Source organism: Antechinus flavipes, chromosome 3 (genome assembly GCF_016432865.1).
Source record: "Antechinus flavipes isolate AdamAnt ecotype Samford, QLD, Australia chromosome 3, AdamAnt_v2, whole genome shotgun sequence".
NCBI classification, from domain to species: domain Eukaryota; kingdom Metazoa; phylum Chordata; class Mammalia; order Dasyuromorphia; family Dasyuridae; genus Antechinus; species Antechinus flavipes.
In genome coordinates, this window is record NC_067400.1 from 499,000,058 (window position 1) to 499,072,146 (window position 72,089).

Below are 72,089 nucleotides of genomic sequence, written 5' to 3' on the forward strand. Positions count from 1 at the left end.
TGAATTAACACCTTGTTGTAAATATCCTTGTTTCAAGTATACTTCTCCAGAGTTTGGCCCTCTCTAGATCTTTTGAGTCTGTGTTGGATGTTTTATAACTTCTCTGCTGATTTACTGACTTGCAACCAGGGCAAAGTGGCCAACACGGGTGTAGATTCCTGTGGATTCTTCCCCATAGATACTCTGCCCAGAGGAGTGTGCACAGCCCCAACACTCTGCACTGTCTGTATTGGCATTTGTGGTCAGCTGTTTGTGTTAGGCTGCCTCCCTCATGTTTCCAATTGAAACAAATCTTTTTTGGGCTCTTTCCTCTCATAGATTCTCTGCACCACCACACTGAGATTGCACTGCCCCAGGACTTTGCATTGTCTGTGCTGGTGTTTGTGCTCAGCTGGTTGCTCTGGTTGCCTCCCTCCAGTTTCCTATTGAAACAGACCTTTTCTAATCTTCGAAATTATCTTCTGCTGATAATTTGTTGTATTCCCAATATTTGTGGGTTCTGCTAGTAAAGAGCTAATTCAGAGCCTGGATTTAGTAATTAGTGTGAGGGTTGTAGAGAAGATCAGAGAGAAATGTGTGTTGTCTCTGCCATTTTGGTTCTGAGGGAAAAAAAAAATCTAATGAAATTAACATCTAAAGATGATCCTGTGGATTTCTAAAACAGCATGAAATGAAATGACAGCAAGATGTTCCAGAATGATTTGAAAGAGAATTGAGAATTGTGAAATCAGTAGGTACTGACAAGAGGATGGAATAGAAGGAAATTTCCAGCCAAAGACTCCCAACATTTCCTACAAACCACTTTAAAATAACTTTCAAATTGAATGCTAGATCAGTATATTTAACAAAATGTCAGAAGGAGACATTTTTTCCAACCCAATACAAATTAAAATATCATAAAAAGAGGTCCATGGGTTGAAAAATAATATGGAGTGTAAAACAGCAGCAACACCAGACGTGGAGCTTAGTGGCTGCCATGTTACCACCAGCAAAAGCAACAACAGTTTGAGGAGTTCTCCCCACCCAGAGATAATACTGGGCTTTTGCTCATTAGTTACTTCTAAGTCTGTAATTTGGTAGTTATAAACCCTTTGCCTTTTTCTTTGATCTTTGGAATACAGACCTAGAAGTAGTGTTGCTATGTCAAAAGATATAACACTGTTCTTATAGCCCTTTGGACATAGTCCTTAGCTGTTTTGCCAAGTGGTTTGATCAGTTTACAACTCCATAAACAATATGATAATATACCTATTTTTCCAGCATTCCAGCATTTTCTGTCATATTATTCCATCTGATAAATGAGAGATTTTAACTAAGTTGTTTTAATTTTCATTTTTTTTCCAATTGTTAGTGATTTAAAGTATTTTCTATATGGGTACTGATAGCTTTGATTTCTTTTTCTGAAGGCTGCCTTTTTATAACCTTTGACCATCTAGCAGTTGGTGAATAGGCATTATTTTTATAAATTTGACTTAGTTCCTACTTTATCCATTGAAATGAAAGCTATAAGAAAGTGAACTGCAGATAAACATAAAGAATAGAGATGAAAATTTTCATAGAGAATATAAACAATGTTAACTTGTCTACTTGCAGTCAACTGTATTCCATAATATTTTTTTCTATCAGCTGACTTTAATATAAAAAATCTAACTTTGTTTTTATTTTTGACTTATATATATGTGTGTGTGTGTATACATGCCTATCTGTATGCACATACATACATACATACATATGTATATATTATATGTAATTAATAATAATTTTCAGACTTTTTTTCACAGCTTAGATTTTGTACTCTTTTTCCAAGTTCTTAATTTTCCTTTCTCATTCTTTTTTTCCTCTACTTTTGTTAATTCAGTCACTTTTCAGTTGCTTGATTCTTCATCATAAACCCACTTGGAGTTTTCTTGGCAAAGATAACAGACTGGTTTGTTATTTTCTTCTTCATCTCATTTTACAGATGAGGAACTGACACAAAAGTGACTTGCTCAGGGTCAGAGAGTCAGGAAATGTCTGAGGTCATATTTGAACTCAGGAAAATGAATCTTTTTTACTTCACTTCAGTTCTCTGTTCACTGTGTAAGAGATAACTATCTTACTAAAAATTCTGCAGACCTGCTGATAAAGTCAAGAAAGGATTTTATTTTACATTCTTGCAAGGGCTAGTAGGCACAATTAGGATCAATAAAACATGTCTTTTTATATCCTTTCCCCAAAATGCAATTCTCTCCTCTGACTTCTCTTTGGCTAGGTATTACCAAGATTACAGCCTATCCTGAGTACTTAATTGTCCCAGGTCTCCATCCCTAATTACAATCTCCCATTGGCATTCACCTTATTTGGGCATATTTCAGTCCCACTTTTGATTTCTGGTGGACTGGATACTATAGAGATTACAATTTATGTAGAGTGTCTAATGCCCCCACGTGAGTATGAGTCCCCAGCATCGATTACACTCATAGAGTGCTTTTTATTATAAGTTATCTTCCTTCTATAAGTTTTATAAATTATAGGTTTCATTTCTAAAGTTCATTTCTCTGTATTTCTCTAATTTAAGTTTTGTAACTGTGGAAACTAAACCCTTGTCTACTTAACTATGGCATCTAACTCTCCCTTTCTTCAGTTATCTTATTTAAACTTTCTTTTTAATTGTGCCTCTATCTATATGCTTGGAAGGAAAGGATCCTAAATGAAATTAATTTGATGAATGGATTTTTGGGGGCAGAGATGGGGTAGGATTGGGGGAAAGAATGGTTGGATCAACACAAGGCCTACCATACCCTATTTTGAGTCAAAATCAGTTGCAATTGGATATCATTTTATAACTGGAGACCCATAAGAATTTCTTCAGAATTTAGCAGTGTTTTCCCTACTGGCAATTACATAGGTGTGGGATATTGGCCTAATTATGGCTCTGACAAATCATGCTGTCACTGCAGATAAACAAACTGAGAATGTGGGAAGAAGTTGCAGTATCAGTATCAATACTGCAAGAAGGACTAATTGGGATGACAACATCCCTTAAGGAAGTTTTGGGTGTGGTTTCTAAAAAGGGTTGACAAAAAAATGATTGATGATCAGGCCATGGGTCTTATAAAACTATCTTGGAAAATAAACACTTGACACTTCAGTCTCATTCAATCCTAAGACAGCCTTCAAAGTTATGGCTTCATTTTAAACAAGCAAGGGAGGATACAGAAGTCTACATGGAGGCAACAGATTCTTTGGCCTCAGTATTTTCAGGAGTTTGTTTTTGTTTTTGTTTTTGTTTTTCCCCTCCAGGACCTTTAGATATGTATGTTATTTTATGAGTTATTTTATGAGTAGGGTCAAATAGAAATCCTTTGAATTGCCTGTACCGTACTATATAGTGAACAGTATATAATATGTGGTCCCCCAGGGCTGAAAGATATATTTTTTTTCTTTAATGATGAAGAAGATGAGGGAAACCAAAAGGCTTCATTGTACCAGATTCTCTCACATAAAACCCTGTAATATCTTTGATAAAGGTATATTTTATCTGGAGACTTGTGCTGGACTATAGGAAGACAGAGAAAAAAAAATCTATCTGGTATAGCACTATGATTATTCCTGATATCATCAACATTGTACCCTAGATAATATAGTCTTATGGTGAGTGGAATAGCATTACCAAACTGCACTAATACTCTTTTCTCTATTTCTGTTTCTAAGATCTGACAATGCACTTTCTTCTCAGAAAGAGTCCAATACACTTTCATGGTCTTTTTCCAGAACTAACTTAATTTTTCTACACGCTGACACATTTTGGTGGGCAGAGACTTAATTGAGATCTCTCTTCTTACAAGTAGATGGAATGAAAACAAATTCCAGCTTATGATAATTTAGGACTTCAAGAAAGATCCCAGATGGTGTCTAGGCAAACCTATGGGAAGCTCTTAGCTACCTCATAGATAAGCATCTGAAACCTCTTAGTCCCGGCTAAGGAGGCTAGTGGCACAGTGACCAGTTTTGAGTCCTCTATTCCCAGCACAGAAGGAAAACTTCCAGGCCCAGAAAACAGGCAACAATAGTTGCAACTAGGCCCAGAGAATCCAATGTAGAGAGCATGGTGCCAGCCCATGAGGTTCTAGCATGCAAAGCACAAAGCCCACGAAGTTAGGGACAATGCTGCCTGTTCCCCAGAAGTAGAGCTCAACCATAAAAAGCATGAAATACACACATAAAGAGCATAAGAAGAAAATTATCTTGACCAAAGAAAGGTGGTATAGTGACAGGGAAGATCAAAACATCACTCAGAAGATGACTACATTATAAAAATACCTACATGTGAAACCTCAAAGGGGAATATGAAGTAGTCTCAAGCCCAAAGCCACCTTCAAACAGCCCTTGAACCTTCTACAAGGTAGAAGAAAAGAAAAATTAGGATCAACAGGAGGAAAATAGAGTTAGCAGTAGAATTTTAAAGCAAATTTCTCTGATGAAGATCCCATTTCACAAGCATATATGTTATTCTTCAGTTGATATATGGTCAATTAACTATGCCGAAATAAATATATCATGCGTTTCCTTTGACTTCACAATATTATTACCAGATACGAATCCTAAGAGAGATTTAAAAAAAAAGAAAAAAAAAAAGAAAAGAGAAAGAACCTATATGTATACATGAATGAAATGCATTCTTTTCAAATTATGATACAAAAAATGAAAAAATGAAAAAAAATGATACAAAAAATAATGATACAGGACCATAGAAAGATAAGTTAAAAACTCATTGGGAATTTAATGATCTAAGCCTAGAAAATTAGTGAATCAAACAACAAATCATAGAAAATGTTACTGATTTCATCAAAGACAATTTCAATTATGAGACAGCATACCAAAACTTTTAACATGCAGCCTAAGCATTATTTGTGAAAATTTTATATCTCTAAATGTTTGCTTAAATAAAATAGAAATAGAGGGAATTAATGAATTGGGCATAGAACTAAAAAATCTAGAAAAAGAAAAATTAAAAATTTCTAACTTATAACAAATTAGGAACTCTGAAACTACAGGAAATATTAGTAAAATGAAAAGTAAGAAAACTATTAAACATAATAAAAATATCAAGAGGTGGTTTTATAGAAAAAAAAATAAAATAGGTACACATTTGGTAAATTTGATTAGATAAAAGAAAGAAGAAAAGGTTGAATTCTACCACTAATAAAGGGGAAATTTAAAAAAAAATTAGGAACTATTTTGCCCAAATATATGCCAATTGATCTGATAGTCACAGTGAAATGGGTGGATATAAAATATGAATTGTCTAGATTAATAGATTTAAATAATTTCATTTTGGAGCAAAATAAATTGAACATGAAATCAATAAATTCCTCAAGAAAAAAATCTCCAGGAGAAAATGGAATTACAAATAAATTCTTCACTGCATTTTAAAAAAAAACAAAATCAGTTCCAATACTATGTAAACTATTTAAAAATAGGCAAAGGGGAAGTCCTGCCAAATCCTTTTTATGTCTCATGATAGAGTTGATAGCTAAACCAGGAAGAGCCAATACAGAGAAAGAGAATTACAGAATAATTTTCTTAAAGACTATTGATGAAAACAATTTAAATAAAGTGTATTTGTAGTATTGCTGCAAAGAAATTGCAGCAATTTAGGACCTGATAATACTCTATGATCAGGTGGGATTTATAGCAGAAATTCAGGGCTGTAAAGTCTGGGCTAGCTCCCTGGAGGTCTCAGTAACAACCGGAGTCAGGATAAGCAAAAGTCCTTGTTTTTCAGGGGGAGAAGTGAAGGAGACAGACAAAACTGCCACAAGGCTCCTGGATTCTCAGTTGAAAGTCACCATCTCTCTTCTCCTCCTCCTTCTGTCCAAGTGAAGTCTGATTTGTTTTACCCCACCCTCTAATCCTTGCCTATTATCTGTATACACAAAACATTGAGTAAGCACTGAACAGAAAGAAGGGCCATTTTTCCAAACATATGCTAATAGACTCATTGTCTCATATCAAATAGATAATTAGCCTTAAGTGCTAGGTTATCTGATTCAAGCACAACTTTTAAGCCCTTTACACAGGGCTGTTTCAATTTTAGGAAAAGTATCAGAATTAATTGACAATATCAATTAGAAAACTAGCATTAATTGTATTCTCTTTTGATGCAGGAAAACCTTTTGACAAAATATAGCACCCTTTCCTATTAGAAACAGTAGAAACCATTAACAAGTTTTTTTTTTTTTTTTATATAATGGGGATAAGTTAGAAGCATTCTCAATAAAATAAGGTGTAAAATAAGGATGCTCATAATCATTACTATTATTCAAAATTGTACTAGACTTGTTTGCTTTAGAAATAAGAGAAAAAAAGAAATGGAAGGAAATAGAATATTGGCACTGAGGAAACAAAACTATAACTTTTTGCAAAGTCTATGATGATATACTTAGAGAATCCTAGAGAACTAACTAAAAAACTACATGAAATAATTAACAGTTTTAACAAAGTTACAAGATATAAAATAAAACCTTATAAATCATTGGCATTTCTATATATTACGAATACAGCTCAGCAACAAGGTGGGGAGGGGGAGAAATTCCATTTAAGATGTCTGTAGTTAATATAAAATATCTGTGAATCTACCTGCCATGACAAAGTCAGGAGCTATATTAATAAAGTTATAAAACATTTCCTAGTTCCGGGTCAGAGCCAAGATGACAGAATGAACCTAGGAAGCTGTTCAAGCTTTCCCAGTTTCCCTCAAAAACCACATGAAAACAAGTCTCCGAACAGAGTTTAATGGAATGAAAACACTCTGAAGTTTAAAAAAGATTAGAAGGACTTCAAGAAAGGTCAATCTCATTAGGGTAAAAGGGGAGCTTAATCCAGCTCAGATGAAATCTGGGAAAGCCAGTGAGAGGATCTTAATCACAGTACATCAGCAACTGAGATCTTCTGTCCTGGATCAGTAGCAAAGCAGATCAGTGGGGCAGGATCCAGTCCCAGTGCAGAAGGCAATTTGCCAGCCCAAGAAACCAGGCTGTTTCCTGGAAAGAGAAGATAGTGTTATTTATTCCTTGCAGTGAGCAAGACACCAAATATAAAGGGCTTCTGTGTTCAAAATCAAGGCTCAGAGCTTCTTTCTGGGAAAACTAGAAAATAATATGTCAGAAACATAGCATAGACTCACATCTCACACCCCATAGCAAAATAATGTTAAAATGGGTACATGATTTAGGCATAAATAGTGACAACATAAGCATATTAAGAGAGCAAGATCTGTGGAAAAGGGGTGGTGCTTTATGAATAAAAAAGTAGAGAACATTACAAATTGTAAAATAGACAATTTTGAATGCATTAAATTATTATTTTATTTTTTTGCAAATAAAACAAACACAACCAAGATTAGAAGGGAAGCAGAAACTGGGGGAAATTTTTCTTTACATACAGTATTGCTGACAAAGGCCTCATTTCTAAAATATATAAAGAGCTAAGTCAAATTTATAAGAATACAAATCATTTCCTGATTGATAAATGGTCAAAACACAATTTTCAGATGAAGAAATTAAAGTCTACTATACTCATATGAAACAATATTCTAAATTACTACTGATTAGAGAAATTAAAATTAAAACAACTCTGAGGTACCACCTCATACCTCTCAGATTAACTAAAATGAAAAGAAAAGATAATACTAAGTACTGGAAGGCATGTGGGAAAACTGAGACACTAATGCATTGTTGATAGATTTGTGAAATGATCCAACCATTCTAAAGAGCAATTTGGAACTATGCCCAAAGGCCTACAAAAGTGTGCATACACTTTGATTCAGCAGTGCCACTTCTGTGTCTGTATCCCAAAGAAATTATGAAAAGGGGAAAAGGACCAACGTGTGCAAAAATGCTTGTAGCAGCACTTTTTGTGGTAGCAAAAAACTGGAAAATGAATAGATGCCCATCAATTGGGGAATGACTGAATAACTTATGGTATATGAAAGTAATGGAATATTGTTGTTGTGTAAAAATGGTGAACAAGTTGATTTTAGAAAAGCTTAGGAATATTTACACAAGTTAATGTTGAACAAAACAAGAAGAACCAGAAATACATTATATACAATAACAGCAAAATTATGAGATGATCAACTATGACAGACTTGGTTCTTCACAATGGTTTTGTGATCCAAGGAAATCCCAATAAACTTTGGGTGGGAAACTCTAGAGAGAATATGATGGAGACTGAATGTAAATCAGTCTCTCATGGTTTTTCCCTTTTCTTCTGATTTTTTGTTCTCCCAATATGATTCATAAGGTAATATATAAAAATGGATTTAAAAGTACAATCAAAACAAACAAATTAATTAAAAAATTTTTAAAAATTCTACACAAAGTCATATCTAAACCATTGGAATCATTAATTGGCCATGGGTAGGCAAGTTAATATAATCAACATGAAAATTCTAGCAAAAGTAATCTGCTTATTGAAAACCATAAAAATCAAACTCCCCAAAAACAGTTTATTGAGTTAAAACAAAATTATAGCAGAAATCATCTTGTTAAAAAAAATGTCAAGCATATCAAGGGAATTTCTAAGAAATGTAAGAAAGGTGACCTGGCAATACCAGAAATAACACTATATTTGTAGGAGATTAAATGATTTTGTGAAACAACAAGAAACAATAAAACAAAATCAAAAGAAGGAAAAAAAAAAGAAAAAGATGAAATATCTTATTGTAAAAACACCTGGCAAATAGATCTAGTAGAGATTATTTAAGAACTATTATTCTACCTGATACCATAATTTAGAAAAAAAAAAAAAGGTCCCTAAAATTATATTTCATGAATTTATCAATGAAAAATGTTCTAATATTCTAGACTTTGAAAGTAAAATAGAAAATGAAAGAATCCACAAATCACCTCCTGAAAGAGATTTCAAAATGAAAACTCTAAGGAATATCAGAGTCAAATTATAGAGCTCCCAAATAAAGAAAAAAATACTGCAAGCAGCTAGAAAGAAACAATTATAAAATCTTGTATCCATAGTCAGGATAACACACTATTAATAAACTTCTACATCAAAAGATCAGAGAGTTTGGAATATGCTATTCCAGAAATTAAAGGAGCTTGGATTGCAGCCAAAAGTTACCTCACCAACAAAATTTATTACAATCCTTCAGGGGGGAAATGGATTTCATGTATTCATAATGAAAAGACCAGAGCTAAAGAAAAAATTTGGCCTTCAAATACAAGATTCAATAGAAGCATAAACATGTAAGAAAGAGAAATGACAAGGGACTTAATAAGATTAAATTGTTTACATTCCTACGTGAGAAGATGATTCTTATAATTCTTAAGAAATATATCATTATTAGGACAATTATAAAGAGTCTGCTAAGACAGAGAGCTCAGATATGAGTTGGATATAATGGTATATCATCTATAAAAATTAAAAAAAAATTTAAGGAGTGAAAATAAAGAATTCATCAGGACCAGATGGAAGAGATAAATGGAATGGAACAAATTATCTTATATTAAAGAGGCAAAGCAGACTTTTCAGACAAAATAATCAAATCTTTCTTTAATCATATGAAAAATTGCACTGAATTACCTGCTTATTAGAGAAATAAAAATTAAAAATATTCTGAGGTACCACCCATCACCTATCAGATTGTCTAATATGACAAAAAAGGAAAATGACAAATATTTGAGGGAATGTGAGGAAATTGAGACACTAATGCATTGTTGGAATTGTGAATTATTTCAACCATTGCAAAGACTAATTTGGAATCATGTCCACAGGTTTATAAAACTATACATATCTTTTGACCCAGAAATATCACTGTTAGATGTATATCCCAAAGAAATTCTTAATAATGGAGGACATACACATGCAAAAATAGGTATAGCAGCTCTTTCTGTCATGGAAAAGTATTGAAGATTGTGGACACTTCTATCAATTAAGGAAACACTGACCAACTAGAGTATATGATTTTTATGATGTTATGAGATAATAAGAAATCATAATCAGGATATTCTAAGAAAAACATGGAAGAAAACTTACATGAACTGATGCAAAGTAAAGTTAGCAGAATCAGGATAACAGTATATACAGTGAAATTTTGTGTATATTATACGATGATCCCCCCTGAATGATGTACGTATTGTCCGTAATAAAATCACCCAAGACAATTTTGTGATGAAAAATGTCATATATTTTCAGAGAAAAAACTGATGGAGTCTGAATACAAATGAAACTATACTTTTTAAACTTTTTTTTTTGTTGTTGTGATTTTCCCCCCCACAAAAAAACTAAGATAGCAACATGTTTTGCACATGTATAAACTACATTAAATGGTCAAAGGATATGAACAGACAATTCTCAGATGAAGAAATTGAAACTATTTCTAGCCATATCAAAAGATGTTCCAAGTCATTGTTAATCAGAGAAATGCAAATTAAGACAACTCTGAGATACCACTACACACCTGTCAGACTGGCTAGAATGACAGGGAAAGATAATGCAGAATGTTGGAGGGGATGTGGGAAAACTGGGACACTGATACATTGTTGGTGGAATTGTGAACACATCCAGCCATTCTGGAGAGTAATTTGGAACTATGCTCAGAAAGTTATCAAACTGTGCATACCCTTTAATCCAGCAGTGTCACTACGGGCTTATATCCCAAAGAGGTCATAAAGAAGGGAAAGAGACCTGTATGTGCCAAAATGTTTGTGTCAGCCCTGTTTGTAGTGGCTAGAAGCTGGAAAATGAATGGATGGCCATCAATTGGAGAATGGTTGAATAAACTGTGGTATATGCATATTATGGAATATTATTGTTCTGTAAGAAATGACCAACAGGATGATTTCAGAAAGGCCTGGAGAGACTTACACGAACTGATGCTGAGTGAAACGAGCAGGATCAGGAGATCCTTATATACTTCAAAAACAATATTATATGATGATCAATTCTGATGGACCTGGCAATAAGATGAACCCAATCAGTTCTAATGGAGCAGTAATGAACTGAACCAGCTATGTCCAGCCAAAGAACTCTGGGAGATGACTAAGAACCATTACATTGAATTCCCAATCCCTATATTTTTGCCTGCTGCATTTTGGATTTCCTTCATGGGCTAATTGTACAATATTTGAGAGTCCGATTTTTTTTTGTACAGCAAAATAACGGTTTGGTCATATATACTTATTGTGTATCTAATTTATACTTTAATATATTTAACATGTACTGGTCATGCTGCCATCTAGGGAAAGAGGTTGGGGGATAAGAGGAGGAAAAATTGGAACAAAAGGTTTGGCAATGGTCAATGTAAAATTACCCATACATATAATGTAAATAAAAAGCTATGAAATAAAAAAAATAAAATAAACTACATTAAATAACTTGCTTTCTTAGTGATGGAAGAAGATAAAAGGGAAGAATTTGTAACTCAAAATTTTAAAAGAAAATGGTCAAAAATCGTTTTTACATGTAATTGAGAGAAAAAAAGGAAAGGAGGTCATTCAGCAGTTTCTGCCATTGGGACCTTATAACTCTGAAAGGCCCATACTTTTGTAATTCTCTGCTCATAAAGAGCAGCATCACTGTACCTGTTTCTGTGGCAAATAAATGATACCTTGGAAGGGAAAGGCTCTTTTGTTTAGCTGTTTTTTTGGATCCAGTATCCAGGAAGGCTTACCTGATAAGAATAGATTGCTTCTAGATATAATAGAGTTTTTTTGACCTCTCAGATTGTGGGAGGTGAAAGATTCTATGACTGAAAAAATAAAGGTTTGAGTTTAAGAGAATAATGATTTCTTAAGCACAGAATGCCAATTTCTTAAGAAACTGGGAACAGTCACCTTCCTCAGCTTTGACCCTGCATGTCAAAGACAGTAGGAGGCAGATTTTTATACATTAAAAACAATTAATCAACTAAGACCCATTAATTAAAATAAAATAATCAGGTTACAAAAATTTCTAATTGGAGTAAAAATTAGTGACCTTCCAAATTGGGAGGGGAAGAATAAACAGGTACTATTCTCTGAAATCAGAAAAAGAGATACCCTGCTCCCCCTTAGTATCTCTATTCAATCAAAAGGAAATGAATACAAATGATTAAATAGTATAGAGTCAATTTTCAGATAAGGGATAAGGATTGCTTGAAATGTAAAATCATGAGAAAATTCCTTGCATCAATCTTGGGTTCTGATCAGATTTCCACTCAGCATAAGCTAGATCTTTAGTTAATGGTCTCTAAGCATCAGGTAAAAGTAATCCAATTTTTCATTCATGAAGGGACAAGTTCAAATAATACAATTCTCAGTTTAATTGATATTTGAATATCATTGAATAACATTTTTTTCAAAAGACAGAAATTGCACTATTCTGATAATTGAAGGGAAAGGGAATTGATTTTGCTCCAAAATTGAGTCACATCACTCAGTTTTCACTAGCACTTGATATTCTAAACCTCTCAGTTCCCTCACTTGTACAATATATACAGTGGAGAAGCAGCTCAGCTTTCTCCCTTTTCCTTTCATTAGTACTACCTGTAAGAAGAGAACTAAATAATAATCAAATGATGGGTGAACCTTTAGAAAATCTTTTGAATTTTGCAATCATGGGGTAGCTTTTGATAGGATAACAATTTCTATCCCCACACACACCCTATAAAATTTCCTTCAGGCTCATTTTCTTTGGCAACTTCCCTGGTAAAGTTCCTTCTCTCCACAAAATTTTATTGGACCACTCCCATTTGGAGTGTTCTTTTTTCGTGTTCTTTTCATATGTTGTATTCTCCCATTAGATTGTGAGTTCCTTGGAATCAGAGAATGTATTTTGTCTTTCTTTGTATTCTTAGTCCAGTACTTAACATATAGTAAGCTCTTAGTAAAAGTTAATTAACTAAACTTGGTCTTTATCTTTGCTACAGAGATTTTCTGAAAGATATCTGTAAAGTCTTTTTATGACCTAAACTTTGTGAATTTGGAGTTTTGCAAAATGCTTTTTTACAAATGTTATCTTATTTAATTTTGGCAACCAAGAAGGGAAATAGTTACTATATACCTATTTTACAGAAGAGGAAATTAAGATAAGATAAAAGTAAAGTGAGTTGTGAGAGGTCAATATCTGAGGATGGATTTTTATCTCAGATCTTCTTAAATTGAGTTTCTAATCCTCTCTTTTCCTTTAATCCCATGTTTTTCCTTGAAAAGGCAAGCAATGTGATATAAGTTATACATAGACAGTCATGCAAAACATATGTTTATATTATTCATGTTGTGAGAGGAAATAAAAATCTGAGGACAAATAAAAGAAAAGAAAATGCAAAGAATATTTTGATTTTTACTGAGATTCTAATAGCTCTTTCTCTGGACATTATTTTTTTTCTTTATAAATTTCCAGAATTGTCTTAGATATTGTATTGCTTATAATAGCTAAGTCATTCACATTTGATCATCATGCCATATTATCCTGGTTTTGTTCATTTTCCCCTTTGCATCAATTCATATACATCTTTGCAGCTTTTTCCAAGAGCATCTTCTTAAAATTTCTTAGAGCACAATACTCTTCCATCACAATTATATATCACAAATTATTCAGCCATACCCTGATTCATCGGCATCCCCTCAATTATGAATTCTTTGGCACCACAAAAAGAATTATTATAAATATATTTTTTATATATGGATCCATTTTGTTTTTAAAAAAATCTCTTTGGAATAGAGGCCTAGTAGTAGTACTGAAAGATCAATTGACATGCAAGTTTTATTGACCATTGGGCATAGTGTCAAATTGCTCTTCAGAATGATTGAATCAATTCTTAACTACAACAACTGCTTATTAGGGTCTCAATTTTCCTTTTACTCTCCAAAATTTGTTATTTACCTTTCTGTCATATTGATCAATCTGGTAAATATAAAGGTCATGGTTCAGAGTTGTTTTAATTTACATTTCATAAATTACTAATGATTTTAGAGTATTACTTTATATGACTAGATATTTAGTCATATATTAATGATGATATTCAAGACTATAGAAAACATTCAAAATATTAAAAAAAATAAAAAAAGTTTAAAAATAGGTACCATGTAGACTACTGTGGACCTCACATTTCCATAAAGACATGGGATTGGAATTTCTATGTGTAATTTTTTTTTAACTATGCATTAATTTTATATAATTTTGCAACATTCACTTTATGTGTCTGTCTGTTTTGTGTGTGTTTTCTGTTTCCATTATTATTGCTGCAGTACATAACTTATGTACAAATATGTATTTATGCATATTTTTATATTTATATATGAGTGCATTGATGTATATATACATATGTATGTGTGCATATATTTTATATTATTATTTTTTTTCAGAGAAATTTTATACAAAGCTTTTTTTCCCATTTGATCTTGTTTTCTTAATGTCCAGCCTAAGAATATTCCTCTAGCATTTGAAGTTGTTTGATTTTTTTAAAATCTATTTTATTTCTTTCAATGCTCAAAGGCTCTCCATTCATACTTTCTCCCTCATTCATTAAAAAGAAAGAAACCAAACAAAACCCCTAATTCCCCATTATCATGTATAAACAAGCAAAATATATTCCAAATTTGCCATATCTGTTTTTTTTTCTCTTCCTGAACTATGAATCTTTCTCCTTTGTATCAGGTTATGAGTAGGACATTTAAATAATCATAGCTCGTCATCATGCTGACAAATTTTCTTAATTCTTTTAAGTTGTTTAGCCTTTATCATAATTCTATCAATATATAACTTGTTATCCTCTTTCTATTCACTTCACTCTGCATTAGTTTATGTCTTCCCTGGTTCCTCTCCAATATTTTTTACAGCACACTATTTCATTACATTTATATGTCATAATTTATTAATCCATTCCTCCATTATGAGCATCCATTCAGATTATCATTTTTCATGATCTTTTTTTCCTTTATCTAATTTTAAACACAATTAAAAAAAAAAAAGAAATTGCCATGTGTAGAGCAGAATATGAGAAAGGAATCAAAATATAAAGAAATATATTTTCATGTCAAGAAAGCCTATATAGCAAATCTTATTTTTTTATTATGTTCAGAGTTGTCCATTTTTTCTTTGCTTCCTTTTAAGCTTTCTTTTGTTTTCTGTTAGGCACTTTTTACTTTATTTTTTCCCTCTCCTGCAAGAAGGCTACAAATAGCATAGCTATAATTATGTGTACATATACACATACATATGCACACATGCATATATACATACTTATATGCATAATTATCTAAAATCATACACACATATACATTCTATGCTTATTTCTATTTGTTCTGTTTCTTAGAAAGTAGTTTTTCCTTACGTCCAAGACTTTCTATATTTATCTAACTTGACTAATTTATTATTTACTGTGTCTCAGGGGCAGCTAGATGACACAGTGGATCGATTCTGAAGTCAGGAGGACCTAAGTTCTAATCTGGTCTCAGACACTTAATATTATATAAAGTCTATGTGATCCTGATCAAGACATTTTACCACAATTGCCTAACCAAACAAACAAACAAAAAAAATCTATCCACAGAAGTATTCCAATCTTATGTCTAGTTATTTAAATCTTCTAAAATAATATTACTTGATATGCATATTTTGTGACATGTAGTGTAGCTCCCCCATCTTTCTCCCTTGATTAAATCAATTTTAACTTTAATTTTGTATGAGATTATAATTACCCCCTTTTTTTACATTATTCCTGATCTTTATTTTGTGTTTATGGGTAAATCTAATTTTTATAACATTTCCTGAAAGCAATGTATCATTGAGTTCAAATTTTTAACAAGTTTCCATTTAATGGGTGAAATCCATTTCATTCTAGGTTATAATGGCTTGTTTTATTTTCCCTCTTCCTGTATTATTCACTATCTTTCTCACCCTATTTGTATCCCTTATCACTCTTCTGCTTTGCTTCTGCCCTTTATCTCATTTCTATCTCTCCTGAATTCTCTACTTTACTTCTACCTGATACCTTTCTCTTATATTATTTAATGACAACCTCCCCAAAGAATCCTTTTCTTGTCCTCTCCCCACACCCTATTCTTTCCCCCTCTATCTGAATCTATTCTTTCCCATTTAATCCATTCCTGATGAAAGTAGATTTCCAGAACTACTAGCTCTCTTCCCCATCTAATTCTTTATACCTCACTTATATTAAATAATTTCTACTTGTACCCTTTCCTACATGATTACAACCTATTCAGCTTTACCACAATCTTTCTTTCAAACTATCCAATTACTAACTACAATCTTACATGGTTTACATTTTGATGTATGAAACATGAATAGTTTGTCCCTATTGAATCTCTTGATATTGATTGTTGATATTTACTTTGTATTTCTTTTGGAACTTATATGTGAAGTTTTCTGTAACATTTAGGTTTTTTTTTACCCCCCAACAAAATTTTGCAAGTCTGACAATTCATTGAATGGTCTTTTGCTGTTATTTTTGTTGTTCAGTTTAGTATAGTATTTTTGGCCCCAAACCCAGTTATTTTGCTTTTTACTATATAATATTCTAAGGCCTGAGCTTTTAAGGAGCCATTTTTTTTTCCTTTTAAGATTCTGGATTCCTTATCCAGTTTCTTTTCCTAATTCTCTTGTTTTTCTTGTATTGTTCTTATTATTTTTTTTAATTTCCCAAATATATTTTATTTGATTTTTAAAGTCTTTTTTGAGTTCTATGAATTTTTTTTAGGGCAAATGATCATTCAACATCACTTTTTGGGGTAGGAGAATCTTTTTTTTTTTTTTTTTTTTTTTTGATGTGGTATCCTCTGAAGATAAATCTTGGTCTTTTCTATTTCCATAGTAACTTTCTGAGGTTCTCTGAAGTTTGTTTCTTTTTCCTTTGCTTCCTTATTTTTTTTTTCCAATTTATAGCAGGTTGTTATTGTAATTGCCTTCAATCCTGGAGCATGAGGGTTGTTGCCTCTGGCCTCAGGTCCAGTTCTATCCTCTGACCTGGAACCTGAAGCCAAGTACTCTGCTCTCTTCTAAGTGCCTACAAACAGCATCCTTGCCTCACTGCTTCTGTACTCACCAGCCTGTGCTTGATTTCTTCTCACAGAGTCAGTCTCCACGGCACAGCTGGGCCTGTCATTCATTATCAGCAGAGGTTCCCTTCTTCTTCCCCTATTTAAAAACCTGACTCTTCATGATGTCTAAGGAATGAAATTTCTTGTGGCTAGGACCAATGCTACCTCCCAATCCAACTGTCCTATAGCTCATTTGTTTTTTCAGTGGAGTTAACCTGGAGGTATTTGCACTCAACATGGGCAAACCTCTGTCCTGGACTCTGTATTTGGATCATTTCTAGTTATCTCAGGAGAACCAGTGTTATGTCCCAACTCTCCTTTATTTTTAGCATTTTGTATTTGCCCTGATGTGATATTCTGTCATGTTCATGGAGGGAATCTGGAGAACTTAGAATTTTCTAACTTACTCTGCTCTCTTTAAGTATCTTATTATCCATTTTTGTCAGTTCAAGAAGTAATATAAATTGTTTTATGCATTATTAGAGAGTTTTTTAAGGAACAAATTCCTTTTTTAATTTACTCCTTCTCTAATTTTCTCCTCCTTCCTTTGCTTCCTCTTTCCCACTAGAGGTAAAAAGTATGTGTGTGTGTGTGTGTGTGTGTGTGTGTGTGTGTGTAACTGTATGTTTATGTTTGTGTATTCTCCCTTTCTCTGACTAATTCCAACAAGGATAAAGTTAAGATAACAGCTGCTCTCCCTTATCCTTTTTTTTTTTTTTTTTTTTGCTGAGGCAATTGGGGTTAAGTGACTTACCCAAGATCACACAGCTAGAAGTGTTACATGTCTGAGATCAGATTTGAACTAAGGTCCTCCTGATTTCAGAGCTAATGCCCTATCCACTGTGCCACCTAGATGTCCCTTCTCTTTCTTTTCTACATGCATACCCTGATTTTGGAAGATAATTTCCCCTAAACTTTACAACAGGAACTATGGACCATGTTTAAATAGCCTAACATAAAGGTATTCCTAAGAGGTTTTGCCTGATTATATCTGGATCTCTTCAGATTGAGGTACAAATAGGCCTCCAACACATGGGTGGATCTGATCTCCTTTAATTATTTGAATATATAGAAAAAAAATCTTTAAAATTGATGTGACTGGTTTGCTCTATTTCTGTTACATTTTCTTGCTTGTGGTCTTTCCAATGCATGCCTTCCAGCTATGTTCAGAAGATGAAAATCACAGTTTACTCACACTAGAGGGGTCACACACTGAATTGGAAAGGGGAAAGTTCTGCTCCCTCTTTTATCCTGATTCAAAGAAATGGTCCTGGAGTCTCTGCTCAGTACTATTTTCTCTTTCATTTTATGCTACTCTCATTATATCCTTTACCAGTTTTTTTTTCTTTTTCCCCCCCATTCTTCTTTTATGATCACTAGGACAAAACAAGACCATTAAAAGGCCTTGCCTACTTAGACTACCTCTATGACCATTGAAGATGATAGGATTCAAAAGGGACATATATATATCCTATATTCATATTAGAATATAAACAGTTTAGTTCTTTATAATTATTTATTCATGATTCTCTTTTTATGCTTATATTCAATCTTATATGTAAACTTCAAATTTTTCTTACAGTTTTGATCTTTTTGCCAGTAATGGCAGAAAGCCTTTTATTTCATTAAAGTCCCATTTTTTCCAACTGAAAACATTAAATTCAGCTTTAAATAATAAGTTATTCATTGCAGTAAGCCTCTTTTGTTTTTCTTCTGGAATATTCTATTTCAAGTTTTCTATCCCTCTATTGTGGTGGCTTTACATTATATATGATCTTGGTTGTGGTTCCTTGGCAAGAGAAGGAAACTTAGAAGGATGAGAAATATCAATAAAATCTCATACCTAACACAACTCTCCAAGGTTTCTGCAATATAAAATGGGAATTTACTTTCACTAATCTTTTGATCATGCTTCCAATGGGAGATTAAAAAACAAAACAAAACAAAACAAAACAAAACATGGGATTCTTTTCCCATGACTTCATAGTTCTGGTCAGGTTGGAGATTGTAGAGAGAAAGACTCAAAAGAAAGGAATTTTCCCTCTGGCTTATAGAAATTTATGACATTGTAAATCAATCAGAAACTAAAATTGTGACTGAAATGTATATTTCTATAAATTTCTATATTATGAATTTATAATGGTTAACATATTTTCGGAGATTTTCAGTTAGGATTAAGATTAACTAGAAATAGCACATGTTTCTCTCCCCTTCCTGGAGGATTATGAATGTATTTTTTAACTAGAAAATAATTTCATGTAACTTGTCATCAAGTAATTAGACAATAAATAGTGCTGAAGCTAGTTTGAAATGATTCATTAGAATTTGTCTAATTAAACTAATAGCTAAATCATTTAACTTAAAATAAACTACATAAATGGAGTATGGTATTGTGTAAGAAAAGAACCCACAAGAAGGTTTAGTAAGGTAGAATTCACAAAAGAATGAGTGGTACCTTAAAGAAAGGTGGACTCCCTTTGTAGTGGTAGTATAAATGAAAAGCAATATAAAATAAAAGGTTTAAAGTTTTAGGAAACATTTTGTATAGCTATTGGTTTTTTTATTATTTTTTTCTATTTTTTTCTTTTTATTTCATTGAGATAAGGAGAAGAGAAACATTTTGGAGAAATGCCTGTTTGCAATCTCAGACAGACAACATTTTATCAAGTCATAACTTTTATCAAATAGAAACTGCAGAAATAAAGTTGCAGCATGGAAATATTCTGTCCTTGAAGAACCATTAAAAGTCATGACCCAATTCTTAGAGCCTCATGGAATTTTGAAAGTGAGGAATGAGAACTTGAAACTGTCACTAAGAATCTTTGAAAGTAAGCTAAGTGGAGAGACAGAGCCAAAGTGGCAGAGTAAAGGTAGGGACTGCCCAACAATGCCCCCAAACCAGTCCAAATTCCTTTAAGTGGTGACACTAAGCAAATTTTAGAGCATTAGAACACTCAAAAAGACAGAGTAGAACAGAGTAGAATATTTTCCAGCTAAAGGCAAGTTAGAAAGTCAGCAGAAAAGGTCAAGATACTACGGTGTGATCCAGCACATTCTTGAATTAGCACCAGTACTGATGGCTTCCAGACCTCTCTCTTTCTGTTTGTCTCTCTCTCTCCTTACACATATACATATACTACAAACATATATATAAATATATGGAATATACACTAAAAATACATAAATCTGACTACACATGCGTATGTATGACATGTGCATATATTATATCATGCATTACAGTATATTTGATGTACACTATGATTCATAATGAAATCTAGGTCACTCCTTTATGAATAAGATTTAGGAAAAGAAAACACATTCTGGCCAAATATATTTTTAGAAATGGTTTAACTCTAAATTAAATTAGAGATGAAAGAGGGTAAATTTATTTATATTACTAAAACTATGTAAAACATATCTTTCAAGCATTAGACGAGAAGCAAAATAAATACACATTTTTAGATATTTATGTCAAAATATAAAATAGGAGAAAATAATTGAATCGTTTTATCTTAAAGGGGATAGCAATAAAGATTCAATTTGTTCTGAACACCTTGTAATTATAATTATGAAAGTTTTCCTCAGAGACTATATGAGAAAATGCTTCTCTTTTGCAATGATGAAGATTTATAATGGTGGAAAACTATATTTCTGGATTCCATTAATGTTATTTTTGAGCTGCTTTTTTGGTTCTTTTTATTCTTTGTTACATGTGATGGCTCTGTGAAGAGAGCAAGAGAGTAAACTACATTCAGAAATAAAAGTAACTGAAAAGAAAATCTATTAATAATATATATTTAAATAATTTACTTTTTGCCTATTCTTTTCTTTTCCCTGTTAGAAACCTGCAAAGGGGAAAGAGTGCTTAGTGGAACTTCCAGCTCTTAACTCCAAGACCCACATGAAAGAAAACCTTCACCTAAGAAACTACAGAGACCATGGAAAGCAGTTTCCAGTTCTAGAAATTAATTTCTTCCTGATATCTTTCTTAAATACAACTTTTTCCATAAAGCTCTCTGGGCTTCCAAGAATTTGCTTCCTAACAAGACAGTCACAGAGTTATTGCTCTTCAGTCATAACCTCACCAATTTAACTACCATATAGCTTCTAAAACATAGGTGAAAGCAATGGGATTCCTCTTTTGATTAGATTATATGTATATTCTAGGAAAATATCACTGTATTACATACTTTGGTAAGGCAACAAAGGACAAGACTATGTTTATCTGAATTAAGTAAAGTTATTTTGGCAAACTGATAAAAAAATTCCTGCTTGCTGGACTAGTACAAACCTAAACAGAATAAAAAAAAAAAAAGTATCATTCCTTGCTATGAATGACATATATGCACAAGGATCTCCCAAGTTCAAAAGCCAGAATCATTTACTTTTACTTTGTAGCTCCTAGTACCTCTCATTATGAAAAACAAAATGAAAAAAAAAAAAAAGAATCCAAATATTCTGGCACAAAAAAAAGGATGCTTCAAGATAGGGGAATCTAAGTTTTTTATATTTTACATATTTACTTATATTTAGACATTTTTTAATTCTAGCTTTTTAAAGAGATGATTGCTGACAAAAATATGTGTGCCGAGAGAAAGAAACGAATTAAATGAAAATAAAAAAATCATGAAGATACTTTGCAAGAACTACAACTAATGAAGTAAGTTAGAATTTAAATTTAGCGATGAGAAATTGGCAAAGTTGAGGATAAAGAGGAACTTTCAGAGAACAATAATCTCTGTAGCCAGATGATGATTGAAATTTTACTTCTAAATTAAAAAGAATGAAAATCAAGAATATTTATAGAAGTTTTAATAAAATTGTGACTATTAGGCTAGCAAGTAGAATCAATAAAGAAAAGAAAAGATAGTTGTCAAGGCAAAGCAAAGTGTTTAAGAAAAAATAAATACTACAGTAAACAAAGTAGAAGGTTGGATAGAGAAAATTGTTAAAAACAGAAAGATGATAGGGATAAGACAGAAGGAAAAATGGATAGGGCTGTGGAGTGGTTGTGAATATTGAGTTGAGTGTGGTTATCAAGCTACTAAGAAGTGATAATTTTCACAAATAAATAAAAGAGAAAAATACCCAAATGTTTGTGGTAAAGGAATTAACACCCATGATTTGTAGCTGTCCTTTGTTTTCTTTTATGATTGTATATCTTAATAAATATTAAAAGTACAATTTTCTGGTGACTTGAAATGTGTATGTGAACAAAACAAAGGTGGAAAGGGAGACTCATCTCATGGTCTCAAGACTCCATGATTGTAGGCCTTGTCCAAGGTATATTTTCTATATGTCCCCACTATTTATTTTTGCTTTTCCTATGATAACAAGTTTTCTGACTGTTAATTCTCTTTATAATTTTCTTTCTAATATTTTAACCTGCTTTTGTCTTTCTTCATATGCAAAATTTGTCTTGTAAGTCATTTATGTTGACATAATCATTCACACCTATATGCATATTTATAATACAAACATGTAATATATGTTATATGAAATATATATTTGTACATACACATATATATTTATTTATTAGGTAGGACTACAAGTCATATTCCTATGTATACAATCTACATTAATCCTACTTAGCACATTGAAATTTTTTTTCCCATCTTCTATTTATTATTCCTGGCAAAAAAAAAAAAAAAAAAAAAAAAAAAAAAAAAAAAAAAGTTGATGCTTACACTCTCAAATTCTAAATTCTCAGTTCATTGTACTCCATAATTTCAGTGATTCACTTCCACTTCATAAAAACTAACCATATCTGTCCCTTCATCATCAGCTTCCAAATAAATAATGTCCCAATCTTTTTAACAAGATTATGAGTGAAAACAGAAAATGAATGCTTATTAAATGTGTAGATAACCCAGTTTAGAGGGAAATAATAATAGAATAGATGGGGCATTTGGGGACCAACATTACCTAGAAAAAGAAAATTAAAAAAAAAAGAAGTGTTAATTTTAAAATGTTCATCTGATATCTTCTGAGCCAAAAAATATATACTTTGATATTCAGTGATTTAAAGAGGAATATATGACCAATATTGAAAGAAAAGAAAAAATGGGGAAATGTGGTTTAATGATAAAAATGAAAAAGTCCAAAGGTTTAGAGATCTCAAAGGTATCTTGTCAAATGAAGAATAGGAAGGTAGTACATATGGAAAGTATTAGACATCACAAAAGTGAATTTGAATGTATTTTAATTAATGTGAATTTTGGAAATCATTACAGAATCATCTCTATGCTTGCAGTAAGACTATAAGACATAGAAATAGAAAATAATAATAATGAATAACAAAAAGAGGTGAATAAATAAAGACTAAATGAAATTCATCTCTGAATTATTTTTGAGAAAATGATAAATATATAAAGGAAAAGAAATGGATACTGGCTGTCAATTTTCCTTAGAGAATTTTGATTGATGTAAAACAATTACTTAAATGAGGAGATCAAAGGACCATAGAAACTACATAATCAATGAGAAAAAAGTTATTGCTTCACAAAGTAAAGACTTACAGAAGCCAAAATGTGGTTTTATGGCATATATTCATTTGGTAACATTACAAAGATGATAGAAGCTTGTGGGTAGTATCAACTTAGAAAACTAAAACAGTGGAAGGGAAAATGAGCCTGCCAAAATATGGCATGATACTCAAATAGTAAAATCAAGTTAATAGTCATTTTTGTACTGCTTATTATATCCTCGGCGCTGTGCTAAGCACTATGCAAATGAAGTCATAAAGACTTCATAAAGAAGACTTTGCCTTCTACCTTTAATTCCAAAGCGGGTGAGGACACACACACACACACACACACACACACACACACACACACACTCTTTTGTTTTTTCCTGAGGCAACTGGGGCTAGGTGACTTGCCCAGAGTCACACAGCTAGGACAGCTGAGAAGTGTTAAGTGTCTGAGGTCAGATTTGAACTCAGGTCCTCCTGACTTCAGGGCTAGTGCTCCATCCTCTGCACTACCAGTTTCCCCAAGGACACATATATTTAAAAAATTAAAAAAAAAAAAAAAAAAAAACTAAGGGTGATAAATGATAAAGTCTGCAAAGTTAAGTGAAATTTGTAAAGGAATAAAGAAGTGGATCACATGGATCTCTACCTTAAATTCAGGGTGGAGGTAGGAACCCAATAATAAAAGGGAAGGTTGAAGAGGCAAAGGAGTAGAGAGGAAAAATTTTGTAAAAATGTTTGTTGACCATAGAACAAGCATTCCACAGGCCACAGTGGAAAGACTGGGTAGTGTTTGAGGAGGGAATTGAGGAAGATAGGAATAAGGAATTAAGTAGTAGAAGATGTAAAATGGGGTTTGAAGAAAAGCAGGAGTTCAGTATTACTGCAATGTGTAGTATATGAGCTAATATGAGACTGTTCTCTATGGAGTGGTGGCAGTCTTTTTCTCATAGGAAACTTGAGGAAAGCTGGAGAGATAAAAAGAGATGGGAGGGACATAGTCAGAATGACAGATTCCTGTTTCCCTATTCCTTTTTCTCTCTGAAAAACCAAGATTAGACAGGAAATAGAAGTCAAATCTGGTTTGCAAGAGGTGGAAATCTCATTTCCTACTGGCATTCCTCTTTTTATTCCCTCAAAGGAATAAAGCACAGATGAAATGGAAGATTTGAATTCAAAAGAATGGCCTTTTTATACTGGATTTTCTTTACATTGCGGTTGAAATATCAGGCAGATAGCCAGCCTTGTACTGACACAGAAGGAAGTCACTGTATAGGCCTGGGAGATAGCATTAATTCCCTTCTCATCTCTTGCTGGAGAGGAGCCCAGCACAACAGGACCTGAATTGTTATTAAAAGAGTTTAATGTCAACTTGGAAGATCTCAGATGAGGTACTCTTGGCACCTCTGCTTTGGTTTGTATAGTTTAGCATTTTTTTTTTTTTTATCAGTGACTTATGATTGTATAAATGGTAAGTTAAGTTTCTTAAATTTACAGATGACACAAAAAGTTGGGTGTAATACCTATACAGAATTTTCTGAAATGCATACTTTTCTACCACTTCCTAATTGGGGGTATATCCACACTAATGATAATCTTCATCCTTCCACAAATTATCATATTCTTCTCCCAAGTAATTAGATAAGGCTAATATATTACTTAATAGTCAACCTCTTGGTTATGAACCCTTCTGAACTTACCTAGGCTTGTTCTTGGATTACAAAATATGTTCATATATCATTGAGTTCACAATCAAAAGCTTAGCTGAGCTTTAACACTGTTGGCATGGCTTTCAATAATGCAGTCATATTCAAGTCATGATTAAATATTGGATGAGTACTCAAGTTTTATATAATAGTATATATATATATATATATATATATATATATATATAGTCACTAAATCTGAACTAAAATGTTACAAAACTGAAAAAAGTCATAAAATGCTTCAACTGACTTCAATTTCTTTTTTTAATTTTTTTTTTAATTTATGGTAAGAAATGCATTCCCCCCTCCATTTTTTCTCACTTTTCTACAGTAGAAAGAACGACACTACATATGTTAATATCTGATAGAAGAGAATGTAACAGACATTAATGGCTTAACGAGGAGGCCAGATTATTATTTCATCAATAGGGATTGACAGCCTCCTTTATAATCAATTTAAATGAAAATTTAACTATAGAAAGGAAGTGGTCATAAACTATTGAAAAATGTACACTCATTTGCAAAGATGGGAGCAAGCAGTGTTTCTCTTCAAAATTGCCCTTTTTCTCCATTCTAAATTCATACAAAAATTAAATAAATTACAATGAATATGAGGTTTGAACTACTAGATATTAAAATTGTGCCTCATAATCCTACATTCCTCAGAAACATAAATGGTTTAAAATTAGTGTTTTTTCATTTACTCTCTTCTCTCACACTCAGAAAATATTTTTAAGACCATCTGCCTGCATTTAAGAGTTTCAAATGATTTCTTTGGTGATGCTATCCAAAAACAAACAAAAAAATAAACTGAACAGAGTCAAATGAAATACCCAATTTGACTTTTTCTTATGAAAAGGCAGCCTAACCAGGAAAATGGTCATTCATGTGACAATACACACATTAAATATAATAAAGAATACTAGTTCACATTTATATAGTGCTATAAAGTTTGAAAGCACTTTTTACACATTACCTCATAAAGTTGTTTTGGGGATCAAGTGAGATAAACATTATTATCCTCATTTTATGGATGAAGAATCTGAGGTTAAGGGGATAAAGTTAGTTTTCAAGGTTAACTCATCTAATAAGTGTCTGAGAAGAGAATGAACTCAGTGCTCCCTGACTTCAGGTCCAGCACTGTCTCACAACTGACCAGTGAGGAAATTGGAGCCTAAAACCATTAAGTGATTTGCTCTTGTCCACAGTTAATAAGTTTCAAAGCTAAAATTTAAAACCATCTTTACTAACTCCAAGTCAAAAAATATTTTTTTGTTTTATAAGTACTACCTACTGAAACATAAAGTAGTAGAAAAAGAATCTACTAAACAAAACACCTATTTTAAAATATTAAGTGTGTATTTGGTGTATGTGTCATTTTGACATGAATACAAACCTTGTTTATTATATAGGCTATGCTGATAGAAGATGGTCTCTTGCAGATATCCAAAAGTGTACAAGTTTGAAAAAGTGATGATTTGTCAAATTAATGGAGGACTAGCCAACCTAGGAGCAGATAGTCTTACTATAAGTTCAGCTATATCATAATAAATTTTTCAGACACAGAATTTCACCAAAAAATATAGGTAAATGTAGTAGAGAATATTACCTACAGAGATGATTTTATAGAATGTTTATTTTATGAAATATAAAAGTATATGTATATATAAATATAAATATATGTACAAACACACAAGCCAAATGCATGCACATTCAAAAATCTATACTTTGCATGACCGACCTTATTACAATCATGGAGATATATGAAACTAAGATATTCTAGTGTAGTATGGGAAAGGCAGGTTGCAATGCATAGCCACTGACATTCTGAAACTTATACAAAATTTTCTTCTGCAGAAAGGACATCAATTATTCTTAGAATTTGCATTTGAATTTAAGCAACAGGCCATTACTAGGGTTTTGACAATCGCTCATTGCATTAGTGCAAAGACCAAATACAAAGCAATACTATGTGAATATTAGCTACCAGAGAGATTGGGAAATTGTCTTCTGTTGCAGGAATTGATATCACAGTAGTATCAGAGCTGAAGTTTTGCACCCTCATAAGTGAATGTTTTGTACACTGATAAAATTTAGTTCAGTTCCACCACTAGTGTTAATCCAATTCTTTGAAAGTGATCAAAGTAAAGGGGAAAAAAATTGTATAACTAGTGAGACTGCCACTCAGTTATAAACATTCTTAAATAATATATGTGTGTATATATATGTATGTAGATACACAAATATACATAGATACATACACATATATGTATAAACACACGTATGTGAGTATATATGAGACAGAGGGGTTAGAGATAGAGAGTTTCCTTCTAGGGATATAGGTGACCAAGCATTATTCTGAGAAGGGGTCCTTAGGCTTTATCAAGAAGTTGATAGGATCATGACACAAAATATGATTAAGAACCCCTTTTATAGAGAGATAACTATAAAAAAAGGAATTCATTTGATGTTGTCCATAAAAATAGGATATCACTTTAAGCAATATTTAATTTGAATTTCGGATAATAGTTTGTTTCCTTATTTCCCTTGACAAGTAACAACAGGCTGGATCATCAATCTGCCATACAATCATTGGAAAAAAAAAAGCCACAACTGCCCATTTTTGCATTCTGAACTATCTAGAGAATAGCTAATCATATGTTTTCCTTTGAATGATGTGTGACAGAGCTGAAACACAGTAGTTAGTTTTGTATATGTTGATACCTGAATTAACTTGTCTTCTATAACTCAATTCCCAATATGATTTAAGAAAATAGTGAACATAATGGGTATTTTTTGTGTATCAGATATGCTGAGGAAAATATGCTATTTGATTTTAAAGAAAAGAAGTACTTATTCCTACTTGAGAACCCTCATACAGTATTTCCTCACCTGGTTCCCAATATGAATGCCTTCACTTTACCTCTTGATATCTTTGGATATTATCAAGGTTTATTTGATGTGAGATTGGAAACCTTTTCTAATATCCCTAATTGTTAATCTTGTCTTGCTTCTCAACTGATCCTATATGCTCATATTCCCCTCCCTTTTTGGCCCTTAATTTTATCAGCATAATAAATATAATTTTCAAAGGAAATTTTTTTTTACCAATTTGTAGCAACTGACAGTCTTTTGCACATAGCTGGAAATTGATACATGCTTATTGGATGAATACATATATGAAACAGCCAACAGTTTCATTCAAGAGCCTTCTTATTAGACCTCCAGGCTTGCAAATTCTTCTCTCTCCAGTACACCCTCTAAATTGCTCCCAAAGTCATCTTCCTATTGAATAGGATAGAACATGTTGCTCTTTTGATTTAAAAGCATTTGTCACTCCCTATTGATTCTGAATATAAATATATTCATATATATTCAAATATATCTAAAATATAAAAACATCTCTAAGTCAAAGTCTTTCATTATTTACTTCTAGTCTTCCTTTTATATTGCAAGACTGAAGTAGAATAAAACACTAATAATTATGAAAATTAGAAAGAGGTCCATCACATTGCAAGTAATCTGAACCTTGAAAAAATATAATCATCTTTGAGTGTTTCCAGAGAAACTAAAATTTTGACAGAAAAAGTTATAAGGGAACAAAGATCTGAACAGCAAAAATAATCAGCAGAATAGGGAGGGGGAGGAAAAAGTACATGGCTTAGAGCTTTGATCTGTAGCTTGCTTACTTGCTTATTTTCCTTCACTGGTGATCACAATAAAATACAAATAAAAGTGATAACTCCTAATATTGAATGGAATATACACAGAGATGAGATTATACAACTAAATGTGTTTATGTCAGAACTAATTGTGTTTGTGTCAGAAACTCTGCCAGGTTCTGGAGATACAAAGACAAATTTAAAGCACATTACAAGCCAGTTAACCAGTTTGATAATCTACTATCTTCCACCTGGATTCCCCTGCACATTTGTTTTTCTGCCAACCATTTTATGCCAGTCTTCTCCCTTCAGCTTATCTGCCTACTCTTCTACTCCCAAGCATAGTTTTCTTGAACCTAAACTTAGGTGGCAGAAGTCACTCCCCAACTTTTTTTTTTTTTTTTTAAACTTTCAGGACATTGTCTTACTTCCTTCTTAACAGATTTTTGAGCTCTCTCATCTGTAGGAATCCATCGTCAAGCTCTATATCTTGAAGGATGCTTTCCCTATTCATTCTTTTCTAAGATGATGAAAGTGGACCTTCTCTTTTTTGAAGTGTAATATAGCACTTTCACTTCCCATCTAATTTAGGGACTTGCTTCGTTGATCACCTCACTTACTTTTTTCATTGTCTTTCTCTATTCAGTCCTTCTCCAATGCCTACAAACAAATCCATATGTTTCTTGCCTATTAAAACTGGCCCAACCACTCCCTTGAGTTATCTTCTGATATGTTTTTGACTCCTATTAAACTTCTGGAATTAGTCATCGACCATTTTTGACTCCACGTCTTCACCAGACATTCTTTTCTCTAACCTTTTGTTCTCACAATTTCTATTGAAAGTAATCTCAATGTACATAAAGATGATTCTCACAGAAAGATTTTATGAAAAAATAGCTATGCATGTTAGTAGTTATTTAAGAGTCAATCGCCATTTTTGTGTTAATATTTAATTTTTTCCACAAATTTGCTGTCTTCCCTTCCTTCAAATATACTGTGAAGCAAAAGTTCAATACTCACAGAGCTGACCACAGTTTTCTTTTTACCTCAAGGATAGATTTGACCTATCTAGATATTTCCCTCAATTTTAATCCAATTAAGAATCATTTCTACATCTACAATAAATATATGTAAATCTGTGATATTAGAATATGTTGATTAATTTTGATGGTGAAAATAATTTATGAAAATTCTTTGCAATCATTTTAAATGCTTTGTTTATTTGTTTTCCTCCCTTTTTTTCTTCTATAAATTGGCTTAAGAAAGAAACTGCCTATCTGGGTTTTCTTTATCTTTCATTAAACTAGCTTTATGCAGTACTGCTTCTTTTCACTTTATGAGTTTATTCTACTCATAAGCTCTCATCACTCTTCTAAGATTTTACAAACCAGTTTATACTATACATCTATTTTGCTTTTGATTATCTCTTTCTATTTGACAAACAAGTGCTCACTCAGGTATTTTAAAGATTCTTTTGGCTTACTTGTGAGGATTATTGTTTTATACTAATTAAACTATTAAATTATTGTAATTGGTGATAGCATCCTTTTATTATTATGCACTAATCATTATAAATAGCTTATTTGATCATGATAGAATTGAACTTTTATGGTCTTCTATATTTTTATTTAATTTTTAAACTTTCTTCTAGCTTTGTATACATATATATGTATGTGTGTGTAATTTGTGTTCTTTTCTGATCAAATATAAACTGCTGATTCAGAAATAATTGAATTTATAGTGAGAATGTCAAGAATGCTGAGACAGCTAATCTAGTAATGTGTCCACTTTTTCATTGAATTATTTTCTCATATTTAGAGAACTATCCAATTAAAGCTTATAAAAAGGCTACAATAAATTATTCGAATTATTTGCTCTCTTTCATATCAAACTGTCACCAGCAAGAGTTGAAAGACATCATATGGGGCTGAATATCATTTTGTATTTTCTTTTATTTTCAGGGGTACTTTAGTTAGAAATATTTGACCAAATGGAATATCGGTGACAAGACTATCCAATATAATATATCATTACATGTATATATCTATAATGACTATATATGTAAATATGTATATTTATAAAACTTTTCACACATATCACAATTATATATATGCATGTTTATATGCATATGTATGTGTGCATGTACATACAAACATGTAGTCCATTTTTCTTGTCTTTCCTCAAAGATTATGTTATCTAGGTTTAAGACTCCATAGAATTATGACATGTGATAGAATTTTGTAATGAAGCTTCAAGACTTTCTGATGTGGATTCAGTTTTTTCAATACAACAGAGTTCTCATTAAGGAAAAAGATATGTCCTGTCTACAATGTATTTACATATTGATAGTGTATTATTAAAGGAGAAAGTTATCGATAGGAACAAAGCAAAAAACAAAAGAAGTAAAGTGGAATTCAATAATAACAAAGAAAACACATTTTGAAATTTTTATCCATGTCTTGTTTGAGAAGATAGCAAAGAAGCATTAATGACATATTACTTTGCCTTATAAATTGGTGGCTAGAGTGTCTATTAGGAAGTATCATAAAAATTTGAAGTGTAAAAGGAAGATGGAAAGATAGGAGAGAGACAAAGCTATGGGGTGAGAGAGACAGATGGAGACACAGTCAGAGACAGAGACAGAGAGACAGAAATAGACAGAGAGACAGAGACAGACAGAGACAGAGACAGAGACAAAGACAAAGAGAGAGAGATAGAGAGAGAGAAAGACAGTGGAGAGTGAGAGAGAGAGAGAGAGAGAGAGAGAGAGAAAGAGAAAGGAAGGAGAGAGGGAGAAAGGGAGGAAATCTTAGGTCAAGAGATAATCTTGGTAGAGATGGAGATAGAATAAAGATAAAGAAGAAGGTTTCTGTGGCTATTTTCATGAACTGTGACTCTGAAAGTCATCTTGGCACTCATGGTCACTAATTCAAGTACTTCTGTTACTTTCTTCCATTTGACAAAACTATATTCTAAATGACTGAGAGATAGCATGATGTTATAGATTGCTACCATGACCTGAACTCAGAGGGAAAAATACATCTTGATTGTGTAATGATGGGCAAGTTATTAACTACACAGGATTCCCCAGGCAACTCTCTGATGCAAATTGATGAAGAGTTTCCATAAGAAGTAATTAGATCTGGAATCCCTCTCCTATGTAAGAAAAAAAAAAAAAATGTAACATGAACATTACAAGAAAGTGAATATTTGAGAAATTTTTGGGAAAAGGATCATATGCAAACATTTCGCCACATTTTCTTCTTTGTTGTCTATGATCCAAAAGCATGAACACATTCCCAAAGGGTACCTGAATTCTCTGAATCTTTAAGCTCTGATAAAAAAGCTACATTTGAGAGAAATGATTATTTTCTGTTATAATAACCAATTATTATAAGAATTATTGTAAGTATTAAGATTTTTCTTATTACATCCATATTCATGGGCCAGCCCTTGAAAATCATTTAGATAGTCCCTGAACAACAAGACTGATAGATGAGATTGACCTAATTCTTGGGATACATGCTCCATGTGTGTCACACCCAACTTGGGAAGCTTATTTCTACTTAGCAAAATCTAGAGAATCAAATCTAGGTGAATTCCAGCTATAAAACATTGAGCCCATTCCTTTGAACCCCCACTTTAATCTAGAGTACTCATGAAGGAGAAAATCAACCAGAGTGATCTGGGTAGATATGCATTCCTTTGTCCAGTTTTCTGGAGGTAGTTGAGTCTCATGATCAAGACTCAACAGAATGAGCTGAAAACTTTTAGCTCATCACTTCATTAATAGGGCCACCCTCTCATTAATTATTCATCAATTAGGATTGATTCTTACCTATCTAATACAACTCCTTTTCCAAAGGCATACAAGTATTCAGGGATCACTATATTTTTGGATTTGGTCATCAAGAGAAACCACTGGTGTAGAGCAAGATGACAGTGTCTTTAGACTTTGCCTGAGCTCTTCTTGGCTTCCCTCAGAATCAATACCCTATATCAAGCCTCTAAATGGATTTTGGAGTGACAGAACCACAAATATTTGGAGTTCAATAAATTTCCAACAGAAAAGATTGTGGAAGGATTTCAGAAAAGTTCTATTCAATTGGGCAGAGGGGTCAGAAAGAAAAAAAAAATACTTCTTAAAATATAGATTTGGGAAAAATAAAATAATACCATAAATATAGAATTGGTGAAATGGTAAAAGAGAACAATTCCTTAAAAATAGAATTGATGAAATGGAAAAAAAATGAAAAAACATCTCCTTTAAAAATTCAATTGGTCAAATACAAAAGGAGATTAAAAAACCCAACTGAAGAAAATGATTCCCTAAAAATTAGAATTGGACAAATGGATGTGAATAATGCAATGAGATACCAAGAATAAGTCAAACAAAACAAAATAAAACAAAAAAGAAATAAAAAAATAGAAAAAATGCAAAATATCTTATTGGGGAAAAACACAACAACAACAACAACAACAACAACAACAACAAAAAACACCACCACCACCACCAACAACAACAACAATTGACCTGGAAAATAGATCCAGGAGAAGAGAGACAATCTAAGAATTCTTGTAATACCTAAAATCCCCAATGAAAAAAAAAATAGCCTGAACAACACCTTTCAATAAATCATCAAGAAAAACTGTTTTAGAATGAGATAAAAAAAAAAGTGTTGAAAGAATTTACTCAAGGGCAGCGAGGTGGTGCAGTGAATAGAGCACCATCTCTGAAGTCAGGAAAACTTGAGTTCAAATTTGGTTTCAAACACTTAACAATTCCTAGGTGTGTGACCCTGGGCAAGTCACTTTACCCCAATTCCCTCAGCAAAAAAAAAAAAAAAAAAAAAAAAAAGAGAGAGAGAGAGAGAGAGAGAAAAGAAAGAATCCACTCACCACCTTCTGAAAGAGACCCCAAAATGAAAACTCTAAGTAATATTATAGTTAACTTTCAGAATTATGAGATCAAAGTGAAAATACTGCAAGCAGACAGAAAAAAACAATTCAAATATTGAAGAGCCACAATCAAGATTACCCAGGACCCAGCTGCTTCCATTTTAAAGTTTTGAAGTTCTGGAATATGATATTCTGGAGGGCAAAGGAGCTTGGACTGCAGCCAAGAATCAACTACCTATCAAAAGAAAGCATGATCTTTCAGGGAAAAAAAAAAAAGATGAACATTCAACAAAACTGAGGATTTTCAATTATTTTTGATGATACCAGAGCTGAACAGAAATTTACATCTTCAAATACAGAACCCAAAAGAAGCATAATAAAGGAAAAAGGGAAGAACAAAATAAGCTTAAAATGCTTGCATCCTTACAGAAACAGTAATTCCATCCAAGAGAATGACAATAATGAGACAACACACAAAAATCTATGGAATCAGCCAAAACAGTTCTTAGGGGATATTTTATATCCTTAGATACATGAATGAAATAGCCAATACCAACTGGTTTTGATAACTGCTGCTTTATAATGTAGCTTAGCTCTGGTATAGCTAGGCCACCTTCATTGGTAAATTTTTTTTTTCATTAATTCCCTTCTTGACCTTTTGTTCTTTCAGAAGAATCTTGTTATTATTTTTTCTAGATCTGTAAAATAATTTCTTGGGAGTTTGATTGGTATGGCACTAAATAAGGAGATTAATTTTGATAGTATTGTTATTTTTATTATATTTGCTTGGCCTACCCAAGAGCACTTGATATTTTTCAAGTTATTTAGATCTGACTCTATTTGTGTGGAAAGTGTTTTGTAGTTGTATTCATATAGTTCCTGACTTTGTTTTGGCAAATAGATTCCCAAATAATTTATATTATTGACAGTTATTTTAAATGGAATTTCTCTTTGTATTTTGTGCTGTTGGACTTTATTGGTAACATATAAAAATGCTGATGATTTCTATAGATTTATTTTCTATCTTGCAACTTTGCTAAAGTGTGGGTTGTTTCTAGGAGTTTTTTGGTTGATTCTCTAGGGTTCTCTAAATATACTATCATATCATCTGCAAAGACTGATAATTTGCTTTCCTTCAGAAGTCTGAAGACACCTACATGAACTGATGTTAAGTGAAAAGTGCGGAACCAGGAGATCATTGTACATGGCAACAACAAGATTATACAATGATCAATTCTGATGGACGAGGCGCTTCTTAACAATGAGATGATTCAGGCCAGTTTCAATGATCTTGTGATGAAGAGAGCCATCTACACCCAGAGAGAAGACTGTAGGAGCTAAGTGTGGATCACAACATAACATTCACACTTTTTTTGTTATTGTTCACTTGCACTTTGTTTCATTACTCATTTTCTTTCTTTTTTGATCTGATTGTTCTTCTGCAGCAAGATAATTATAAAAATATGTTTACATATATTGGATTTAACATATATTTTAACATGTATAACATATATTCAATTACTTGCAATCTAGGGGAGAGGGTGAGAGGAAAAAGAAAATTTGGAACACAAGGCTATGAAAGCATCAATGTTAATAAATTATCTGTCCATATGTTTTTCTTTTTTTTCTTTTTTTATTATAGCTTTTTATTTACAAGATATATGCATGAGTAATTTTTCAGCATTGACATTTGCAAAACCTTTTGTTCCATTTTTTCTCCTCCTCCCCACCCCCTTCCCTAGATGGTAGCTTGACCAATGCATGTTAAATATGTTAAAGTATAAGCTAAATGCAATATAGGTATATATGTCCATACAGTTATTTTGCTGTACAAAAAGAATCAGACTTTGAAATAGTGTACAATTAACCTGTAAAGGAAATAAAAAATGCAGGTGGACAAAAATAGAGGGATTGGGGAATTCTATGTAGTGGTTCATATTCATCTCCCAGAGTTCTTTTGCTGGATGTAGCTGGTTCAATTCATTACTGCTCTACTGGAACTGATTTGGTTTATCTCATCACCAGAAAGGACCACTTATATCAGAATTGATCATCATATAGTATTGTTGTTGAAGTATATAACAGTCTCCTGGTCCTGCTCATTTCACTCAGCATCAGTTCATGTAAGTATACCCAGGCCTTTCTGAAATCATCTGCTAGTCATTTCTTATAGAACAATAATATTCCATAATATTCATATACCACAATTTATTCAGCCATTCTCCAATTGATGGGCATCTACTCAGTTTCCAGTTTCTAGCCACTACAAAAAGGGCTGCTGCAAACATTCCTGCACATACAGGTCCTTTTCCCTTCTTTAAGATCTCTTTGGGATATAAGCCCAATAGTAACACTGCTGGATCAAAGTTTGATAACTTTTTTTTTTTTTTTAAATAATGTCCATATGCTTTGAAAATCAAAAAGTTTTAATAAAAATTAATGTGAAAAAATAAAATCAGCTTTAATCTTTCCAAGGTCACTAACCATACCTATACAATATGTTGCTGTCTAGATCCCCCTTATAGACACACACACACAAAAACCTGCTTCAGGATCAAATTGGTATATTTTATTTAATTTCAGAATTAATAATTAAATGAATTCAAGTGACCAGCACTATTCTAAGAAATATAAGGAAAACAAAGGAAATAGATAACACCATATCTTCTCTCAAGAATTTGACAAAATATTTGGAAATATAAAGAATTTTCAAATGAAACTATTGAAATTTTAAAAAGTAATATAGACCAGGAATAAGCTAAGTATAACTTGAGAGACATCCCTACCCTCTCCAGCTTTGTTTTTGTATGAACTATGAGCTAATGAATGTTTTAAATATAGTTTAAGCAAAATAAAACTTTATTTTAAAATATAGAAAATTCTTAGCTCACTAGCTGGATTTGGCTCTTGAGTTCTAGTTTGCCAGCTGCTGAATAGGCTATAATAAAGTATAACAAGATGTAACTTTAAATTTTTGAAAGTATTGAAATACCTTTGAAATTTCTTATGGACTATGAAATTTGAGACAGAGCTTGTAGGATGTTTACTTAATCAGGCCATTATAGGATTTGGGAAAAATCATGTTAGAAAATTTTGGAATGGGGATAAACATTTTGTGGGGAAAGCATATGAAGTTAGATGATGAGAAGAATAATGTTCTGTTAAAAGAAGTATTCTTTTGGAAGAACCAAGTACTTTAGGACCACTCAGCATATTACTTCCTAGATAAAAAAGAAAAAAAATATATAAGGAATAAATTTTTTAAAGTATAGTACCAAGGCCCATCAAAGCATAGAGATAGTGTTTGCTGAAATATTGGCCTTTATATAACCATGATGATGATATGGTCATAACTTATTAAGATGATTTGACATGGTAATGAAGGTAATAATTTACGTAATGTTAGCAGCATTTCTATTTCTCCCTAATAAAACTCTGAAATGTTCCTTACTACTCTGAAGTAAGGATCACTTCACACATCAGTATGCTGGATAGCAAATCAGAATTGTGATTTGAAGTATTGAGAAGTTTCCCTGGACAATAATTCACCTTATTAAGGACCAATTCAAAATCAACACCATAATGACTTCTTCCCTCAAAATCTGAATGTCAGACTTTAATTTGTGAGGGCAAAATGATAAGCCTTCTTTACTTGGGGATAATCATGCAATAGCCCAGGAAAAATAAAATCAGGTTGAAGTAATTCAGACCATTACCAAATCACAAACAGGAAAATGGAACTTGCCAACCAGCAAGTTACAAAGAATACCTCTTCTTTGTATTCAACAGACTTCTACTTGTTGACTTTGATTAAGAAAATCTTGCTTCCAATATCTTGGAATTATTTACCTTAGTTTAGAAATGGTTAGTGTCATTGAATAGCTTTAAATTCCCGGGAAGAGATAGAAATATCTTGTCATGGACTGCCTTTCAATGGTGGGCATCGGGGCTGGATTTGATGAAGTTGAAAATGATTTCTGGACCTGAAGTAATTGAGAGACATTTATAGACATCTGGAATGAAAATCATATCTAGTAATGAACAGTGCAGTTTGACTATTTTACTTTTAACTCTGGAGAAGTTAGAAAAGTTTTGGTGGACAAAAAGTGAAGGAAAAGGTAAAATTGGGAATGAGAATTCCTGTCTATCATCATATTAGGGAACCTATGAATTGGAGATAACATCTACATACTAGACAAATAGGAAAGGGAAGTCTAAGGAAATCTGTAGAGAAACTCAGTAAAGAGAATGGAATGTCAATAAAAGTAAATTATAACTACCTTGCATTTTTATTATGAAAATCATTATAGAACAAAATATAAATTTTTGGTATTTTTTTCTCAGGCATATCCACTTATAATGCAACTACTTCCTTGACTCCCTCCCCATAGGTATTGGGAGAGAAGTGTAGCTATTAGAAATAATGGATATTTGATTATTTGTTTGGGAAATCTTGATCTGGCTCTATACTATGTATTTTTATCACTTCAAATTTTCTTTTATAAGTAAATAAAAGAAAATTTGAAGTGATAAAAGACAGGTTTTTGGTTTGTTTTGTTTTTTCAGAGTTTTTTTTTTTGCTCAGCAGTGGACAATTCCAGATAGAGTATACCAACTTTTCGGAAAACTTCTTCCACATGACAGCACCAGGAAAATTGTTGGAAGCAATCAATGAGTAAGCTGATGAAGAGGGAACCTACTTGGTCATCTTCCAAAAAAATGTCATCTGCAAATAATGGAAGAATAATATAAGTCCCCGCCTTTCATTTTTGTCAATAGATTATGAGATGATGCTTTATTACTTAATTTCTGATTTAAGTAGGTAGAAGAACCTGTTCAATTCAGCTGAATCTTATTTTATCCAACTAAACATTATATTTTAAATTATCAGTGTGTGTGGATACTGTGCAAACAGATAAATTGCTGAATGAAATTAATGCTAATTGAATAGAAATTATCAGTGACAAATTATACTTTCTTGAACCCAGGATAATTATCATTTTGTAATATGTATATTATCACTTTGTAATTATCAGTTTGTACTTGTATTAAGATGTTCCCTTTATGTTCTTTTCCTTTCTTTCTTTTTACATGTCAATTTGTGGAAGAAAGAGAAAATAAATGCTTGTTAATCAGGAAAAAGTAAATTTTAAAAATCTTAAACTACTCCTTGGACTTCCTATGAAAGTGACCCTAGGTTCTCAAAGCCTATAAAACCATAAATAAATCTTTGTAGAGTCTTCCAGTTTGGCAAAAATTTTCAGAATAATTAGTACAACAGATTTTTGTGTATGCTGGAGTCAGTCTAAGTCAGCATTGAGAGATTCAATGATAGATGAATTATTTGGTGAAAAGTTCCCAATGAATAAAGAAAAATATTAAATGTTTCTACATTCTGTGTTTCTACCAAAATGATGGAAAGGGCAATAATAGATATTAAGAATCAAATAAAGGCAAAACAGTAATTTAATCATTTGGCATCTTAATGTGAAATCTTTGTCCAGTGTTCAACTTGTGATCATAGTGTTGAATGAACTGGATTTTTTCAGTCTTTCTATTGCTATAAACAAAGTCACAAAACAAAAGAATTTGCAATTGAATGGAAGGATGGCTAAGAAGCTCACCTCAGAGATCCATTAAATGTATTGATTGTATGCAAAGGCAACAATGTAATGTAACTTCATTGAGTATCTGCTTAACTTGATTGCAATTCTCAGGATAAAAGTGTTGTTCCTCACCGCCCACCCCCGCAGGTGGGGGTGGGGGTGGGGAGTGGAGGAGAGAGGAATAGCTGGCTAAAATCAATCAGATGGTTGAAAATAAAAAAATTCAATGAAAAAAAAATTCCACAGAAATATGAATACTGTAGAGCAAGGACAGAGAAAGCTCTTTAAAACAAAAGACATAAAATGTTTGTGGCAGACCTTTTTGTAGTGGCTAGAAACTGGAAATTGAATGGATGCCCATCAATTGGAGAATGGCTGGGTAAATTGTGATATGTGAATGTTATGGAATATTATTGTTCTGTAAGAAATGACCAGCAGGATGATTTCAGAAAGGCCTGGAGAGATTTACATGAACTGATGCTAAGTGAAATGAGCAGAACCAGGAGATCATGATACATTTCAACAACAATACTATATGAGGAGGTATTCTGATGGAAGTGGATTTCTTGGACAAAGAGAAGATCTAATTCAGTTCGAATTGATCAGTGATGAACAGAATCAGCTAAACCCCAGAGAAAAAACACTGGGAAGTGAATATTGACTACTTGCATTTTTCTGTTTCTTCCCCGGGTTATTTTTACCTTGTGAATCCAATTTTTCTCGTGCAACAAGAGAACTGTATGGTTCTGTACACATATATTGTATCTAAGATATATTTTAACATGTTCAACATGTATGAGACTGCCTGCCTTCTACCGGAGAGGGTGGAGGGAGGGACAGGAAAAGTTGGAATAGAAGTGAATGCAAGGGACAATGTTGCAAAAATTACCCATGCATATGTTCTGTCAATAAAAAGCTAAAATAAAAAATAAAGAAAAAAAGAAGTATACTTAAAACAAGGTGTCAACTCAGTGGAATTGATGAGACAATGGTTATCTAGTTTACAAATACCTGGTACTTAGTATGGTGATATAATAGTTCTACAATTAATGTAATTGTAATAGGGTATTTAAACTGAAGACAAAGTCAGCCATAGACATTTTATCTTTGATTATCCTTATGGTGGCTCTCTTGTCTCCAGTCTGGCAGACTGCTAGAAGAAACTGGAGACAGTCAGTCAGAATGTGAGTCAGACAGCTGGAAAAGACTGTGGAGCAGACTGGTTTAGACTGGGAGACTGGAGGAGGCAATAAAAACTTTGGACTTTAAAAAAAAAAATGCATGCAGTCAATTAAAGGTGCTAGAACTTCAAAAAAATCAATTAGATTAAACAGAGTAGTTGTAAATATGAAATTATACACAGAGATTTTAAAAAAATTCAATTTCATAAGTACAAAAGGAAAGGATATGATCTTGAAAGGACAAAAATGAGACATAATAAACAAATATTATTCACCACCTTTCATACAAAAGTATTTTTATGAATTAAAAAGTTTGCTATAATCTGATGGCTATTATGGCCTTTTATGCTCCTTCTACCCAAGAGCTAAGCTCAGAATATCTGTTAAAACAAGTTATAGTATAGACACAAATTTATTTTCAATATCTTCAGCAAGGGATTATATTCACTAATTAAGTGCATGAAACACATAAGAAAATAGAGCAATGGATAATCACTTCATAATAATTACCTGACAGCATAGGAAACTCACTAGTCTATAAGAAATACAAAAAAAACACACACACACACACACACACAAAAAAAACTTTATCATGAACACTTATTGCCTACTTGGGAGACAGTAAGACTTCTTTTTGAGAAGGAAAGAATTAATAGGCATCTAGGTTACCCCTAAGTAGGAAATGCAACCCATCAATTATGGAGAAATTGTCTGAACTTGATCATTCATATAGCTCCAATTCAAATAATAACCTCAAAAGAGTAAGGGAAGTCAACCAAAAGTTTAGAATTGAACTCAAGGAGTTGAATCCAGAGAGAGTACCTTTTTAACCTACAAATCCAATTGCAGACATCTAGAAAACAGAATGTAAGTAAATAGAGTAGAAGTGGTAATAGTTTAGGCATCTAAAAATTCAGAGTTGCTATTACAGCTCAGTAGAGCAGTGGTTATTCATAGGTTGTCTAAGCCATTCTCCAGTTTAAGAGGTCAGATTAAAGTACCAAATTTATTAGATAAATCGCAAAATCTAACAAATGTTAAGCAAAAAATAGAAGTGCTTATTTTATTAGACAAATTATTTCCATTGTTGAAGCACATGTAGTGTGGAGTATGTGCAGAGCAGGTAGGGGGTATTAGGGTGTGGGTGCATGTGTTTTATAAACAGGTGCAACACATATTATGTTTTATATATAATTTGCATATTTGCAAATCAATGTGTTTTTTCTGCTGTCAGGCTTCTTTATCATTTGTGATATTGTTCATTGCTATACTTATTGTCATAGGGACAAGTAGTTTTTGCATCTATAAATCTGTCAGCATTCACAATATATAGTATGATGGTATATATCTTGTTTCTTGGTAGAATATTTTCTAAAAATTATTGAAAAATTATTATCCACACTCATTATGTGAGTTTCATACTTTAATAATGCATTGATAGTAGTTCCATTTAATTTTGGTGTAATTCCCATATTAGGAACTCACATGCTTTTTGGGTTTTATTTTGAATATAATTACTTGTCTCTGTTATATACTAAATTTTGTGAATTATGACAAAGGATATTTAAGTATACTTGAAGGATATTTGCAGGTCCTTCAAATATTTTTTCTTGGAGAAGAATGTGTGATACCTTTACTCTCTTGAGATCTGTTTCTCTAAAGAGAGTGACCAGGTTTCAGCTGCAAAATAAATATCAAAGAAACAAGCATTTGCAATGGAAGCAAAAGATGTACAAAAGAGATCAAACATCGTTGGTTTACAAGAACACTTGTAAGGACAAAAGAAAATTGAAAGATGGTGTAATATGTTATTATCCAATCATTGCTTCTTTATTATAACACATACTGCCTTTGAATCAGCACCAGAGGATGAGACAAAAAACAAGTCAGGAGAAAGAGAATAAAAGCAGCCTAAAGATGTTTTTTCTACTCTGGCTTATTTATAAGACCATACTTATGCTTAAAAAAAAAAAAAATTGAACTGAATTTTCCTAATCCTTGCGTTCCCCCAATTTACTTTGGCCTTCATGAAGATTATAAATAGAATAAAATACAAATATTCTGTTTTATTACATGAATCGTAGTTTATTTCTTCACATGAGGGAAGAAACAGATAGGCCTAAGCAACTGCACTGTAACCTGGAATTCATGTCTGTTTTTATAAACTGGATAAAGATTTCATAGGTACAGGAAAACCTGAAGCCACATATTCCATGGAATAGCTATACAAATGTACATTCTGATTTTGTTCCTTTCTTTTTTTTTATTCTTTAATTATGTACTCTTGTATCTGATCTAGTCTATCATTGAGCTGATTTCATTTTGTCATGTCTAGCAGAGAAGAGACAATGATTGCCAGTAGATGGAGACTTTATAAATATTATATAGGTTAAAGATATTCCATGTACAGATTTTAGATCATGAGATAAACACTACCACCTAGAGAAACGAATAGCTAATGGAATAGAACAGTGCTCACTGAGAACTTCAGAGCATTTGTTTGGTACATTCTTGGAGATAGATCTAGGTTGTGTCATAACCAGTAACCACCAGACTTCTCTGGATGTGATACATATATTATCTAAAAAAAGCAAATGGCAAAGAATGTCATCTGCTGGTCATATATCACAGAGAGACTGTACATAATATTTAAGCAAGAACTTGACTAGAATCTTCATTATAACATGCTATCTTCTTCTACTGTCTAGACTTACTAGATAAGAATTTTCACTCCACTCATTATAACTATCCCCAAAATGCTTATGAGAATCATTCCCATTCACCTTTCTAAAACTAGATACTAATAACTGATCAAGGATAACTACATTCATTGATATCGGTCTTCTATGGAGCTTTGTTGTTATTGTTGTTGCTGCTGCTGTAGTTCTAGTAACTCTTAAATATTAACATACATGTTTTAAGACAGGAATTACTAAACTGACAAATGTCCAAAGAATGATATCATAGATGAGGATGGGTCACATACATAACATTAATTTTGTTTAAAGAAACTGAATATATTTAGTTTGAATAAGAAAAACTTAGGATGGGAAGGGGGAAGGGAGGGAGATGACAATTAATTGAAATTAATTCAATTAATTGAAAGATGATAGAAGAATCTTTTTTTTTTTTTTTTGAGGGATTCTATAGTACAGAACTAAGAACAATGGGAAGAAGTTAAAAAGAGGAAAATTTAGGTTGGATAGAAGAAAAAAAAATAAAAGTAAACAAAAAATTTGTGGTGCTCTGCCTAAAACTGAGATGAGTGTATCAAAAGGTAAGTTTTCCTCTATTAATGGTCTGTAAGCAATGACTGAATGATAGGTGTTATAGAAAGGAAGTCTTCCAAACATGGGTTGATTAAATAACACCTAAGCTTTTTTTCTAACTTAGAAATTCTTTAATTCTATTTGATTATTTTGCTAGTGTTTTTTCTTTGACTTTTCTTTTTAATTTTATGTGATTCAGCAGCCTAATCTTTACCCTCATCATAGTTCTATTGGTTTGAGAAGTCTCCTAACCATCAGTAAGACAGCAAGACAATAGTCATACCAAGGGCATTAAATTGTGATCCTCATTATCTAAAGATAATATGCATATACACACATGCACATTCATATGCACAGTAGTAATTCTTTCCATTCCAGAGGTAAATTCCCTTCAATTCCAGAGGTAATTTCCTCCACCATTGTGGAGAAACTCATTATTTAGAAAGGACAAAAGGTACAAACTCAAGGATGAATTTATATTGGACATATAACCAATTTACCCCCTGGGCAAAAAAAGTTCTCAATATGTGAGGTATCCTACTAACTCAGTGAGATATGTAAAATAGAGTTTAATGGAGTCTATTGTATTTTCCCTATTCCAGTGAATTAGATAAAGTTATGGTTATATAACTGATTCTTTTGCCCTGGGAAAAAATAGACCAGCCTTCAAGTCTCCTACTATACTAGGGACATACATTTTCTGATTGGGCATAAAAAAGATTATTTAAGGTCAGTGTATGGAGATTAGTTAAAGAGTTTTAAGTTCCCTTCTCGGAATCCACTTACATGGAGTTGTAGAGTGAAAACAAATGAAGTCCTTCTCCACATGCTCTTTTCTAGTAGCATCCTCACAAAAGGTATTTTTGTTACTTTTGGAATATTGGACACAGATTTCTGAAGAAGCTGCCACTGCCCCTTGGTCTGAAACTGTTCCTAAGTCATATGGGTAAAAATGATGTAAGATTCCTTGGTCATAGTTATTAGTACAGTGATTATTAAAGTAGTACATTATCCTTGGAGCATATTTTACAGATTATATACATATACATGCATGCAAATTCAAATGCACAGAGATAATTCTTTTTTACCATTGTGAAAAACTTATTCTTGGAAATGAAAAAAATATAAACTCAAGGATGCATTTATGTTGGACATATAGCCAATTTACCAGATATATTAAGATAAAGTTAAGGTTACATAAATGTTAAATAACTGTTTCTTTCTCTTCAGGAAAGAATAGATTAGACTTCATAAATCTGGGTCAATGGGTGGTCATATTTAGCATAATATATAACTAAAAAACTCACCTAATTGCCATGCATGGATAATGATAACTTTGGGTTTATGTCTCAGTGTGCTACAGTTACTATTATTGAAAATTTCAAAGATGGTATCATTGGCCAGGATATCTGGGTCTTCTTGTTTATGATCTATCCCAATGATCCCATTACTGGTGCCACAAGACATGAACACAAGGAAGGTGCTATCTGAGGACTGGTGTTCTGGACGGTCAGCAAACTTCTCCAACACTGACTTCATTTCCTGAGAGAATCAAAAAATATTGACTGATGAGCTAATGTAAATAAATCAGTTGATGAGAATGAGTCTAAAGGAAAAAAAGAATTCACATTAAAGAAATAAGAACAATAGCTAGCATTTTTATAGCATATACTATATGCTAAGCAAGGTGTTAAATGCTTTACAAATATAATCTTATCTAATAAGTCTAGACAGTAGAAAAAGATAGCATGTTATAATGAAGATTTTAGTCAAGTTCTTGCTTAAATATTATGTACAGTCTCTCTGTGATATATGATCAGCAGATGACATTCTTTGCCATTTGCTTTTTTTAGATAATATATGTATCACATCCAGAGAAGTCTGGTGGTTACTGGTTATGACACAACCTAGATCTATCTCCAAGAATGTACCAAATAAATGATTCTGTCATTTTGGGCCTATAATATTTTCTTCATCAATTTAGAATTTAGAATAATAACAAATCACAACAATCCTTGCCCCCATTTCATTGTGGAGGAAACTGAGGTGAGTAGTGGTTAAGTAACTTGCGGAGGGTAATACTGCTATAAGCATCTAAGATTGTATTTAAATTCAGGAGTTGGCTGTAAATACTAAACCCTATCCCTTGGTACCACCTACTTTTCTCTTAAGATAGAAAAACACAAGATAAGATTGGTTCCCATTCATGCACATAATGGTGATTCATTTCCTTTTGGGAAAAAGGGAAAATATGGGCAGTGCTTTTGTGGACTTGAGGCTCTTACCAATGATGTAAGGTTTTCTTTGATATCCACTCTATAATCCAGGTCCTGAAGTAGCTCCTTCATTCTCTGAATGTCAAATTTAGCCTTATTTTGCTCATTTGGATGATCATATTTAGTGTTACAGATGATGAGGGCCAGACGCATACGGGTTTTCTTTTCCATAATTGCATATATCTATAAGAAATACATATATGAAATGATTTTTTCACACTTTAATTTCAACAGACTGCCTGATTTGTTTCTATAGGAATATTACAAGAAAGGAATGAATTTTAATGGGTATGTTCTACTTTTATTATTGTTGTTCAATCATGTCCAATTCTCTGTGAACTCATTTGGGGTTGTTTTGCCAAAGATATTGGAAAGGTTTACCATTTCCTTCATCAACTCATTTATAAATAAGAAGACTGAGGACAGCAAGGTTTGAGTGGCTTGCCTAGGGTCAACCAGCTAGTCAGTTTCTGAGGTCAGATTTGAATTGAGAAAGAGGACTACATGGTACTTACTTGGCCATTACTCTACTACATTATTCTACTATGTACCCACTACACTAATATCATACTATTGATTGTTCCAATTCAGAACACTTCATCTTTTCCTTTCTTCCTTATATTCCCCAAGTGTCAAACTTCCATCAAGCCTCTCCTTTCTCAAAGGATGTTAAAGCTAAAAAAGAGAACTTAATATTTATATAGTTTAACACCTTCATTATATTTCATTTAATTTTAAGTGTTTTATCAATATATTATTTTTAAATTACCATTCCTTCTAGATATACTTTTGCTTTCCTCAGTCTCAATGATAGAGGAGGAAAAAAAATAAGGAAAAAAAAAATCAAGCCAGAAACTACATGCAATAGTCCATATCATTAGTTCTATCACCTCCACAATTATTTCTTCATAGCTTAATCAATGCCAAGATTGTTCAATTACATATAATTTGGCTTTTTACTGGTATTAATACGTAGCATTACATTATATTTTAAGGTCTGCAAAGCCCTTAACAAATAATCATTTCATAGACAAGGAAATGTTATCATAGTTACAGTTTTATATCTTTTTCTGGTTCAACTTAAAACAATCTCCATTAGTTTATAAAAGTCTCCCCATAAAATTTGTGCTGATATTAGAAAATCATCCAGATCTCTCAGGAGTATTATCTAGAACCCTGAGAAAAAAAATGCATTTCCTTGTATACTAGAGACTCAAAAGTTATTGCATATATTAGTTGATGAAAAGAAGTCTATAGTCTAATTACACATTATGGCTATTCTTTGGGTTTAGCCATTCACTCATTCCTTAATATGGATTAAGTAATCTAAGTGCATCATATATCACAAATCTATCCTTCTTTCTAATTATATGAGATACTGTAGGCATTACTTTATATGATTATGATTCTGTCATTTTGGGCCTATAATATTTTCTTCATCAATTTAGAAGCCATTTAAAAAATAAGGAAACCAGATTGTTCGTGTATAAATTTTTCTTAATGGCCTTGCTAGCTTTTTATGACTTCTGTTTTGTTTTCCTAATTTCTTCAATATCTCTTTAAAAATAAATTCTGGAATTTTGTAAAGAATTTTAAAATTATTAAGAAAATTGACCTCTGATTTATACTTTATATTTACTCTTTTGTTTAAAAAAAATTGAAATTTGATACATGATTTGCTCTTGTTTCTTCCTTACCATATTCATCTTCTCCACACTTATTTAAAGGTCACTAGTAATGATTCAGTCATCATATTTGCAGGGTGGTACTCTTTGATATAGATGATTTGGGCCAAGCATCAAGAATTATAAAAGACAAGCAGATGCCTTGATATTATTTTCACATTTAAATTTTCTATTAACCTAATGGAAGAAATTTTTTTTTTTTCTGTTTCTTCTAGCTCAATGCTATTTTTTCTTTGTCAAAATAAACAAAAACCTAAAGCTGCTTATGTAAGAGTTGAAAAGTTCTTTTTTTTTCTTTGTGCTATCTAGTCTTATCAAGTCATCTACTTCTAACAGTGATCTTTAAAAAAAAAAAAAAAAATCCTCTGCCCCTTCTTGTTGAACTTTATTCTTTATGAACTTGTTATTTTATCAGTTGTTCATAAATCCATTTATATTGTATTTCTTTAGAAGAATGCCAGTTTACTGGCAGCCAGTATAACATCAATTTTGCTTTTTTCTATTGCCCCCTACCATTCATGGCTCAGTTAAAGTTGCCCTCATACATTTTCCTCCCAGTTATTCATGTTCTTCCTTCCTCAGTATTGTGTAACCTGACTTAAAAGTATGTTATTTGAGGGCAGGAATTTTGTTGTTGTTGTTTTCCTAGAAGCTTTTGAAGTGGCTTACATAGGCACTTACTAGATTTTGTAAAATGAAACTGAACTTTTCCCTTTGTATCATTATTGTATGTTTCATGTGGTAATTACCTATAAATGTCTTGGAGGACTATTAGGCGAGTCTTTCCCTGATTACCCCTCTCAATAGATAAACTGTTTTAAATAAACAGAGCAGTTAATTATCCATGTTAGTATTTAGATTATTGCTACACAGTATATAATATATATATATATATTTATATATATACATATATACATACATGTATATATGTGTATATATATATATATATATATATATATATATATATATATATATATAATATATATATATATATATATATATATATATATTAAATGGAATGCGGGGGAGCAGAGCCCCAGGATAGAACAAAGGTCAGACTTATGATTTTTACTTGAGAAACAGAAAAGAAAGTCAGGAATGTATAGCAGATCTAGAAATTGGAGTATACTGGAAGTGTTGCATGTAGATATGGCTAGAGGGAGTTCTCCATGCCATTTGGATCCCCTTGAGGCATTTCTAGACATCAGCAAACTCTACCAGAAATTCTTAAACCTCTATACTTTAGGAAGATTATTGATTCTCCTTTTACACTCATTCATCCAAAATGATACCTCTTCATTCTTTGCTTCTTTCAATTCTTCATAGAAATCTGGAGGGCTGAGCTTGACCTTGTTTAGGGGTTCAGCTGCCTGAATAGCCCGAGGTGCTGCAAGAACAAGAAAAAAAATCATGATAAACCAGAATATTCTCTGGCCTTTTACTTCTTTTAGAACCTGATGTAATTCTTAGGAAATGCCTCCAAGGATGACAAACCTATCCATATGATTAAAAGAAAACCGAGGTGGAAGGGAACTTTTTTTTTTTTTTTTTTTTTTTACAACTTCTGAATACCAATGGTGGTTATCCTTTGGACATTTAAAACTTTGACAAATTCAAATTCATAATCTCTCTCTTTTTTTTTAACCAATATTTTTCTTCTCTTGACTTCCCTATATCTAAAAATTCTATCACCATTTTTTCAGATACTCTATACCTAACTCTCAAAGTCCTCTATGAATCTGGTAATGTGCTACCCTCTGGATCCTGCAAGTTACCAAGTTCTTTTGTTTTTTTGTTTTTTTTTTTCCTTTGGAATGCATTCACATATCTTCTTTCCTTTAAGTTGCTTATAACAAATACTGCATCTTGTGGTCAGAGCTGTCCATTTTTTCCTATGCTTCCTTGTAATTTTTTGTTGTTGTTCTTTGCTATGCACATTTTATTTTTCCCCTTTCTACTCTCACTCAAGAAGGCTACAATTAAGAGTGGAGATTATGTTTATATATAATATATAATATACATTATATATAACATATATAATATTATATTATAACATATAATACACACACACATATCTTTGTAAGATTATCCCATATTTGTTTGTCCTTTTTCTCACTATTAGTGTAATGGGTACGTAGTAGAATAATGTAGTAGAAAACATCACTACCTTACTAATTCAAACCTTTAATATTTGACCCTTAAATTACACTCACTGCCCTTTTTGTCTCTCATTTTTCCTGATCCTACTTTCTCCTGGATGTTGCTTAGTTTTGTTGAAATACAGCTTTGATCATGTCAGTCCTTTGTGCCAACATCCCTTTGCTCAATAGCTCCCTCTTCCTTATAAGCGTAAGGTGAGATGTTGTATGTGCCCAAATTTTGTTTTACACAGGGTGAAATTTGAAATCCTTTTATACTCCAAGTATCTCTATGATTTGCATCTCTGCATCACTTCCAGTTTTAATTCTCCAGCCTCTCCTACTTAGCTTTTCACTCCAAACTAGTCTAGTCCATCTGTCATACTCTGAGCATACTGTGAATTTTTTTACACTCTCTAAGAATAGCAAAAAAGTAGTGACAACATGAATGAGTTAAAAAGTGTGAAGAATGATAAAGATCAAAAAGTTAACTGGAAAACAAGAAAAACATCATAGAAGGAGTAGGGATCCTGTGGTTCCCAAGTTATAAGGTAAACTCATATTATCTAATTTCAGTGCACTTCTTCATATCAATCAAACAAAACTTTTATTTACATTTATTTAATTCCCTATCCCACTTTGCCCATAGAGATTTTCTAAAACTTCCCTCATCAAGCCTATAGGAATATCCCTTTCCCTAACCTCTTAATTACTTTCATGCATTACATTGCTATAAAATAAATGCTATTCATTAAAAACTTTTTCACTTCTCATAAAATTCTTGGCATCATAATCTCTCTATTATTTCCATTATTATAAATTGTGAAGAAGTGAACTTTTTCTTACTGTTTGGAGCATGGTATGTGTTTAATAATTAATTTTGCTTTCTTTCATACTCATTACTGAGGCCAGCCCCACTATATGTATATCTTGTGTCCTCTCAACTGATCTAGCAGGTTGACTTTCATGTTATCTCCCCATCCTATCTAATCATTAATCTCTCCCAAACATTAATTCTGTTTCTGCTGCCTACAAATATTTATATTGTACCAATATTGTGAGTGGAGATAGAGAATGAAAATTAATGGGTTTCATTCTATACCTCCACTCACAATAGTGGTACAATTCTCTGAAAAAGCAATAGCCACTAATTTTATTTTCACACCTATTACTGTTTTCTTTACCCCTACAATCTAGCTTCCAACTTCACCTGTTAAATAAAACAATCCAGAGTTATTAATGATTTCTTAATTATCACATCTTTTTCAATTTTTATTTTTTAAAAATGAAAATAGAACTAGACCAACAAAGCATTTCCATGTGCACAGCAGAACATGAGAGGATTTTAAATATGAAACAGTAAATTTCCATTTTAAGAAAGTCTGTATGATAAATACTACATCTTGTGTTCAGAGCTGTCCATTTTTTCCCTATGCTTCCTTGTAATTTTTCTTTTGTTCCATGCTGTGCACATTTTATTTTTTCCCTTTCTCCCCATCTCCCCCAAGAAAGCTACAATTAAGAGTGGAGATTATGTATATACATACATATATATAATATGTTATATATATGTATACATGTATATGCATATATATATATATATCTTTGTAAGCCTATACTACACTTGTTTGTTCTCTATTTCTCTGGAGGTAGATTACATCATACTCCATAAATCCAACTTTCCATAGTTTTCTACATCCACCAAGTCATCATTTCCTATACCATAGCAATATAACAACCTTATACTGTTTAATAATCATATCAAATAGCTTTCTTTTTTCATCTTCTTTTTCTTTACAGCACTTGACACTGTTGTACACTCTTCTTTTGGGTCATCTCTCCACCCTTGGTTTTGGTGACAATCACTATTCTCTCATGATTCTTTTCTAATCTACCTGGTCTTTCCATTTGAGCTTCTTTTGTTAGCTCATCATCCATTTCATTCCTACTAACTGTGAGTATACAAACAAACTCTATTCAAATCATTTCCCTCTCTATGTCCCTTTCTGGGTGTATAAATGTGTGTGTGTGTTTCTCTCTCTGTCTCTATCTGACTCTTTTTCTTCTCTCTCTCTCTCCTTGTTTCTGTATCATTTTTCTTACTATTCACCAGCTTCCATGTATTCAATTATCATCTCTTTGAACATGACTCCCAAATCTACAAATATACCCCAATTTGGTCACTCTCCTCATTTACATTTCCATACCAGTAATAAGTCATTAAATATTTATTAAACAATTAATATATTTTAGGCAACATCCTAAATCTGGGGATGAAAAACAAGGCAAATAATAACTTTTTGCTCTCAAGGAGCTCACATACTAAAAGATTCTAATTGTTGGAAATTTTTGAACTAGATATTTCATAGGTATCTCAAACTCAAGATGACCAAATTTGAAATCCCTATATTTTCTTCAAAACTCACTCCTCTACTTACCTTCTCTGTTAATGTTGAGGACACTAATATTGCTTTCCAACTCCTGGTGTACCTGTGAGCAGGATGTTGGGCAGCATGGCCCAGTGGAATTGGCTCTAGGAGGGAGCAGCAGGCAGAGAGGGTTGGCAGGAGTCTGTCACTAATATTCTTGTGCAATCTTGGGTTATTTTTGAATTCATGGTCGCACTTGCCACACCCAGTTGTCAAAGGTTTCAATATTCATGACATGTCTTCAATTTGCTCCCTCTTCTTTACTTATATTTAAGCAGAACAAATTCAGGTCCTTATCATCTCCTTCCTGGTCAATTATAATACCTGTCTATTTAATCACTTTTTTCCCCTCATATTTTTCTCTCTCCTCTAATCAAATTTTCAATTCAGTTTTCAACATGATTTTTCTGGAAGCATTCTGTTTGTATTCTAATCAATAATTTCCAGTGACACCCTATTAATTCTCAACTGACAGATCAAATATTTAAATCTCTTCACATTTTTCCTCTATCAAGTTTTATTCTTCTCTTTGCTCTCTGATCTAGTAACCCATGATGTTGTTGAACTTGGCAAATGCCAGAAAAACACTATCCTCTCATGTACAATTTTTAGAATCCATAGTTTCTTTCAAGACTTTGTTCAAGCAATATTTTCTAAACAAAGTCTTTCTTAGCTCCCCAGATAGTATCATTCATTTCAAAATTACCTTGTGTATATTTCTATTTACTCTCTCTCTCTGTGTATACAGAATAAATAGAAATATGCATGTATACACTGTATGTATACATATGTACATACAACATAATTATATATATATGTATATATATACATATATATACACACACAACATGATTGTGTATATATGTATATATAAAATCATGTTGTTCTTCCCATTAGAAAGAAAGAACATACTGGAAAGAAGCAGTGTCACTTGTATTGATTATATTCCTATCACTTAGTATAATTCATGGCATATAATAAGTACTTTGTAAAGGCTAGCTTGCTTGCTTGATGAAATTATGATAATAGATTAAGATTAGATTCCTAAAAATTATTATTTTTCCTGAATTGAGAAATGGAAAAAAGGGAGTTAAAACTCAGAATAAGCCAATATCTTGTAATTCAACATCTATGTGACCCCAATAACTTAGGATATAAGAAAAAGAAACATTTAATTTTAGGGAACTAGAAGAAATGCAGGGGTGTTTCTTGTCTTCTTTTACTAATCCTTGAAATATCGTGATGAAAAGGATATGAGTCATCAGACTGGAAAAGGACATGAGTAGTCTGATTTTAAAAAATGAAAATGAAGCTTTCAAAAATAGAGATTTGAATAAAGTTTGTAGCTAAACATGAAGAAGAAGAAAAAGAAGGAGGAGGAGGAGGAGAAGGAGGAGGAGGAGAAAGAAGAAGAAGAAGAAGAAGAAGAAGAAGAAGAAGAAGAAGAAGAAGAAGAAGAAGAAGAAGAAGAAGAAAAAGATTGATAAGTTAAAAGAAAAAGAGACACAATGTAATGGAAAGAACATTGAATTTAGATTTACAAGACCTGAGTTTGATTTCCAGGTATAATAATTACTACCTACACATTAGTGATCAAGTTCTTTTTTTCTATGTGAACGTCAGTTGCCTTATTTATAAAATTAATAGTGTATGCTAAATTGTAAAGTTACATTTAGTTTTAATTCTATGAAAAAGTGGCTGTTTTTTAAATGTTATCTAAAATATTCTTAATATAGATAATATTAAGTGTTACACTAGATAGAATACCTAGGCTGAAACCAAGAATTCATTTTTCTGAGTTCAAATCTGCCATCAAATATTTATTTACTAGATGTGCTACCCTTTGCAAATCACTCCACCCTGTTTGCCTCTGTTTACCTCTCTACAAAATGATTTGGAAAAAATAGACAATCACTACAATATTTTTTGCCTAAAACAAAAACAAAACAACCTAAATAGAGTCACAAAGAATCAAACATGAATGAAAGTCAATGAACGATTCCAAATTCATTAGTTCTTTTGATCTCTCCAGTGTTCTTGGAGGAAAGTCAATTTCAAAATTATTAGCTCTATTTTTAGGTGAGACAATGAAGAATCAGGCAGTCTAAGTTATAAACATGAATACATAACATGAATAAGTAGAAGCAGCTTAATTATACAGATATTCTGTTTTCTATCCACAACCTATTTCCTTTGCATCATACTTACCTGCACTTACATTACACTTACCTGAAGACATTTCTGCTTACTACTTCACCCATCTAGGTTCATTCACAGTTCAAGATAGGGAGCAGCAAAAATTCATTTTAATAGCATTTCTTGGTTTGAAAGCATAGTTACCTAAAATGGAAGCTACTGTTTGTGACATCCCTGCATTTTCAATTTCCTCCGAATTTTCATCTTCTCCTTGGATTGCTTATGAGAAAAAAAGGGGGGAAGAGATGAGTTTATACACACACACACACACACACACACACACACACACACAGGTTTGTGCACTTCTATCCCTTTGTAAAACATAACATATGTAATTTGACAGTTATGAGAATTTTTAAAGGCTCGCAAAAGTTGAGACTTCTTGCTTATAGTTTCATAACTAGTGTTAGATCATTTAAACCCTTATCCTTCTGATTACAAATTTAGCATCTATCTATTATATCACTAAGTTTCTTACAAGTCTTTTAGCTATTTTTCTCTGTATTTTCTGATTTACAGGAAAATGGTATCTGGCATTCTTCACATTACTTTTAATAGTCAAAGGTCACATGGGGAGGAAAGTTGGGAGACTCTGCAGATTATTCTCAAGAAACTGAATCACCCAGTCTCTTAACCTCAAAAGCAAAGACTCTTCTAGCAAAAGGCACGTGCTAGGTTAGAAGCTGTTAATTAAGTTTTAGAGGCTGAGCAAAATAGTAGCAGGATGACAACAGCAAGCCATGGAGAGAGAAGAGTGAAAAGAGGACATTGGAATGCCAGAACAGAAATGTCTTGAGGATGAAATCAATCCAATTTCCCTGTCTCTGATGGAATAATGATGACACCAGATATTGAGTTCTAAAAAGAAGGGGGATTATGAAGGAAAATGTGAGTCATGACATCATGATTTGAGTCTTTTATGTAATGCAATCAAATCTTACCTGAATGCAGTTGCTGTGAAGCTGTCAAAAATCTTTTCACAACGATTTGGCTAATTTGGCTACTTTTATGAGTGACAGTCTTGATGAGGTTTTCACTCCTATCCTTTACTATTAAAAAATCTTTTTTCATGTCCCTTATCTGGTTTGGATTGATAACATCTTGCTCAATCAAATCATCAAAAATATTTTTAATCATTTTTGTGGGCTTAGTCTTTATACTCTTCAATGGATCAATAATCTTCTTTTGTTCTGTTAAAAGTACAGGAGAAATGTTATTCATAGTTTAGAGATCTTTTCAGAAAAACCATCTCATTTCAGAAAAGAAAAGCCTTTGAAAATAACTCAGTGTGAAAGTCACTTTACATAATGAGAAATAGTTACATAACAAATAAATATGACACTTATGCTTAGTCCTTGCTTTACTATTTTCTAGTAATGTTAGTGAATAGTTAGTTCATTTTACTGTCAGACGCAGTTTCATCAGTTGTAAAATGGAGGGTTGAAATGAATTAATGGATTGGACGTTCTATGATTCCTTGAAACTTTAGCCAAAGAAAATGACAGCCATTTTTTTCCATTTATATCACATTGTTTCAGGAAGATAAAGTCATTATTTAAAACGAATATGGCAGCATTTAGTTTGATTATGTTCCGTTAAAAAAAGAATATAAGATATTTGAGCTGCTATGAAACAACACTTTTTATGATAATATCAGAATATAAAGAATGCTGAACTTTGAGTCCAGAAAAATTTTCATTTTAAATCTTGCCTCATGTATTTCCTGATCGATTGATTTCTGGACATCAGCCTTTTCATTTGTAAAATAGAAATAGTGAATTGTTAACTTCCAAATAACCTTCTAGCTCTAAGACTGTGATCCAGGAACTATTTTCAGAGATTTAAAAGCCCTTAGAAAGACATAAATAGATTATAGATATACATAGATATAGTATACATATGTCTAAGTGTAAGGACTCTCTTAAACAAGCAAATCTCTTTGATAGACCAGAATTTGAATGGACTATTTGCAATATTTTTAGTACAAGGAGGGAGGGAAGAGAGAAGAAATTGGTTAAAGAAAGTAAGACAGCTTTTAGTTTGGGATCATGATATAAAGTAGGAGGAATTCTCTTCCTCCATTTCAGAAAGCTTGAAATTGAAACTATACTCTGTGTTTTTGTAGTCACAGTAGAAAGGACATCACAAAACAGTCAAAAGACTTTTGTTTCTTACTCTTTCTTTTACACTAAGTGACAATGGGCAAGCCTTTACCAGATCTCAGTTTTTTTCTTCCATAAAATGACAGTTTGGGACACAATTTCTACCATCCCTTTCAATAATAAAAGTCTATGAAACTGAGGCTTATAAAGCTTTAACAATTTAGTCTGTCACACTCCCAGAAAGTAACAGAATAGGAAAGGAAAAAAAAAAAATAACATGATGTTGTTCCAAAGACAATCAGAAAAAAAAGCAAAATGAAGAATATAAAGCTAGTTTCCCTTCCATTTCTCTTTCCAGAAGTTTGTAGCTGTGATCTAACTCTTGCATCGTTGTTGCCATTGTCCCAACACAAATCCAGCATAAGAAAAGTTCCAGCTTCAAAAAGCAGCACCATCTCCTGAAAGCAATTCCCTGATATGCCCTTCTGATCTGAAATGACAGCCTTACTAACAGGAAAGCAGTCCCACAAGCTAGGCTTACATACTCCCACCCTAAAAAAAAGCAAGCAAACAAAAAAAGACCACCACTCACCAGCCATGGTCCATCTAACTCAGTGGCAAAGCAAGACAGTGAAAATGAAAGTATATGTTAGCCTTCCTGTGTTTACCCATGGGGAGAAGGAAGGGAGGAAGGGAGGGAAGTGAGTAAAAGATTTAAAGAGCTTCCTCAGCATTCGGAAGCATTTGAACTATCATTCTCAGACTAGTGCTCTTTGCAGTGTACCATGGGGGCCACTACTTAGCATTTTCATTTGCCTCTTGCACATAATCATCTCAGCCTGACAGAGTCCTCTTTGAAAAGGCAAATGGCCCAATTAAGAACAATAAAATTGATGATATATTTATGCATTCTTTTTATTATAAATTTCTCATAATATTATGAGTACTCAGTAAGTATGAGGATATTTTCTTCAACTTATTTTAAATAGAGGCAAAGGATAGCCAGAAAAACAAACAACAACAACAAAAAAACCCATCAGATTTACAGAATATGACAACCCTTAGTTAACTGTCCATATTCAAAGTCATTAAGAAAAATGCTGAAAGAAAAGAAAAAATATTTTTTCAATAAAGGGGTTTTAGTTAAATTTGAGAAAATCTCTATTGGTGAAAAAAGATACTCTGCGCCCATGATCTTAATGAAAATTTTTCCCTTCTCCCACTTAAAACAACACCATGTACTTTTTATATTTCTTGCTAGATATTACCTGGAATGAGTTTTCTTTTCTTTTTTTTTTTTTTCAATCTTTTCAACTTGTCATGTAGAGCACATAAGCTTTTTTATTTCAATGTGCTTAATCAAAATATCACCTGGATCTTTTTTACAAAGCCTTTTTAAATAGTTTAAAGGACAATGAAGTATTTAAAGAGCAATATAAAAAGTTAAAAGGGGAAAATATTGCCAATTCATAGATTGACATATGTAAGTGTATGTGTACATGAACACATGTGTTTATTTGTTTATATCCACACACGCATGGGTATGAATGTGTGTATATGTGTATAGTCTCTATTTGAAAATTTCAACTTTTCCCTCATTTTCTCTGATTGTTATTGAATCAACTCTATATAGTTGATTCACACATTAAAAAAAAACTGAAAAGAAATATTTTATAATCCTTAAACTTCATCTTTGCCTCAATTTGTGCAGGCTATTACTCTTTTTCCCACCATACTAATAACCTACTGTCATCTCCTTTATTTGAACATTTTTCACATCCTGTTTTCATATCCTATGATTAGATATATTAGCTTATTTAGCAACTTTCTCTTTTTTGTTCCCATTCAAATTACTTGTGTTGTCCCTAGAAATTCATTTTTTGAGTCACTCCTCTGGTTTGTCAACTTCCCTTTTAGAGACTTCAGCTATGTGATTCTATTTTATTGCTGTAGTCTCTGAAGTCTGTCCTCTTTTGGGCAATATCTACCTATTACAGACCTTATCTATTATAGCTTATAAGATATCATAGTTATTGCCTTCTAAGTTTTGAGGTTCATAATATCTCAGTTTCAGTAGGAACTCTCTCTGTTTTTGCCACAATCTTCAAGTTTTGAGTTGAAACAACCAAGTTTTGAACTCTAAGAGCTGGGAATAATACTGTGACAAATGAAGAGGGAGGGAAGGAAGGATGGAGAGATGAAAGGAGGAAGGAAGAAAGGAAGAAAAGAAGGAAGGAAGGAAGGAAGGAAGGAAGGAAGGAAGGAAGGAAAAAGGAGAGAGAAAGAGACAGAGGGAGATATGGAAGGAGAGAGACCATTTATTGAGTACTTAATAATTTTGGTAGTTTTTTAAAAAAGCAATACTAGACATAGGTTAGATTCAAGAGAACATGCATGTTTAGAGGGGGATATTGACTAGTCAATAACTGTCTCTTTTACAAGTAATAAATTTAGTGATAGAAAGAACCTGAGTGTTCCTCTAACCCAGTTTTATGAAACTCAAATTGAAATGTATCCCTACTCATTTAAGCCATTAGCCTCACATTGAGAGACAGAAAAATATAAAAGGCATACTTTCTGAGGGCAGGCATTCTGATGTTTTATTGATATCATCAATATCTAGGTTGTAGATACTCACAGTTGAACTTAAATAATTGTTGAATTTAAAATAGTTGTTGAGAGAATCCACTCAAAAATACCAAATATTGATGGAAAACATTTCAGTCTTTCTTCCCAAAGTAAAAACCTTCTGTTTTTCTGAGTCAATTCTACTACCATCACAAATTATTAGATGGAAATTCCATGGAATTTGGGCAGTTTGGAAAGCAATGGGTTCCTCTTTCTAAAAAGAATAATCTGGAAAAAAAAAATCACTGGCTAGTGTATAGTTGATGGCATTTCTGGTTCCAACTATGAAATTAGCTAGTTATATGACCTTGAACGAGTCACCTTTTGGACTTTAATTTCTTCCTAACTAAAATGAAATGATCCTTAGAATTCCAGGTTGAAGGTAACTTTCAGGATTAAATTGAATCAAGCATTGACTTTCTGTCTTTCAACCTCTCCATCTTCATAAATTGTACTGGGGAAAGAATTCAGTGTCACTTTTTCTTGCCTTTTCCTATTAGAATTTGGTCTGGCACTCTATCAATTATTGTAAAAGGGAATGTGAATATGCTAAGGCAGAATCCTTAACTCACACTCTGCTACTTTGACTCTTTCTCCTCTTCTGGAATTTTTTGACTAATAGTGCTTAATCTTAGTGATTCCCTGGATGATTATTACCATTTCTCAGTCCTCCAGATCTTGGCAAGAAATTGTGAAAACAAGGTGAGAAAGGACACAAAAGACCTCTTTAGCATCTCTTTCTACATGTCATTTGTGTTTCCCCAACAAGTGAAAAGTAATAAATTCCATTAGGAGTATTTTTAGTTTGCAAAATGCTACACATATTTTACTTCATTTAAATCGCACAATAATGCTGTGAAGCAGTTATTGCTAGTATTCTTACCAACAGAACTTTTCCCTTGATTATTGAATTTGAGAACTGAAAAGTTGAATGATGTGATGATATGTCCATGGTCTCAAGGTAACTAAAGATCAAGGGTGAGATATGAATTGAGACCTTTTTGATTTCATGCCTTGCATTTTTAGTGCTGTGTCTATCTGCTGCCTCCTAATAATAAAAAAAATGTGTTAGAAAATTTAGATTCAAGATAATCAGCAAGATAATCATCTACTCCATTTCCTGACAGAGATACAATTCATGTAAACTCATGAAAATTAAGAAAAAAAATATGCTGAAGAGTCAGATTCTGAGGTTATTTGACATACATAGGGGAATTCATCTGGTTAGACTGAAGACAAGGAAGTGAACCAGATGTCATCAGAAAGAGGAAGCAGAGCATTAGTAGAAACATTCAGAATAGACCAGAGGTTCTACTGTAAAAGGAGTTAAATAGGGAATAGATTGAAAATTTCTCATATGTTTGTTTTACGATTATTTAATTTTAAAGAAAAGAATAATTTTAGTGTTAGATATTATAGTACTAGTGATAAGTTGGTAAGAGAATAAAAATGCATTTCCATATAGATTGCTACTAATTATATTGTAAACAGAGCCTAGAAAGCATGCACTGGTTTCAGTCTTTTTCTGTGTAACTATAATGTAAAAGGTCAGAAAAAAAAACAGAATGACAGAATTACTAATACCTTCTTCTTTGCCTAGTTGCTTACATTCTGACACTGGAGAATCACAAATATTGTTAAAAATTTGTGGGCCAGGAGAACAACTTGAAACTATACTCAAAATGTTATCAAACTGTGCATATCCTTTGGTCCTTTGGGCTTATATCCCAAAGAGATATTGAAGAAGGGAAAGGGACACACATGTACAAAAATATTTGTGGCAGCCCTTTTTGTAGTGGCTAGAAACTGGAAATGGAATGGCTGTCCATCAATTGGAGGATGACTGCATAAATTATGGTATATGAATGTTAAGGAATATTATTATCCTGTAAGAAATGACCAGCAAGATGAATACAGAGAGGCTTGGAGAGACTTACATGAACTAATTCTATTTTTTTTTTTTTTTTTTTATTTTTTTATTTTTTTTAAATTTTTTATTTAATAATTACATTATATTGACACTCATTTCTGTTCCGATTTTTTTTCCCCTCCCTCCCTCCACCCCCTCCCCTAGATGGCAAGCAGTCCTTTATATGTTGGATATGTTGCAGTATATCCTAGATACAATATATGTTTGCAGAACCGAACAGTTCTCTTGTTGCGTAGGGAGAATTGGATTCAGAAGGTATAAATAATCCGGGAAGAAAAACAAAAATGCAGATAGTTCACATTCGTTTCCCAGTGTTCTTTCTTTGGGTGTAGCTGCTTTTGTCCATCATTTATCAATTGAAACTCAGGTCTCTTTGTCAAAGAAATCCACTTCCATCAAAATATGTCCTCATACAATATCGTTGTCGAAGTGTATAATGATCTCCTGGTTCTGCTCATTTCACTTAGCATCAGTTCATGTAGGTCTCTCCAAGCCTCTCTGTATTCATCCTGCTGGTCATTTCTTACAGAACAATAATATTCCATAACATTCATATACCACAATTTACCCAGCCATTCTCCAATTGATGGGCATCCATTCATTTTCCAGTTTCTAGCCACTACAAACAGGGCTGCTACAAACATTTTGGCACATACAGGTCCCTTTCCCTTCTTTAGTATTTCTTTGGGATATAAGCCCAATAGAAACACTGCTGGATCAAAGGATATGCACATTTTGATAATTTTTTGGGCATAATTCCAGATTGCTCTCCAGAATGGTTGGATTCGTTCACAACTCCACCAACAATGCATTAGTGTCCCAGTTTTCCCGCATCCCCTCCAACATTCATCATTATTTTTTCCTGTCATCTTAGCCAATCTGACAGGTGTGTAGTGATATCTCAGAGTTGTCTTAATTTGCATTTCTCTGATCAATAATGATTTGGAACACTCTTTCATATGAGTGGTAATAGTTTCAATCTCATCCTCTGAAAATTGTCTGTTCATATCCTTTGACCATTTATCAATTGGAGAATGGCTTGATTTCTTATAAATTTGAGTCAGTTCTCTATATATTTTGGAAATGAGGCCTTTATCAGAACCTTTAACTGTGAAAATGTTTTCCCAGTTTGTTGCTTCCCTTCTAATCTTGTTTGCATTAGTTTTATTTGTACAAAGGCTTTTTAATTTGATGTAATCGAAATTTTCTATTCTGTGATCAGTAATGGTCTCTAGTTCATCTTTGGTCACAAATTTCTTTCTCCTCCACAAGTCTGAGAGATAAACTATTCTATGTTCCTCTAATTTATTTATAGTCTCGTTCTTTATGCCTAGGTCATAGACCCATTTTGATCTTATCTTGGTATATGGTGTTAAGTGTGGGTCCATGCCTAATTTCTGCCATACTAATTTCCAATTATCCCAGCAGTTTTTATCAAATAATGAATTCTTTTCCCAGAAGTTAGGGGCTTTGGGTTTGTCAAACACTAGATTGCTATAATTTACTATTCTGTCTTGTGAGCCTAGCCTTTTCCACTGATCCACTAATCTATTTCTTAGCCAATACCAAATGGTTTTGGTGACTGCTGCTTTATAATATAATTTTAGATCAGGTACAGCTAGGCCACCTTCATTTGATTTTTTTTTCATTAGTTCCCTTGAGATTCTCGACTTTTTATTGTTCCATATGAATTTTGTTGTTATTTTTTCTAGATCAATAAAATATTTTCTTGGAAGTCTGATTGGTATAGCACTAAATAAATAGATTAGTTTAGGGAGTATTGTCATCTTTATTATGTTCGCTCGGCCAATCCAAGAGCACTTAATATTTTTCCAATTATTTAAGTCTGACTTTATTTGTGTGGAGACTTTTTTATAATTTTGCTCATATAATTCCTGACTTTCCTTTGGTAGATAGATTCCCAAATATTTTATGGTATCAACAGTTATTCTGAATGGAATTTCTCTTTGTATCTCTTGCTGTTGGGTTTTGTTGGTGATGTATAAAAATGCTGAGGATTTATGGGGATTTATTTTGTAGCCAGCTACTTTGCTAAAATTATGAATTATTTCCAATAGCTTTTTGGTAGAATCTCTGGGGTTCTCTAGGTATACCATCATATCATCTGCAAAGAGTGATAGTTTGGTTTCCTCATTGCCTACTCTAATTCCTTTTATATCTTTCTCGACTCTTATTGCCGAGGCTAGTGTTTCTAATACGATATTAAATAATAATGGTGATAGTGGGCAACCTTGCTTCACTCCAGATCTTACTGGGAAAGGTTCCAGTTTTTCCCCATTGCATATGATGCTTACTGATGGTTTTAAATATATGCTCCTGACTATTTTAAGGAAAAGTCCATTTATTCCTATGCTCTCAAGTGTTTTTATTAGGAATGGATGTTGGATTTTATCAAATGCTTTTTCTGCATCTATTGAGATGATCATGTGGTTTTTGTTTGTTTGGTTATTGATATAGTCAATTATGCTAATAGTTTTCCTAATATTGAACCAGCCCTGCATTCCTGGTATAAATCCTACTTGGTCATAGTGTATTATCCTGGTGACAATTTTCTGTAATCTTTTTGCTAATATTTTATTTAAGATTTTAGCATCAATATTCATTAGGGAGATTGGTCTATAATTTTCTTTCTCTGTTTTCAGCCTACCTGGTTTAGGTATCAGTACCATATCTGTGTCATAAAAGGAGTTTGGTAGGACTCCTTCAATCCCTATTTTTTCAAATAGTTTATATAACATTGGAGTTAATTGTTCTTTAAATGTTTGGTAGAATTCACATGTAAATCCATCTGGTCCTGGGGATTTTTTCTTAGGGAGTTGATTGATAGTTTGTTCTATTTCTTTTTCTGAGATGGGACTGTTTAGGATATTTACTTCTTCCTCTGTTAGTTTGGGCAAGCTGTATTTTTGGAGGTATTTTTCTATTTCATTTAAGTTGTCGAATTTATTGGCATAAAGTTGGGCAAAGTAACTCCTAATTATTGCTCTAATTTCCTCTTCATTAGTGGTGAGTTCTCCCTTTTCATTTTTAAGACTAACAATTTGATTTTCCTCTTTCCTTTTTTTTAATCAGATTTACTAAGGGTTTGTCTATTTTGTTGGTTTTTTCATAGAACCAACTCTTAGTTTTATTAATCAATTCAATAGTTTTTTTACTTTCAATTTTATTGATCTCACCTTTTACTTTTAGAATTTCAAGTTTAGTGTTTGACTGGGGGTTTTTAATTTGTTCCTTTTCTAGCCTTTTTAATTGCAAACCCAATTCATTGACCTTCTCTTTCTCTATTTTATACAAATAGGCCTCTAGAGATATGAAATTTCCCCTTATTACCGCTTTGGCTGCATCCCATACATTTTGGTATGATGTCTCATTATTATCGTTTTCTTGGGTGAAGTTATTAATTATGTCTATGATTTGCTGTTTTACCCAATCATTCTTTAGTATGAGATTATTTAGTTTCCAATTATTTTTTGGTCTACTTCCCCCTGGTTTTTTGTTGAATGTAATTTTCATTGCATCGTGGTCTGAAAAGGATGCATTTACTATTTCTGCCTTACTGCATTTGAGTTTGAGGTTTTTATGCCCTAATATATGGTCAATTTTTGTATAGGTTCCATGAACTGCTGAAAAGAAAGTGTATTCCTTTCTGTCTCCATTACATTTTCTCCAGAGATCTATCATATCTAGCTTTTCTAGTATTCTGTTTACCTCTTTGACTTCTTTCTTATTTATTTTCTGGTTTGATTTATCTAATTCTGAGAGTGCAAGGTTAAGATCTCCCACTATTATAGTTTTACTGTCTATTTCTTCTTGCAGCTCTCTTAGTTTCTCTTTTAAGAATTTAGATGCTACCCCACTTGGTGCATATATGTTTAATATAGATAGTGCTTCATTATCCATGCTACCTTTAGCAAGATGTAGTGTCCTTCCATATCTCTTTTAATTAGGTCAATTTTTGCTTTAGCTTGATCTGAGATCAGGATGGCTACCCCTGCTTTTTTGACTTCACCTGAAGCATAGTAAATTTTGCTCCAACCTTTTACCTTTAACCTGCATGTATCTCCCCGCTTCAGGTGTGTTTCCTGTAAACAACATATTGTAGGATTCTGGCTTTTAATCCATTCTGCTAACCGCTTCCTCTTTATGGGGGAGTTTACCCCGTTCACATTTATGGTTAGAATGACCAATTCTGTATTACTTGCCATCTTGTTAACCCCGATTTATGCTTTCCTCCCTTCTTTCCCCTTTCCCCCCTTCCAAGTATTAAGCTTGTGAGCACCCCTTGCTTCTCATAGCCCTCCCTTTTTAGTGTCCCTCCCCCCGCCTTAGAGTTCCTCCCCCTATCTTACCCCTTTCCCTCCCAGTTCCCGTATTCCCTTCCGCTTAGTTTATTCCTTCCCTTTCCACTTTTCCCTTCTCACTTTTCAATGAGATGGGAGAAGTTTCACCATAGATTGAATATGTCTTAAGATTTTTCACTTAAAGCCAATTCTGAAGGCAGTAAGATACCCACTATATTCATCCCCCTCCATTCTTTCTCTCAGATATAATAGGTTTCCTATGCCTCTTCATGTGATGTACTACCCTCACTTTACCCTTTTTCTGGTACAGTGTCCTTTCCACATCAATTTCTAGAACAAGGTATACATGTATTCTTTATGCATCTATATAGTCAAAATATAGTTCCCAAGATTAATCTTTACCTTTTTAGATTTCTCTTGAGTTCTATATTTGTAGATCAAACTTTTTGTTAAGTTCTGGTTTTTTCATCAGAAATAGATGAAATTCGCTTACTTCGTTGAATGTCCATCTTCTTCCCTGGAAAAAGATGCTCATTCTCGCTGGTAAGTTATTTTTGGTTGCATACCAAGTTCCTTAGCCTTTCGGAATATCATATTCCAGGCCCTTCGATCTTTTAATGTGGATGCTGCCAGATCCTGGGTGATCCTTATCGTGGCTCCTTGATACTTGAATTGGGTTTTTCTAGCCGCTTGCAATATTTTTTCTTTCATCTGAGGGTTCTGGCATTTGGCCACTATATTCCTTGGTGTTTTGATTTTAGGATCCCTTTCAGTGGGTGATTGATGAATCCTTTCAATGTTTATTTTTTCCTCTGTTCCTATGACTTCTGGGCAGTTCTCTTTGATAATTTCCTGGAAGACAATGTCCAGCTCTTTTTTTCATCATGTTTTTCTGGGAGTCCAATGATTCTCAGATTGTCTCTCCTGGATCTGTTTTCCAGGTCTGTTGTCTTCCCCAGAAGGTATTTCACATTTTTCTCCATTGTTTGATTTTTTTGGATTTGCTTGACTGATTCTTCTTGTCTCCTCGAGTCATTCAATTCCACCTGTTCAATTCTGATTTTCAGTGAAGTATTCTCTTCACTCACTTTTTTAAAATCTTTCTCTAATTGTCCAATTGAGTTCTTTTGTTCTGTGGAATTTTTTTCCATTTCGCCAATTTTGTTTTTTAGAGAGCTGTTTTCTGTTTCAGTTCACTAATCCTATTTTTCAAGGATTTTACTTCTTTATCCACTCTCTCTTTAACTGACTTCTCCAGGCTCTTTTCCCACTTTTCTTCTAGCTCCCTTGTGAGAGCCTTTTTAATCACTTCTATGAGGTTCATCTGTGCTGAGGAACAGACGCTCTCCTCCTTTGGGGAATCACCTGGGGACTGTCTGTTTTTAGTCTCCTCAGGATTTAGAGTCTGCTCTCTATCTGTATAGAAGCTGTCAAGGGTTAAAGTCCTCTTCAGCTTCTTGCTCATTCTGTCTATTAATCAGAGACAAACTAGCAAAGAAAAACAGAAAAAACTGGAGTCTTTCTTTGGGGGGGGGCTGGGTGTGTTATCGAGCTTCCTCTACAGACTGCAGGTGGCAGCAGTGAGGCACTAGCAGGACTGTGCTGCGCCTGCGCTCTGAGATCCCAGAGCGTGCTGAGTCACTGAGGGGGGGAAAGGGGGGGGCGGCCAGGTCCTGAGAGACTCCAGCTGTTTGCGGTTGTGTTCTTCAGCCCCGGTGTTTTTAGCTTCTCTGCTGGGCTGTTGACTTGCTGCAGGTTCCAAACCTGTAGCGAAGCTCTCCCCGCAGAGACGGCTACGATCACTCCCCACCCCCTCTCCAGTCTGCTCCTGTGCTCTCACTGCCGCTGCCCGCCGCCTGCGCCCGATCTAAAACCGCCCCAGCCCTCCAGTAAAGACAGACCTTTCGTGGCGGATCTCAAGGATGGCTTCTCTTGGTAACTATTTGTGGGTTTTTTTCAGTCAAGCATTGATTCAGAGGCTTGTAATGAAGTGGATAGTGAGAGAAAGCGCGGAGCTTATGCAACTGTGAGCCTCCTCTCCGCCATCTTAATCGGAAGTCCACATGAACTAATTCTAAATGAAATGAGCAGAACCAGGAAATCATTATACACTTCAACAACAATACTATATGATGATCATTTCTGATGGAAGTGGCTCTCTTCAGTCAGGAGAGGATCCAAATCAGTTCCAATGAACAGAACCAGCTACACCCAGAGAAAGAACCCTGGGAAATGTGTATGGACCACAACATAGTATTTACACTCTTTCTGTTATTGTTTGCGTGCATTTTTGCTTTTTCTTGTCAGGTTATTTTTTACCTTCTTTCAAAATCCGATCTTTCTTGTGCAGCAAAATTGCTGTATAAATATGGTAACATATATTGTATTTAACATATACAACATGTATGGGACTATCTGCCATCTAGGGGAGAGGGTGGAGGGAAGGACGGGAAAAGTTGAAACAGAAGTTTTTGCAAGGGTCAATGTTGAAAAATTAACTATGCATATGTTTTGTATATAAAAAAGCTATAATAAAAAATGTAAAAAAAATGTGGGCCAATCGAAAACCCAGCTGGCTATTGTCAAATGGGACCATTTATTCTTTAAAGTTTTCCCCCTATTTAGAATGATATTCTTCTTTGTCTGTCATTATCCCCTAATAATGCTTTCTTTGGAAATATATGCAGTGGATATTGTCACTTTTCTAATTGTTTAAAGATAAAAAGTGAAAGCATTCCTTACTTCCCATAGCCATTTCCTGGACATTTTTCCTGTGAAAAACAGTTTAATTATACTCTCCTCCTTTGTTCCTAATCTTTGTTTCCTGTCTAATGATGTCCACTCTAAACTCCTGTCTCAGTTATTTTAGGTATCATGTGATGAGGTATATTATAGTTATCTGTATTTTGTCTCTCTTTCCACTAGAATTTTGTTTGCTCATTTTTCTAATCTATTTCTTGACTTTAAGATTCAGGTTAAAGTTAGACTTTGCTCCTAGGGTGGAGAAAGCACTGTCCCAAGATTCAGAATTATAATGCTGCTATTTTCAGAACTCATTCTGGGGATCTGTGATTTTTCAATTCTTCCAAGGTGATATCATCCAGGAAAGATATGGGCTATTCTTTGCTCTTGTCTGTGAATAACCACAAGGACAAGTACTATTTCCTTACCCTGAACTGTGACTAGCATCTCTGCTCACTTGCAGCTATGAGCTCTAGTGTACTATTGCTCATCCTCACTCTGGGATTGTGACTAGATCTTGAAATCCAGCTCCTCATGGGTAATGAATTCCACAACAGTGTCTTGGCCCTAAGTATTTTCCATCAAAGTATTTCCCATAATCTTTTGATCAGTTGTCTGACCTCTTTACTATCAGGGGGCTGAAAGTTCCAGAAATCACATTTGCAAATTAAACTCCCCCACCCTTGTGCTGGCTTGCCTGGAAGGGACCTGTGTTGGACTGCTCCATTATCATCCCAGTGAGATAGATTTTTCTAGTCCAGCAACTTGTCTTACCCTGGAAAATTATTTTATTTCATCCTTTGTATTGGTTCTATTAGTCCAGAAGTTTTTAAAGATATGTTTTTTTTTTTTTTTTTAAGTTTTTTTGGTGGAAAATTTGGAATATCTAAAATGGGTCCCTGCCTTTACTCTGCCATCTTGGTTTCCCTTTTAGTAGAATTTAACCTCCTAAGTGTCCATGTATATTCCTTATCTAAAATTTGTGACTCTCTTAGCACATGCATACTGCTATGTACTTAGAAATTCCCTAATAAATATTTATTGAGAGTGTTCATTATTGTTTTACATTTATTTTATAGATCATTTTTGTGCATATATTTGTTAAATTTCCTCATTCATAGTAGAATATAGCTCCTTTAATGCAAGGACTGGTTCTGTTTTCATATCTGTATATATGAAGCTTAGCACAATGCCATATTTTAATGAATTCAATGGAAATTTGAATATGAATAAAAGAGAGTCAATTCCATGGAAAATCTTTGGATATGTTGTTGTCCAACTCTCCTTGACTACAGTTGGGGTTTTCTTGGCAATGATAACCAGGTTAGTTTGTTATTCCCTTTGCCAGTTCAGATGAGGAAACTGAGGCAAACAGGAATAAGTGACTTGCTAGTGTCACACAGCTAGTAAGTGTATAAGACCAAATTTTATATCCTTACAATATTAATCACTGTTTAAGATGTTTTCCTGATTCTTCTCATTTACTTTGCATCAGCTTACGTAAATCATGCCAAATTTTACTGAAATGATCTTGCTCATCATTTCTTTTAGGAAAATAGTATTTGATCACAGTCATATTACACAATTCATTTAGTCATTTCCAAAATAATGGGCATTCCTTTCATTTCCAATTTTTTGTCACCACTAAAAAACTGCTATAAATATTTTAAATAGATTTTTTTTCTTTTATATCTTTGGGATATAGATGGTAGTAGATGGTATAGAATGGATATATTTCTGCGTCAAAAAATATGATATTTATTAGCTATGTGATCTTGAGTGACTTGACCTTGTTTGTTTTAATCTCTTCATCTGTAAAATGAACTGGAGAAGAAAAATAGTAAACTACTCCAGCATCTTTGCCAAAAAAAATCCAAATTGGGTTATAAAGAGACAGAAACAACTGAACAGAATAAAAACAAATATATACTTTAAAATCTAAAACTGTTAGACCATTACCCTTCACAATTTTTTTCATTAATTCTTTTAACATTCTTTAATTTGTGTCCTTTCAGATGAATTTTGTTACATTTTTGTACTCTATTATAATTTTTTTTAAATTTGATTGGCATAGCACTGGATAATAAATGTAATGTTTATTCTATTGACTCAGACTACTTGTAATTAATATTTCTCTAATAATTTAGAATTAATTGTATTTCTGTGACGTGTTTTGTAACAATACTGTCTATTTTTACTTTAAATGAATTTTCTCTTTCTATCTCTTGCTTCTGAGGATTTTTTTTTTTTGGTAGTATATATAAATACTGATGATTCATATGGATTTATTTTATATCTTGAAATCTTAGATGTATTTTATATCTTGAAACTTTGATAAAGTTGTTCATTGTTTCAAGTAATTTTGCTTAGTGATTGATTCTCTAGGGATTTCTAAATGCTCCAACATATCATCTGTAGAGTGATAGTTTTGTTTCCTCATTGACTATTTTATTTCTTTGATTTTTTTTTTAAATAACTTTTTATTGACAGAACTCATGCCAGGGTAATTTTTTACAACATTATCCCTTGCACTCACTTCTGTTCCGATTTTTCCCCTCCTTCCCTCCACCCCCTTCCCCAGATGGCAAGCAGTCCTATACATGTTAAATATGTCACAGTATATCCTAGATACAAAAGGTAGAAATAACCCGGGAAGAAAAATAAAATTGCAAACAGTTTACATTCATTTCCCAGTGCTCTTTCTTTGGGTGTAGCTGCTTCTGTCCATCCTTATCAATTGAAACTGAGTTAGATCTCTTTGTCAAAGAAATCCACTTCCATCAGAATACATCCTCATACAGTATTGTTGTTGAGGTATATAATGATCTCCTGATTCTGCTCATTTCACTTAACATCAGTTCATGTAAGTCTCGCCAAGCCTCTCTGTATTCATCCTGCTGGTCATTTCTTACAGAACAATAATATTCCATAACATTCATATACTACAATTTACTCAATCATTCTCCAATTGATGGGCATCCATTCATTTTCCAGTTTCTAGCCACTACAAACAGGGCTGCCATAAACATTTTGGCACATACAGGTCCCTTTCCTTTCTTTAGTATCTCTTTAGAGTATAAGCCCAATAGTAGCACTGCTGAATCAAAGGGTATGTGCAGTTTGATAACTTTTGGGGCATAATTCCAGATTGCTTACCAGAATGGTTGGATTCCTTCACAACTCCACCAACAATGTATCAGTGTCCCAGTTTTCCCACATCCCCTCCAACATTCATCATTATTTTTTCCTGTCATCTTAGCCAATCTGACAGGTGGGTAGTGGTATCGCAGAGTTGTCTTAGTTTGCATTTCTTTGATCAATAGTGATTTGGAGCACTCTTTCATATGAGTGGAGATAGTTTGAATTTCATCATCTGAAAATTGTCTGTTCATATCCTTTGACCATTTATCAATTGAAGAATGGCTTGATTTCTTATAAATTTGAGGCAATTCTCTATATTCTTTGGATATGAGGCTTTTATCAGAACCTTTAACTGTGAAGATGTTTTCCCAGTTTGTTGTTTCCCTTCTAATCTTGTTTGCGTTAGTCTTATTTGCACAAAGGCTTTTTGTAATAAAAATTTTCTATTTTGTGAGCAATAATGGTCTCTAGTTCATCTTTGGTCACAAATTTCTTCTTCCTCCACAAGTCTGAGAGATAGACTATCCTATGTTCCTCTAATTTATTTATAATCTCATTCTTTATGCCTAAATCATGGACCCATTTTGATCTTATCTTGGTATACGGTGTTAAGTGTGGGTCCATGAGTAATTTCTAGCATACTAATTTCCAGTTATTCCAGCAGTT

The 72,089-nt window shown here is 32.9% G+C and overlaps 1 protein-coding gene across 5 annotated transcripts; it reads right to left on the reverse strand.

Annotated features, from left to right (window-relative positions):
* Positions 1-5,340: 5,340 nt before the first annotated feature.
* LOC127554934 (caspase-12-like) lies at positions 5,341-57,910 on the reverse strand. 5 transcript variants are annotated; one of them, XM_051986895.1, is made up of 10 exons: positions 57,253-57,659; positions 55,500-55,748; positions 54,703-54,777; positions 49,088-49,182; positions 46,120-46,293; positions 45,142-45,376; positions 44,621-44,767; positions 38,395-38,504; positions 37,628-37,761; positions 6,931-7,025 (listed from the first exon to the last, which is right to left on the reverse strand). In XM_051986895.1, the coding sequence occupies exons 1-9, from the start codon at positions 57,257-57,259 to the stop codon at positions 37,663-37,665; spliced, it is 1,191 nt and encodes a 396-aa protein (XP_051842855.1). In that variant the 5' UTR covers positions 57,260-57,659; the 3' UTR covers positions 6,931-7,025; positions 37,628-37,662. The 5 variants fall into 5 exon arrangements, with proteins under 5 accessions (XP_051842858.1, XP_051842855.1, XP_051842857.1 ...); XM_051986894.1 differs by lacking the exon at positions 6,931-7,025 and adding an exon at positions 36,326-36,999 and having other exon boundaries at positions 57,253-57,366; XM_051986896.1 differs by lacking the exons at positions 6,931-7,025; positions 44,621-44,767 and adding an exon at positions 36,326-36,999 and having other exon boundaries at positions 57,253-57,366.
* Positions 57,911-72,089: the final 14,179 nt, after the last annotated feature.

Bases quoted from the DNA above. Each gene is read 5' to 3' on its own strand.
- LOC127554934 (XM_051986895.1), bottom strand. The intron at 49,183-54,702 runs GTAACTATGCTT...TTGTTCTTGCAG, and splicing joins AACAGTAGCTTCCATTTTAG to CACCTCGGGCTATTCAGGCA. The intron at 37,762-38,394 runs GTTGGTATACTC...CAATTACTTCAG, and splicing joins TGGAAGAAGTTTTCCGAAAA to GTCCAGAAATCATTTTCAAC.